Source organism: Pleurodeles waltl, chromosome 4_1 (genome assembly GCF_031143425.1).
Source record: "Pleurodeles waltl isolate 20211129_DDA chromosome 4_1, aPleWal1.hap1.20221129, whole genome shotgun sequence".
In the NCBI taxonomy this organism is placed as follows: Eukaryota; Metazoa; Chordata; class Amphibia; order Caudata; family Salamandridae; genus Pleurodeles; species Pleurodeles waltl.
In genome coordinates, this window is record NC_090442.1 from 782413765 (window position 1) to 782485853 (window position 72089).

A 72089-nucleotide genomic window follows, 5' to 3' on the forward strand; every position below is an offset into this window, starting at 1 on the left:
AGGGTTATACAAGGGAAGAAACTGCCCTAACAAATTTGTTAAAATCTATGGTCAGTGGACAGCATAGAACGGACTAGTCTGGGAAGCTCCAGATAGGTGAGAAGAGGCAACACCACAAGAGCTGAACTCTTGCAACTCGAGGAGCAGGAACATTGTAAAGAATTGCTGAGAGACAGGAGAGCGCTCGGATGACAAGAAGCATACCAGCCCCTGTGGAAAAAAAAAGATGAGACAGGAGAGGGCTGGGGTGACAAGAAGCACATCATCCCCTATAGGGAGCCAAAATGGAACTAATGTCGTCTATGTGGGGTTTAGACGCCTGTGATATTTAACCACAATGAACCAAAATGTAATGTATTGCTGTGTTGAGTTTTCGGAATTCAAAAAATTTATAAAAAGAGTTAAATGCCACACTGTTGGACAAAATGCCTTTTTATGGTCTAATTGTGCAACATTCCTGACTAGATAATATGGAATTATCATCTTAACACCAAACATCTTCAGAAATAAATGTTTTATTGTGACCGCTTGTTTTTGCCTTATTCTACTACAGTATATTGATTGCAACACAGTATTTTGTGTTATTAGCATAACAGTGACTTAAAGCAAAATGTTTTATTATTTTAACAATCCCAATTATCATAAAATGTCTGAAATACCTTTTTTGCATAAACAAAACGTCTTAAGGGAAAAAACGCAGTAATAATCTTTACAGAGCTGGATCTTGGAGAAGCCTACAAGATAATATGGATTAGTAAAAGTGATGAAGGCAAGACAGCATTCAACACCAGCTATGGCCATTTAAAGTCTTTTCAATGCACCTTTATGATGTGGAGAAATACCTTGACTAAATCCTGAACTTTTTTAGCACACTGAAAGATCATCACACACATGTGAGGGAAGTGCTATCAAGACTAAATAAAGCATTTGTTATATGCAAAATCGGAGAAATATGAATTTGAAAAATCTTTCATGGAATTTCTGGGATCTATATTATCAGAAAGAGAGGTACAAATACATCCAGCTAAAGTGGAGCTTGAGTTGCCCCTTCATAGAATTGCTAAAGACATTTATGAATTGTAGGTTTTGCAAATTTTTACAAACAGTTCACTTGCAATTTTTTTGAAGAGTGCAACCTAGAACTCATCTAATTAAGCAAAGCATTCCCCTGAAGTTGCAAAAGAACATGAGGAGAAGGTCTTCTGATATCTACAGAAAATGTTAACTACAGACTGCACTCTACCGTTCAATGTGAAAGTTTTTTTTTGAAGATGTAGCACAAGACATGCTTACCCTTACACACTGGTCTTATACAACTCGCTACTCTAAGGCTCACAAACATATGTGTCTTCAGGAGCAGAAAAGGATGGATGGGTGCGCAGAATGCAGGCATTGCCTAGGAAAAGTCTCAGAATGTCACGTTTTATGAATCACCCAAGTAAAGACAAGGACTACATGTTCCACAAGCCCAAAGGATTCTTAAAAAACTTGCCAATGATGGTGGCTGCCTTGAAAGCATACAGTATACGCTCCTTAGAGTTCTTGCCAAGCAATTGTGATTCATAGTTGTTGCAGCAGGGACTTCTTGTTAGAATCCTATCAGTTGTTCCACCATAAACCTGATGAAAGCCATCGTGAAACCAGAGAAGTATCTTGCAAGGACATAGACTTACACTTGTCTGTTTTCACAAAAAGTTATCCATTAGGATTTGGAACTCTGTAGCACTTGTTTGTTTTCACCAAAAGCCAACCTTTCGGACTCTAAACACTATTGCACTGTAAATTCTACAAGAAGTTACCCATGTGGGCTACGAACTATTTTGGTAAACGCCAATTAAAGTATATTGGCCTAGAAATATTGCCATGTGGTATGCATCAGTGCTGGTAAATGAGTAAGCACCTATTCACAAAGGTAACTTACACTTGTGAGTACATTACACACACAAGTTTACTGTTACATTTCTGAGTAACTTTACTACTTTGGGCCAGTTACAAAATCCAAGTGTAATGATACTCAAAAGAGTAAACTTACATGTCTCCATCCCCTCAAAAAGGGGTGTAAATTTATAAGTGGAAGTTACTAGTGCCAAAAAGAAATATTAATAAGTCCAGCACCATACATGGCCATCCACTGACACTGCAACACCTTCCTATAGAAAATAAAGGAGTTAGGGACTTAAATAGAACATTATAGGAAATAAAGTTAAATTAAAGAACAAGTTACTTTCCTTCATTAATGCTCTTTCTGGTAAAGACTGTATCTAGCTGGAGATTCCTCACCTTTTGAATATTTCCCAGGGATCAGACTGGATTCAGAAACGTTTCAGCAGTACCTCTATGCGCCGGAAGGTGATGCGATGCAGCTCCGCACTGATGCTGTTCTGCTATGTAAAGGATGTATGGGGCCTATATTGGTGCCACTCCCATGCACTGATGTCAGATGTTTTTGAGACTGTTTGTACCTCCAGATGCAGAGCCCCAAAAGCAAACTGTTGGGACTAGTGTTCAGATTCCGACACTTGGCATCTTATCAATAGATGGAGATGTAACTGCAATGAACCAAAATGGAATGTATTGCTGCATGGGTATATGACCCCAGTCCAACTCCAGAACGTGTAGTAGGGAAAGAATGCAGGGAATAATGCAGGGAATCTGCGGATTTTAGAGTCTCTAACGCAAAGAGAGTTACCGAAGGTAAGTAACTTGTTCTTCTGATAGAGGCCTCGAGTTTCAGCAAACCTGGCTATCCACACAATAATGCTTTGTCAACATATGGAGGGGCACCCACATAGCTGCCTGGCATATGGCAAGTACATGGTAACGTAGTGGCACAGATTTGGCCCTGGTAGAATGAGCGCGCAGTCCTTCATGAAACTGCATTTTAGCCAATGAGTAAAAGATCCTAACCGATAGCACAATGCATTGGGAGATGGTTCTCTTCTGCACAGGTTTACCATTTTTGGCATGAGCACATCTCACAACGAGCTGATAGTCCAACCTGTGTTCTCTGGTACAATCTATGTAGAAGCTCAGTGTTCTCTTGGGTTCAAAGTGATGGCGTCCCTCCTCCTCGGTAGAGGGTGAGGCAGAGTACAGAATGCTGGCAGGGTGATAGTCTGACTAACTGCTGAGGTGATGGCAATGAAAAACAGCGTCTTGATAGTAAGAAGCGGGAGGAAGCAGCTGTGGCATGTCTTGAACAGAGTACATATTAATTAAGTAAGGGCAACATTAAGGTCTCATTGGGGCATCACAAAAGGAGGATTTGGTACATGTGTTGAAGTTCTTACAAAAATCCCATCACAACTGATGACTTAAACAAGGAGGCTGATCTGGCAACCATAAGAATGATGAAAGGGTAGAAAGGCAACCATTAACTGTGCAAACAACAAGGCCTTGCCAGGCAAAGGTCAACACAAATAACAACACGTCAGATAACTTGGCTGGGGGGGGGGGTCAATCTGGTGTATGCCACACCAAACTGCAAACTTGTCCCAATGCCAGGCATACACATTTTTCGCCAGGGGACACTTGACTGTTAAGATGATATCAACCACCTCTGGAGGAAGGTCGAAGGTGTTTAACTGCCATTGCTAAATCTCTAAGCATGAAGGTAGAGGTTGCAAAGGCCCGGATGCAAAACGCTGCCCCTTTGCTGCACCAGCATGTCCTCCTGAAGAGGCAGCCTGATTGGAAGAAATATGTTCAAGCCCAGGAGTTCTGGATACTACAATATCCATGCCCAGTCAAGTGCCACTAGGGTGTCTTGGGCCTGGTTGGTCCTGATCTTCTTGAGAACTTGTGGCAGGAGCAGTATCAGTGGAAAGGCATCAAGGAGTCTAAGTTCCACTCAAGGAGCAACACATCTCCGATCAAAAGACACTTTGGAAACTCCAACAGTAAGAAATACTGAAATTGTGAGTTCTCAGCAGTGGCAAACAGACTGAGCAAAGGTTCTTCCTATTGGTGGAAGAGATGATGCGGCACCTCCGGATGTAATTGCCACTGGTGATCAGCTAGGCGCTGATGGCTGAGTTCATACACCTTGGCATACAATAATCCTGCCAGGTCATTCGCTACCAGAAAGAGGCCTTGGTGGTCCAGCCATTTCTGGAGGTGCAAGGCTTCCAGGCACAGGGTATGTGACCCTACTCCTTCATGTTTGCTGAAGTACCACATGGTGGCGGTGTACGTATAACAACCTCCCTTGATATATCAAAGGAAGGCTTTTAATGCAAAGTGGATAACACTCAGCACCAGATGGTTGATAAGGATAAAGGAGTGAGGGGTGCTGCTGACCCAATCGCGGTCCAGTAACCAGCACTGCAGATCCTGTCCAGTCTTCTCTGAAATCTGAACGCGGTAGGGGACGTCTCCTTGATATTGCATGCCCCTCTGTGCACCCCTTCCTAGTGCTCACCTAAACCCTAATTCTTTATTCATAACCATTCCTCCTTTTACAGTGACTCCTTACGTCTCTCCCACATTTACTACTAAAACATATGCCTACAGATGTAGAGACTTCGCAGACTCTGTCAAGGAGAAGAGCTGAAAAGCTGGAGGAGGAGCACTGCCCCATTTGATGTGTGTGCTTTGCTAGGCTGGCCTGGAGTTGCTGCTTCTGCCTTAAAGAGGACAAAGAGTGGACTTTGCTGTGTATCCTGCTTGTGAAGTTTCTCCAAGGGCTTGGAATGAGCTTATCTCCTGTTAAGAAGTCTCAGGGGCATCAAGGACTTCACCTACCAGCCTCTGGGTTCGCTTGCTGTGGACCCTAACTCACCAGGTGGTGCTTATTCTAGTTTCTGGGCCCTTGGGAGTGAAAGCTGACCTAAAAACAAGACCCAGGCACACCGACTCTGGAAGACTTCAGGACCAGTGATGCTTCCCAATTCCGCAACGCTGCTTGTACCTAAAACTGTGGTCCTCACTGGACTACAACGACTGCGACTCATACTGCAGGCCCAACGCCACTGCAGTCCCACTGACGTCCTGCATCTTCGCGAGTCCCGAGTGCTGTGCCACGAATGTTCGTGCCACGCGACTGGGCCGTGGCGCGTGCAGCCCTGTGGCGTGACTGCAACCCGTGAGGTTACTCAATGCGCCTTGACCCGCCAGATTCATCAACCCCGCCGATCGTCAGGAACCGACATCTCGCACCAACGCTGCCTCACCTCCCCTGCTCTGCAGTAAGGAACCAACGCCACACTGAATCCAGCGACGCCACACCTAACCAACTCTGTGCACCAGCCTGTTTCCTAGTTTACCAAAGGTACTATGCCCAGGGGTCCGTGTGGCTCCCTGGTGGCGCCTCCATCACGTGGCATCAGATTGCTGGGAACTACTCCGTCAACGACATTGTGATAGCCCATGTTGGAGCTATTGTGTAACTAAGCGCTACATTGAAGTTTAATCCTTGAAACTTTGTATCTATGCTTGTTTGTGCTGGATTTTTGCAATATTGGTTTTACTCAGATATATAGTGGCTATATTTCTAAACCGGTGTTGAGTGCTTTTGTGGTATTTTCACTGTGTTACTGTATGTATTTCTGTAAATACTTCACACGTTGCCTCTGAGATAAGCCTGGCTGCTTGTGCCAATCCACCAAGTGGGTAAGCAGTGGTTATCTGAGCTATGTATCTCCCTTACCCTAACTAGAGTTAGAGTCCCTGCTTGGACAGAGTGCAAACTGACTGCCAACCAGAGACCCCATTTCTAACACTTATATTTGCCGTGCCACAGCCTTCTTTACATTGGCAAACAGCAAGAGTAAGCAGCGGGCCTAACTTACATGTACTCCTGCAAGGAGGGTGCAGCTATATTTGTAGGGTTTTTTGACACTAGTGTTGGGTTGTGGTTCTCCACCATCTATGTGAGACAACTATTGTGCTAAATTTGGCAAAGGCAACCACTTCTAAGTTGTGGATTAGCAGAGATGATGCATGATGTGCAGGTCAATGCAAAAAGAACAAGGTGATGTATGGAATGGTTGAATGAATAGCTCAAGGCCACTTCCCAATCCATTGTTTCTTTGCCCACCATACCACCCTAGTTTGGACACAGACATATGCATATCAGTCTTGACCCTGCTTTCCATGGAAACAATCCAGCCCGAACTGCCAGGCCAGGCTTTCCCTGGACTAAACACAGGCAACCTGGGACTAGTTTCAGGGTATCACCCCTCATCAGACAGGCTACCTTTAATCCATGGCACAGTGAGCCCGGGACCCACATTTGTACATACCCGGTGCACTTATGGGACACATGCAAAAACAACAAGGTGATGGGTGGAATCCTTGAATTAATCTCACTGGCAACCGCTCAGGCCGCATCCCACTACATCGTTTTTTATGCCTACTATGCAACAAAGTCACAAAGACCGCAAAGTACCTTTAACATGCAGTTTGCAAGTTAAAGAAATGTTGAATCATTTGTGCTTCAAGCAGGGGAACTTGGTTGTGTCTGGACCCTAAGTGTCAATAATAAACTATGGATCAACAAGCATCCATCACCTAATGTGCATGAGCTGGTGTACACCTTGGTGAGAGCCACAGTATTTTCCACTCTAGATCACAATAGTGCGTATCACCAAATTGAATTGGAGGACAATTGTATATTTTTGAAGGCCTCTGTCACTCTGGAGGGCATGTTCAAATTCCGTAGAATGCCTTTCAGTTTGGCAAGCGCTGTTTTGGTTTTCCAATTTTTGATGAAGGTAACCTTAGAAGAAAAAAAGGGTGCAGCCGTTTTCCCGAATGATATTATAGACATCGCCGACGCCATCAGCTCCCATGCCCTCGCCTCAACAGACTACATCCTCTTTGGTGACCTAAACTCCCACCTAGAAAATAACAACAATATCAACTCCACCAACCTAATCGACAACCTCGCCAACTTCGGCCTCAAGCAACTCGTCACTACACCCACCCACTCCGCAGGCCACACACTCGACCACATCTTCTCAGCCAGCAACCACGTCTCTTTCAGCCACACCACCGAAGTCAGTTGGACAGACCACCGCTGCATCCACTTCTCCTACCAAAAACCAGTCACTCTACCACCACTGCACACAACCCCGACGCAACTATAGCAAAATATAAACGGATCAACTGATCTCCACTCTCGCCCGGGCCCCACCCCCTGGGATCCCGGACCCCAACATAGCCACCACCAACCTGCATGGCTGAATAGAAGATTGCTCCAACAACCTTGCACCGCTCAAAAAACACCCAAACATCTCCCACAGAATAAAGGCCAGCTGGTTCACCCCAGAACTACAGGAATCCAAACGGCTTTGTCGCAGAATGGAAAAAACCTGGCACCTTGACCCTACCAACTCCAACCACATCGCTTTCAAGGATGCCCTAAGCAAACATCACCAACTGATCCGCACCACCAAAAGGACCCACTTCAAAAACCGCATTGACGCCAACGCTCACAACAGTAAAGAGCTCTTCGGCATCGTCAATGAGCTCTCCACCCCCAGGACCTGCTCCAACGAACCCCAGCCATCACAGGAGTTCTGCAACTCACTGGCAACCCACTTCCGTCGAAAGATAGAAGAAATCCACAATAGCTTCAAACCCCAGACCCACCAGCTGACTACTAACACCCAAGAACCCAACACTCCAAGCAACACCCACCTCCTTAACACCTGGACCCCCATCAACATAGAGGACACCGCCACCACCATGGCCTCCATCCACTCTGGATCACCATCAGACCCCTGCCCACACCATATCTTCAATAAGGCAAACATCATCATCGCCCCCACCTCTGCAAAACCATCAACAGCTCCTTCGAGTCAGCCACCTTCCCAGAAAGATGGAAGAACGCAGAAATCAACGCCCTGCTAAAGAAACCAAAGGCAGACCCAGACGCCCCCAAGAACTACCGGCCGATCTCCCTCCTCACCTTCCCAGCCAAGGTCATCAAAAAAATTGTAAACAGCCAACTATCCCGGTTCCTGGAAGACAGCAAGGTACTCGACACCTCCCAATCCGGATTCCGCAGAAACCACAGCACTGAGACTGCACTCATTGCTGCCACAGACGACATTAGGACCATGCTCGACGAAGGAGAAACAGCAGCACTCATCCTCCTGGACCTCTCCGCAGCTTTCGACACGGTATGTCATCACACTCTCCGCACACGCCTCCACAACGCTGGAATCCGCGACAAGGCACTCGACTGGATCTCGTCATTTCTCTCAGGCAGAACCCAGAGAGTCCGCCTTCCAACGTTCCTGTCAGAAGCCTCCAGAATCATCTGTGGCATTCCCCAAGGATCTTCGCTCAGCCCCCCGCTCTTCAACGTTTACATGGCCCCCCTCGCCAACATCGCAAGAACCTACCACATCAACATAGTTTCCTACGCAGATGACACTCAGCTCATCCTCTCCCTCACAAAAGACCCTACAACTGCAAAGAACAACCTCCACAACGGACTTCACGCCATCGCCAGCAGGATGGAATCAAGCCACCTCAAGTTAAACACAGACAAGACAGAAATCCTCATCTTTGGCACCAACCCCTCAACTTGGAATGAATCCTGGTGGCCCACCTCCCTAGGAACCGCGCCCTCACCCACCACCCACGCACGCAACCTAGGCTTCATCTTGGACTCCACACTCAGCATGACTCAGCAGGTCAATGCCAACTCCTCTTCCTGCTACAACACTCTCCGCATGCTCCGCAAAATCTTCAAGTGGATTCCCTTCGAAACCAGGAAAACTGTCACCCACGCCCTGGTCAGCAGCCGATTGGACTACGGAAACACCCTATATGCAGGAATAACAACCAAACTCCTAACAAAAATGTAAAGAATCCAGAACGCATCCGCCCGCCTCATTCTGGACATCCCACGCCGTGACCACATTTCCCCCCACCTCAGAGACCTTCACTGGCTACAGTATCAAAGAGGATCACCTTCAAACTCCTCATCCATGCACACAAGGCCCTCCAAAACACAGGCCCAGCCTACCTCAACGACAGACTCACCTTCCACAACCCCACCCGCAATCTTCGCTCCGCCAGCCTCGCCCTCGCCTCCATACCCCGTATCCGCCGCACCACCGCCGGAGGAAGATCCTTCTCTCACCTAGCCGCCAAGACCTGGAACTCCCTACCACTCCACCTTTGCCAGACCCAAGACCTCTTGACATTCAGGAAACGCCTCAAGACATGGCTCTACGACCAGTAGCTCCCCCCAGCGCCTTGAGACCCTAACGGGTGATTAGTGCACTCTATAAATCCTTGATTGATTGATCGATTGATTGTTTTTGGTTAGAGTGAGGCTCTCAAACCACTACAGCAGTGCTGTTCCCCCCGTCATCTCTTCCCCATTGTATCTCGGGAGGGCAGGATGCACTTCTCCCTCTACATTACAAGTGCAGAGAAAGAGTCCTAACAGTGTCAGCGAGTCACCACACTCTTCGAACAAGAATGTACCTCAGGCGGCCGGTCAGCAGATGGAATTCCTCTACCGTCGTTCCTCTCCAAGTGGGGCTTTCAATGCGAGACAACTTCAGCGCCTCCATCGGCCTGGCTTCTCTCCTTCCCACAGTCTCTTATGTGAGGACTTCTAAGAAGGTGATTTTTAACCTGTTCCAAGGTGGCCGTCCCATTACAGACCGCTAAGCAAGCCTTCTCAATTCAATATGGAGGCCCAACTTGTCCTGATGTAATATCCTGTTTTTTTCCTATAAAAGTAGTACATCTTTTCTAATCTTTGATTCAATGTGCTTCGAGTAGTTCTTTGTTGTGTTTCCTTGCTCTTACATTTCTTGGGTTTACCCTGGATCTAGGCCAGTCCAGTTTTTCTGTTTCTTCAACCCCTCTTCCTTTAGGTGCCACCCTTGTTCCACTGCTTCCAACAGTGACCCCTAATGGTGAATCTGAACTTCAGCTTATGCCACTTACTTCATCTTCAGACTGCCTCATCGAGTCACGAACATAGTCACCAGCCTTGGAGCCTCACACAAATCTATGGAGGCTTTTCCTTTTGGGCCTTTACCCCGCCCGGGGGCTCCGTCCAGAAGACACCTCCTGCTAGGCACTACCTAGTGTCTGCAACAAGTGGCCCTAGAAGGGGTCACCCATACCTCTGTCAGACTAAGTTTACGAAGACTTCAGCATCCAGACCAAGAAAAAGCCTGAGAGACTCAGCTAGGCCCTGTGACAGTTTTCAACACCGGACATCCAGTCTGACAGCTGAAGAGATGGACCAAGCCTAGTACTTAGCCCAAAATATTTACCAGCAGATGCAGTAATTACAACTGCATGACAAAAAACAGGCACTGTGTCAAGCCCTCACTTCCAGCGCATCAGATGTTACAATGGCCTCTCCTGCACTCAAAGCTTCTCTGGTGATCCGAATAAAATGGTTGAGTTAAAGTTGGATATCTAATCAGTGCCTTGTCCAGACTGGCATTAGCCTGGGAAACCCCTGTAGTGACAGCTGAAAATCTCTTCCTCTGGAATAATACCACCTTTGTAGCTGCATTTAAGCCAATGCCTGAGAGAGCACACCTTGAATTCTCAGCCACAGAGGTGCTTTATGACATTCATCAAGGTGGAAAAGATATCTTATAAAACACTTTTATGCCAAAATGCAGCTGATACCACATAGTTTGAGGAAACCTTGATAACGTTCTTTCACAGAGGGCTGAAAGAAGAAATTAAGGACAAACTAGTCTACTCTACCCAACTGGATGCAAGCTTGCGAGAACGCAGGTTCGAGAGACAAAAAGTTCAAACAACTGCAGTAGCCTACTACTCCAGACCAGCACCTTTAAGAACTGAGACATACCCCGAAAGACCTTTGACATCGTCAAGCGAAAGGTCTATGCAAACTGGCCCTGCCCATGGTCCTCTTTCTTAAAATGAAAGGTTCAAATAACTCAACCAACACCTACTGGAACTGAGATTTACCCTGAAAGACCTTTGTCATTTTCAAGCGATGAGCCTATGCAAACTTGCCCTGTTCTCTTACAAAGTCCATCAACCATACTGTCAAAATAACAGTCTCTGTATGCATCGAGGTTCTTATGAACATGTGATCCGAACCTGTCTACTGTGACCTCAACGGTCCTTGGAAAATGACAGGCCCCACCCCTTATGAAACAGTAAAGGACAGGTTAATTAAGTTCCTTTCATTGAAGTTTCTGAAGATTCCTATTCTAAGTTTTCCTCCTGCTGGTCCAGACTGGGTTACCAGAAGGAATCCTTATTAACAGCTTTGACCCTCTCCATAATGGGGTTAGAGGATTATGTCTAGATGAATTGTGGGCAAAGGAAAGAACTTAACCATGCACAGCTAAGGAGTCTCTAGAACAGATTCAAACAGTGGATGGTATACCACTGGCCTTGAGACCTGTTAAATAAATGACACTTCCCTTAAGATTGACTTTCAGCGCTCACCAGGAAATTGTCAATTACAATCTCACAGCATCAGACAATCAAACCATCACACTGGTTAATACCCCATAACCCTTCCTTTAATATGTCATAACAGTTATATTAAGTAGAAAAATCAAACTATTTCTTTATCTTACCAGCTCTGCCATATTAATTGCTACCCGTCTGAGGGCTACTGGACTCCAAAGAGTTTGAATCCAAGAACCATTCAGACCCAAGAATGAAACATTCCCTTCAAAGTATCCCTGATCATTCTCACCACTACTCAGATCTCTTTGAAAAATCTAAATAACTGTTTGCCACCAAGCAGAGTTTGACTATGCTATCCCAAATGCACCTGGAGTCACAGTTCCTTTCAGACAAATGTATTCCCTCTCTGAGTCTGAAAAGGAATTTCTCAGGCAGTGCCTTGAGGAAAACCTACACAATGGCATTTTAGTATAATCTTCTCTTGCTGGTGCCTCGATGTTCTTTGCTCCTGAGAAATCTAATGAGCTGAGGCCTTGTATAGACTATATAGGGTTGAATAAAATAACAACCAAGGATCACTAACTCTCCTTGAATGAAACAGTCTTGTATATCACAACATGTGCTCACTAAGGTGCATCCCAGTGCTATGAGCTGGGGGTAGAAACATGGGGGTGGGTTGGAGTGGACTGAGGTAGTGGAGTGGACTGAAATGGGCTGAGGTGGAATAGAGTGGGATGATTAGGCTAGATTGAGGTGGATTGATTGGATGGAAACAATAGGACTAGGGTGGGGTGGATTGGATTGGGGTGGTTTAGACAGTGGTGAATTGCAGTGGGGTGGATTAGACTGGAGTGGAGTGTGTTGGACTGGACTGGAGTGGATGGGTTGGAGAGGGGTGGGACTGGGGCAGAGTGGATGGGTTGGAGAGGGGTGGCATTGGGCTGCATTGGAAGGGGTAGGCTGGCTGGAATGGGTGGGGTGGACTGAACTGGGGTGGGATAGACTGGACTGAACTGAGGTGGGGTTGACAGGACTGAATTGAGGTGGGGTGGACTGGAGTGAGGTGGATTGTATTCCGTTGGGGTGGATTGTATTGGGGTAGGGTAGCTTGGATAGGGGTGGGGTAGATTGCACTGAGGTGGGGTGGAATGGAGTGAAGTGCACAGAGGTGGGTTGGATTGGAGTGGATTGGAGTGGGGTGGATTGCACTGAGGTTTGACTGAAGTGAGGTGGATTGGACTGGAGTGAACTGTACTGTGATGGAACTGAGTGGGGTGGATCGGATTGGGTTGGGATGGATTGAATTTAAGTGGATTAGATTAAGATGGATCGGAATGGATTGGATTGGATTGGATTAGGGTGGAATAGAGTGTGGCGGGTTGGAGCAAAGTGTGGCGGGTTGGAGCAAAGTGTGACGGGTTGGAGCAGAGTGGGGCGGACTGGAGTAGAGTGAGGTGGATTGGAGTAGAGTGTGGTGGATTGAGTATAGTGGGCAGGAGCGGATTGGAGTGGGGCTGACTGGATTGGAGAAGGGTGATATGGAATGGATATGGTAGATTGTATTGGGGTGGGTGGGTTAGATTGTATTGGGGTGTGGTAGGCTGGGGATTGGAGTGGGGTGGCATGCATTGAGTTGGGGTGGACTGGACTGAGTGGGGGTCAACTGGCCCGGAGTAGAGTGGACAGCAATAGAATGAGGTGGATTGGATTGAGTATGGTATACTGGATTGGTTTGGGTGGGGTGGATTGGATTGGAGAGTGGTGGGTTAGATTGGTGTGGACTGCGGTGGTTTGGATTGGTGTGGAGTGGGGTGAATTGAGTTGGAGTGGGGTGAATTAAGGTGGTGTGGGATTTATTTGTTTGAAATGGGGTGGATTAAGGTGAACTGGATTGGACTATGGAGGATTAAGGTGGATTGGAGTGGGATGGACTGGAGTGAGGAGGGTGGATTAGACTAGATTGAATTAGGGTGGGTTGGAGTGGGGTGGGTTGGATTGGAGTGGGGTGGGTTGGAGTGTAGTGGGGTGGGCTGGACTGGAGTGGGTTGGATTGTGTGGATTGGAGTGGGGTCGAATGGATTGCAGTGTGGTAGATTGAATTGGGCTGGAATGGGGTGGATTGGAGTGGTCTGGATTGGGGAGGACTGATGTGAAGTAGATTGTGGTGGATTGCAGTGGGATGAATTGGGAAGGAGTGGGGTGGATTGCATTGGGGTGAGGTGAGGTGGAATGGATTGGAGTGGGGCAGATTGTTTTTTATTGGAGGGGGGCAGATTGTTTTGGAGTTATGTGGGGCAGAGTCCGCTACAGGAGTGGGTAAGAATTTCCATATGTAGTACGGGTTAGACGGGGTTGTGTATTGGCCCCTTTTCTTTTCTTAATCTATATTAATGGTCTTGGGGAGTACTTGATAAGAATGGGGAATGCCATCCCAAGGGTTCATTTGAAACAAGTTCCTGTGTTAGTGTATGCAGATGATGCTGTCCTTATAGCAAGGGCAGCGTACGGTGCACTCCAGACAAATCGTATGAAGTCCTTTCTAATGAAATGGGGTCCAAACGTATCTATGACTAGGACATTTATACTTGCTGGTGAAGACCCCTCAATTTACACACTTGGGAGTACCAACAGATGTACATTTTAATTGGAGATTTTTGCTAAACGCAAGACTCCAATTTCAAAGGGCGACTGATGCAGTTTTTAGATTTTCTAAAAGGTTGGGGCACAAACCAGTCAATGATCTACTCTGTATTTTTAAAAGTAAATGTTTGTCTGTTGCTTTATTCGGTGCCGGTATCTGGGGTGATGCCAATTGTAAATCTCTTCAAGCTGTGGAAAATAAGTTTATTAGAAGGCTACTCGCAGTTCCACAATTTACAGCTATGGCTTTTTGCCATGGTGAGGTTATGCTCAGCCGCAATGAAGACCAGATTAAGCTGCAGCCTTTGTTCCTCTGGATCAGAATTTGGAAGAATCCAAACTAATTCTCATGGATTGCGTGAATCTGGATAATGATTTGGATATTTCATGGCTTACGTATATTAAAATGACCATTGTTAGATTAGGCACCCCAGAATACTCTTCTAACCAGGACAGTTTATCCAATATCTCCCCGGGGCAGAATAAAGGCACGAATGGAAGACAGTTGCAATAGGCTGAGTATAAACCCACAGCAATTACCTGCACGCCCTGCAATTTATCTTCAGACAATTGCAAACAAGAGGCAGAAGTTCTTGCTTTTAAAAAAATTTATTTGTATTGTTATATCACACAGCAGATGACCACAAATGAAAGATATATGGGGGTATAACACGATACAGGGGGTATACACTTTGCGCCGCACTAGACGGCTACATTTACCATTCCATAGCTGATGTGCCCCCTGCCCCCGTCCGCACCGCCGCTGGGGGACCCGAGATGCCGCCAGCCGGGGTGAGGGAGCAGGGCCCGGGCCTAGCATCTGTCTAACGTACCCTGTTGCACAAGAGATCTATGAATGAGGGAGAAATAGAGAAAAAGTACAGTGGGTGAGGGGGTGGAGGGGGTCCAAGGGACCGCAGGGGGCACCCGGGTGGTGGGAGACAGAGGGGGGAGCGGATGACCGGAGGCCTTTAGGAGGCTGGTGTTACTGTTGGGGGGAAGCCCCCTATTAGGAAGTGCAACCTTAGTGCAGTCACTATGAGTCCCCGTCCCCTTTTATTTTTCCCTCCATCTCTCTACATTTTCCGCCTATTTAGTTTTTTGTTGCATGTTCATAGGCTTGTGTTGTGGTTAGGCTCCCCTGTGTGTTAATTTGCCTAAAGTATGTTGGAGAGCGACTGCGTATTGTTTATGGGGGAGTACTGTTATTTGGGAGTATTCGGCTCAATTGTCACCTGGGTTATGTTGTTTTGGGAGAATGTTTAGGGCGGACGTTCGTCATCTTTGCTTTCTATGGTTGCTACGAAGGAGTTCCAGGTGTCGAGACCTTTGGTCGGGATTCCTTTTTCTAATAGAAGCTGCTGCGTCCTAGCCTCGGCCTTGGCCCAGCGCAGCAGTTCAGCTTGCCATTGATCGATGCACGGCGCGACCGGGGCTTTCCAGTGCATGGCTATGAGGCGTCTGTCCATCACCAGCGCTAATGCTATGCTTCTGAGTGTTTGTTTCCGATTTTTAAGGCTCGGGCCTATACCCAATAAACATAACTCCGGGGTGGGGGACAGTGTAACGGCTGTCCAATCAGAAAACAATGTTATTATGTCGCACCATACCTTTTGGATTGGGGGGCACTCCCAGGTCATATGGTAAAAGGTGGCCTCGGGGGTAGCGCATGTGGGGCATGTCTGCATCGATTGAGGGAACATGCGAGTTATACGGTGGGGTGATAGGTATGTTTGGTGCAAATAATTAAACTGAGTGTAACGGAAACGCGGGTTGCGTGATACCTCTTTTATCATTTTCAAAGCCTGACTCGATGCAGGCTGCAATAAGGGCTCTGCTAGCACCGCATCCCATCTATTCTTTGCTTGTTCTTGTTTGTGTTCCAGGTGGGAAGTTAAAATTGTGTATGCTCTTGGTACATTTATTGGTTCCTCTATGCTTCCTAGCAAATCATGCAATCTGGGGGAGACGTTTGGTTCAGAGCTTCCACTATTCCAGCGGGACCATAGTGCCTGTCACACTGCTCCGAATGCTATAAAGCTTCCTTGCCCCAGATTATGTTTGTCAGATAAGGCTTTAAAGGTTAGGAGGCGTCCTTCATTATAAATGTCTCCGATGGTGCGTATTCCCTTGTCGAACCATCCGTTCAGGCCTACCTTAGCTGCTATGTCGCAAAGTTTCTGAATGACTAATAATGGTATTCTGGGGGAATACTGTGGTGTTTTATTGCCAGTTAGCACGTGGCGGCCCCATATCCAATGCGCAGTTTTCAATAGAATATTTCGTGGGTGTTTGGGGGACTCACGATTCATCAGGTAATGTATTAATCCCACATTCCCTAGAGACGATAGAATCGATTGTGATTCAGCGCTATCAGGGCGGCCGAGCCAGGTGGATATCCATTGTAAGTGGGAAGATACATAGTACAGTTCAAATCTAGGTGCTCCCATTCCGTCCAATGTTAGTGGTTGGTATATTTTTGACAATGCTACTCGTCGCCTTCCATTGCCCCATATGAGATCTATTAGTAAGCTATTCAGTGGTTTAAAGAAGGAGGCTGGTAGAGCCAGTGGGAGGGCCATGAAGAAATACAACAGGCGAGGTAGAATTATCATCTTTGCTATGGCTACTCTGCCCATTGGTGATAGTGGGAGTGTGTACCAAAAGGGCAAGGAGCCTCTGATGGATCTGATCGCTCGCCCTAGATTGCCGTCCCTGAGGTCCTGTGTGTCATGGTATATGTTTACACCTAAGTATTTGAAGGTAGTGTAACACCACTTCAGATCCCCCGGGTTAGAGGGCAGTCTGTGCATTTCAGGGACAGGGCACATAGGAAATATGCACGATTTTGACCAGTTCACCTTCAACCCAGCCAGTGTGCTAAACTTACGTAGTAATTTCAGTAAGTCGGGCAGGGATTTCGTGTGGTCACGGAGAAAGATCAGTGCATCGTCAGCGTATAAAGACACTATGCGGTATATGTAGTCATCACGGACGCCCCACAGAGGGGCTACCGCCTGTAAGTGGGCTTCTAGTGGTTCAATTGCAAGGGCAAATAAAAGTGGGGATAATGGGCATCCCTGTCTGGTGCCTCTCTCAATAATAAACGATTGAGAGATCATGTCGCCTGTTTTAACTCTCGCTGATGGATTAGTATAGAGTACCCTTACCCAGCTAATAAATATCCGTCCGAAGCCCATGCGGTGTAGTGTTTCCATCAGGAAGGGCCATCCTAGCGTGTCGAATGCTTTTTCTATGTCCAGTGAGACTGCTACTTGGGCATAGTCGTCCACTGGTGAGTTTGCCATTAGGCGCAATAAGTTTTGAATGTTGCTGAATGTGCTCCGACCAGGTATAAAACCGGACTGATCGCGGTGTCTCAAGTCTGACATGCATGGGAGTAAGCGGTTGGCTAGGAGTTTACCGAGTAGTTTACAATCTGTGTTCAATAACGATAGTGGCCTGTATGAGCGTACGTCAAGTGGGTCTCGCCCCGGTTTAGGAAGCACTGCTATCAGTGCTTCTCGGCATGAGTCAGGTAGCTGTCCACGTTTTAGGGCCTCGTATAGCATCTCTAGGTATGGAGTTAGTGTTTGAGTCGGGAACGTGCAGTAGTATTCAATGGGTAGTCCATCGCTACCGGGTGCTTTGCCTTGTGGTAGTTGTTTTAGAGCTTGTTGTATCTCGGTGATATCTATCTGTCTATCCAGGTCAGCCACCTGTGCGGTGGTTAGGCAATTCAGCCTGATACTACCGAAAAACTCACACAGTAGTGTTTCGGGTGGGGGGGAGCTTTATAAAGTGTACTGTAGTACTCCTTGAAGGCTGTGTTGACATCAGCTTGGGCGTTTACGATTAATCCTGTATCTAGACGGATGGCTCCTATGGGGGAGTTCCGGCGGTCGTTATGTGTGAGCCATGACTGTAGGTTACCCGATCTGTCACCTTCAGCGTGTATTCGGGCCAAGTAGTGGCGATAATCAAACAGTCCTAATCATTTGTCAGCGTTGTTCCATTGCGAGCGCTTCCTAGTTAGCTCTATTTGTGTAATCTCGCCCCTAGCAAAGTTACTCTCAGAAGAGTGTACTTCCTTTTCCAGGTTGCTAAGCTCACGTACTAGTGTTTAACGTACACCGACTGTTGCTGAAATACATGCTCCTCTAATGACTGCCTTGTGTGCATCCCATTCGATTGATCTGGAGCTCGTTGTCCCCTCGTTTTGGGTAAAGTAAGAGGAAATGAGTGTGGCTAACTCCGCCTTAAATGGGGGATCTTGTAATAATTGGGACTGGAGGCGCCAGGTTGGGATGCAAGCGCGCGGTCTACCCCATCTAATATGGGCGTTAAGTGGGGAGTGATCCGAGATTACCCTAGCGGCATACTCGGCGCCTGTAATCCTTTGAGTGATGTCTTGTGAGGTAAGAATAAGGTCTATGCGGGTGTGGAGGAGATGTACCGGGGAGTAGTAGGAGTATTCGCAATCACGAGGATGTAGGTTTCTCCAAATGTCTGTCAGACGGCAGTCTGATATCCATTGGCACAATATCTGCGAGTTTTTAGTTATTGGGGAGGCTGCTATGGGAGGGTATGATCTATCCATGTCTATTTGTTGAACACAGTTCATGTCCCCGCCCCAAATGCATGTTGAGGGAAGGTCGTTTGATAAGTATGAGATCGTTTTTCGTAGGAATTCACTCTGTTCAACGTTCGGGACGTACAGACCATTTAGTACTACTAGTTCCCCGTCCAAGTGGCCTGTTAAGTGTATGTACCTGCCTTCTTTGTCGGGGACGCTGCGCTGTACCACATAAGGGACCCCTGGGGCTATCCATATCAGGATCCCTGTAGCGAATGATGAGTTTCCAGATCCATAGATCTGTCCGGCCCACCTCCTTTCTAACCATGGGACATCTCCAGAGGTGATGTGCGTTTCTTGGAGAATTCCTATGTGGATATGATGTTGTTTTAAGTGTGCATATATCCTATTGCGCTTTCTTATTCCCGCCATTCCCTTAATGTTCCAAGTCATTATATTGTATATTGGTTCCTTATTCATCATGTTGGGTTGGGTTATAGCGCGCCTACCTTTGTGATCCCGGGGTCCCAGCCCCAGGTGCGTCTGCTAACTTCCGCTAGTCTAATGTGCGCGTCCCTCTCACGAATCCCCCCCGCAACCCACCCCCCCAGTCAGTCCCACCAGGTCTGAAAGAAAACATTATCAAAAAAAAGTAGGGATAGTGAAAAGGGGAGAGATAACGAGCAAAAGGATATTTCGGGTAAAGCCAGAGAGTAAACATAGTGGCACAACCAGTGCCTAAACTGCAGTCTGGGAGGTTAAGTTCCATACGGAGGTAGTTGGGGTGTCGGGGAGCGTGGGTTTATATAGAAGCTGGGCATCAAAAGGCCCATCTCCAGGATAGTTCTGTCCCTGCGTGGGCAAGGTTGTGGTCGCGTCTGCTTTAGTGATCCATTGAAACTCGGCCGAGGAAGCTGCAAGACTCCCCGCGCGGCCGCAGGGAAAGGGGGGCCATGTGCTCCCCTGCATGGGTCGCCATGAGGGCGCAACCGGAGTTCGCACTTGGGTCCCAGAGTTTGTCCGCAGAGCGCGGGGTGAAGTCAGGGCCGGCCAGTAGGGCGGAGAAGGATGCACTAGATTACCCTCCAGGGGATCCGCTGTCGGTGATGTCCGTCTCGCTCCTGGTATCGGTTTGTGATCGGGTGAATGTGCTGGTTTCCCTTAGTATATCTGCTTGGTCGGCTTCCATTTGTGATTTCGTTGGGTGCGATGTTGCCTTGTTTTGTTTTTTCCTCCTGCCGCTGGGGGTTATCCATTCTTCAGTTGTTGCCTTTTCCGTTGGAGGGCTGATCAGTCCTTTAGCGTGGATCCATGTCCTTGCGTCCTCTGGGGTAGGAAACATGAATGTTTTCTTGTCAATGGTAATACGCAGGCGGGCTGGAAACATAAGAGAGTAGCTAATGCTATGTTGCCGCAAGAGTTGTTTGATTTTGACAAAAGTTGCTCTTCTGCATTGTACTTCCAACGTGTAGTCCGGGTAGGCAGACACATTATTGTTTTGCAAGCTGATTTGGTTAGAGGTTCTAAAGTGTTGAAGGACAGAATCTCTATCTCTGAGGTTAAGGAACCGGGCTATCAAGGGTCGAGGTTGAGCTCCAGGCCGCGGGGGCCTGCCCGGTATTCTGTGGGCTCTCTCTATCATTGGTGTTTTAGTGGCATCTTGTATTTTCATTATGTCTTTCAGCCAGGTTTCCATGAAATCCTCGGCATTGGGTAGTTCCAGTCGTTCCGTGATGCCAATAAATCTAATATTATTGCGTATTGAGCGTCCCTCTGCCTCTTCAGCCCTGCGCTGCAGCTGCGCCAGTTCAGTTTCCATTTGTTTGAATTAGTTTTTCATGTCTGCCATCTCCGGTTGAACAGTTTTTAGCGACAGTTCTGTGTTGTGCACTCTGTCGTCAGCTTGCGTGGTCAGCACGGAGCAGGGAGACCTCCAGCGCCGCAGCATCGATTTTCCCTTCCAGCGAGGTTTTAGTTTCAATTATTGCCTGCATGATTTTATTGAACTGCAGAGAGTGGGTGCGTAGTGTTTCGCTCAGTTGGAGCAGTGTTGCAGATTGCATATCCGAGTGGCCTGCGGAAGGGTGGGGTTCTCCTTCCGTGGAAGTCCCCGTTTTGGGGTGCTTTGGTTTGACCATGGTGCTCACTGCGTAGCCGGGGGGGCTAGGTTGCGAGAGGTCACCTGCGAACCCTGGCAGGGCGAGACGGAGGGCTTTGCGCGCAAAGAGTGGGTGAATCGAGAGTGTCCGGGGGTGCAATCGTGGTTGAGCTCTCCTAAGAGCTGCCCGAAGTTTAGTGTGGTTGCTTGCTGCTTGAGGCACAATTGTTGCTAGGTGCTCTGCTTATTCGTCAGTGCCTGATTGAACGCTGGCCACCTTTAGTTTGGTCCAGTTGCGGTAGACCCTTCCTTTATTGGTTTGTGACTTGCTATTGTGTGGCCTGGTGTAATCGTTTTATGTCTTTAATTTATTATTGTCTTGATTCCACTTTTCCTGCGCAGCGTTCTGCCCACTTGCTTTGTCTTATTTTTTCCTCTTTTTTTAAAATTTGTTATCTTGTTTTTTTCACCTAGTTCTGAGTCCCCCACTTAGGTCTCCCTGTTTCCCTTTTCTTATTTCCTTATGGTTGTTTTGTTGTTGCTTGTTGCAGGATAATTCAGACTGTTGTTAGACAAGGCCTAGCTCCTGGCCACCTCCGCGGCTCCAGTCCGAGGCACCAGGCTGGGTGCATCCACGAGGGCCTTGTGTGTTCCTGCTCCGATTATCAGTGCAGGGTTGAGGGGTGGCCACTCGCAGCCTCGGCGGACCCGGCGCCCGCTTCCAGCGGGGGACCAAGGAGAAGTCTCGGGGGCCGGGTCCCCTTCAGGTGCACGTTCGCGCTCTGCGGCCCCAGGCTAGGGGCAAACGATGTGTGCTAGCCTGCGCCTGGTCCTGGTGCCGGTGCGATCGGGGTTCAGTCCCGCGAGGGGGGGTTCAGCCCGCGCGTACTGGCCGCTCTGGGCGAAAGAAATGCCGCGGCAGGACGCCCTGGGCGCCACACCTTGGTCGGGGGGTTGCGCTCGTCCTCTGTGCGTCCCCCTGCTTACGGGCCGTCTCGCCGGGTCGCGGTCATATCGACCGCCGTCCGGCCGTGCCGCAGCCCGGGCTCCGCAACCCCGGCTTCCCAGCGACTTCACGGGGAAGTCAAGCGAGGCCGCCCCGCTGCCGCGTGTGCGCCGCACCCACCTCGGCTGGGCCAATCCGTTTTTCGGCCCGGTGCGCAGGTTGCGCCTTGCTTCTCCTGTCCCGTCAGACCGTCACGGGGCCAGCTGCCGCGAGTCCTAGTTTCTAGGGGCCACCCCCGGTTCAGGGGTGGGAAGCCTCTTCGGTGTTACGCCCGCAAGGGACCAGGATAATCGAGAAGAAGGTGGGCCACGAGCGGAGCTCTTTGCTCAAGTTTCCACTGTCCTGAGGAGGCCGGATTTCTTAAGGCCGAAACGCGTCGACTGTAATTTCCAAGGAGTGACTGTTGGAATTCCTGAATTCTTGGATTTAATAATCTGTGGACTGTATCGGACATCTTTCCAGTGATTGTTTTCTCTCACTGAGACTAGATACTTTCCTTGGACTACTGTCACTACCTTTTTCTGTGACTGCTTGCCACTGGATGGCTAAGCAGCCTATGTTTTATGTATTACGGTGCCCGCACGGAATCGTTGGTTGTTTTCTTTATGTGTAGGATCTGTATATATTTAGAATTTATTGTGTTATATTTTTGTGTATTAGATTTTTAGGTTCACAGGTAATTTGTTGACACTATGACTAAATTGCTTTAACTGTAATAAAGAAATTATTTTTCAGTGAAAAATTTAGGTTTTTGCTTTGATAGTTGGGTATATATTTATCCCTTCTGGATATTTTGTTTGTTGTATTTACAAAGTGGCGCAATGCATGCATACAAGGTGCCAGGCATAATATACTCAAGGGGGGCGTTCTCATGCAGCGAGGCCCGTAAAAATGGCACAGTGAAGTTTACAACATTTCACTGCGTCATTTTTAACGCCTGCCACACTGATTACTTTCAATGGGCCTCCTTTTACTTTGCAGAATTAGAGTCACAATTTATGGTGTTAACCCTGCAAAGTACCACAGAAACGCCATAAATTATGTTGCTATTCTCCTAACATGCACCATGGTGCGCCGTATTGTAAATTCTGCACACACATGGTGTCATTAGGGAGGCGCAAGAAAAGTGCTGCATCAAAGCTGATGCGCAACTTTCTTGCACAAATGGCCTACTGTCCCTTAGCCTTATGTGTACCCCTGCAGTACACACTGCACAACACACCAGAAACACAAAACAACCCATCGCCATTCCAACACAACACAACCCGTACATGCCAAAAACACACTATGACATACATCCATGGCACAAAATACACACATGGCACAACCACAACAACCAACAGAAGTACACCCTCAGCTACACACACTCACGCACAAGTACAACTACACACAGCACAACAACAACCACCACATAATAACAATACTCACCTGAATGTCACACAGCAACACAACATACACAACATCAGTCTCACATGCAAGTGACACACAGAATCTACAGCAGTAGAAAACCATACTAGAGAAGAGTTAAATCCAGTTTATTGAGTATAGAACATTACCCTCAGCATGAGTATGCCCTTCTGGCAAGCAAATCCAACCGTGGCTGACCACCAGAGTCCATTCCATGAGCCAGCACAATTAATTACAAACAATAACATGCCACATGTACAATGCAACTAATAACATCTCTAAAAACTGTTTTACACACCACAGCACCATCCCCCATAGCAAAAACAAAAAAAATCTATTAACACAAAATAAAAATACACTAATATTGCTCTGAACAGACCTTGACGACAAATCTTGTGTACCTGACACCACACCATTCCAAGTCTTGTTTTTTTGTTTCTCATTATGTTATAATCAATTTGCCCTATCAAAGTCATCCCCAAACTTTTCCTTCATTGCACAATATCAGCTTGCTCGGGTGTGACCTTCACCAGTTGTCTCTTGTTCCACCAACCCTTGCCTGCAATTAATCATTCCTGCCCCCTTGCTGACCTCGCTAACTTGTACTGGCAACAAATATTTGGACTCTACATTTTTAATTCTAAGAGGGCTCTTGATTAAAACCCAATCACCAACTGACAGGTTGGTATCAGGAGGGCAATACTTGTTGTCAAAGGTATGCTTCATCATCGCTTGTTCAATGGCTACCCTAGACTTGATCTTTGTATGACCTTTCCCTTGATGCTATCTTTTTCTTCTCACTAAGGTGGAATTAGAGATGTGTGTACCTCTCTACTTCTAAGCAAAAGGAATGGTGTGTCTGCTGTAGCACAATGTGGAGACATATTATAACTCCACACTTTCTGCTTGACAAATTCACTTACATTCAATCCTGATGCAATGGCAGTCTGCACACCCACATATATCACCTTATTACCATGTTCACCTAGACCATTTGATGTGGGTGAGTAAAGATACACCTGCTCAGACACAAAATGTGTTCCATTATTGGTAACAATGAGTTAAGGAGCTCCCGCTATCAAAACTACCTTCTTAAGAAATCCAATGGTTGTCTCAGTGGCTGGTGCTTCTACAAATTTATATTACATCCATTTTGAAATATATTCCACAGCTAGAATCACGAATCTGATATTTTTAGCCAGCTCTGAATAAGGTCCTGAAAAGTCTAAACCTATTTTTTCCCAAGCTGCTTTGGGAAACTGAGTGGGATGTAGTGGTACCTGAACTGTTCCCCCATGTTTATCCGAGAGTAGTCACTTGTAGACATTTGTCTATCACAATTCTGATCTGATTGTCTATAGATGGCCACCAATAGTGTTGTTTTTATCTTCATACAGGATTTTGTGTTGCCCAGATGCCCCTGGTGTACTTTAGCTATGACTGCATGTCATAATGCAGCCGGTGGAACAAACAATACCAAAGCCCGAAGTACAATACCACTCTCTACAGACAATTCATCAGCTATTTGTGAAAAGGTTTTCAACTCACCCTTCAAACATCTAGCATCTAGCTATTTATGAGTAATATACTCAATAGTTTCTACTAATGTTTGATCTTTTGTGCATGTTTTCACCCACTCGTTTTCATATATTGCTGACTCATACTCAGCCAATGCATCCAACAAGCACCACACATTCAACATCATCCGAATACAACTCATCTTCTTCACAATCCAAAGGTATTCTAGACAAGCAATTGGCACAGACGTTCTTTCCTCCGGGTATATGCCTAATCATGAAATTGTACTCCTGCAGCTTAGACACTAATCTAGTGAATCTGGCAGACATTTTATTACTATTTAAGTTGTTGAAGATGTCAACCAAAGGTTTATGGTCAGTGCACAATTCAAATTTGCCTCCCCAGATGTAAATTTTAAACTTTTGCACTGCCCATGCACACACAAGTTGTTCATGCTCAATCGCACTGTATTGACCCTCAAATTTCTTCCGTGCCCTGGAAGAAAAAGCCACTGTTTGTTCACACCCATTAACCCTTTTCCTCAGAACAGCATCCAAGCTGCTAGCATTTACCATTATAGTTGGCATACAATTGTCACAAAAGGCATGTAGTGTAGGTGCTGATATGATTAAATCTTTTACTTTGGTAAAAGCCTTTTGCACTTCACTTGTCCGCACACATTTCTGTCCCTTCCGAAGTAAAACTCATAATTGTTCAACGGCTTGAACATAGTTTGGTACTAAGCGTGCGTAGTATTCTGCTAGTCCAAAGAAAGAGCGACAGAATCTTTGTCTGTGGGTGCTTTGGCTTCTTTAATTGCTGTAATGACTGAAAACTTGTGTTTATACCCATAAATGACACCATGTGGCCTAAATAATCTAACACATTTGTTGCAAATTTACATTTGTCAAGCCTGACCATCATACCCCTATTATCTAAAATGGATAACATTTCCCTTAAAATGTAATTGTGTTCCTCCAAAGTCTCTGCAAATTTCAGGATGTCATCTTGATAGGCCTGTATCCTCTTTATACCTTGAAACAAGCTGTCCATTAACTTTTCGAATACGCTGGCCGATGACACCTGTCCAAAAGGTAAACCAAGGAATTTTTTAGCCCCAAAAGGAGTCACAAAGGTCGTCAGCTCTTGGAACTCGGCTGTTAACAAGATTTGATGACAGGCTGATCTTATGTCTATCAGTGAGAACCACTTAACGTCTCCTAACTTGGCTAGCAGATCATGTATCTTAGATAGTTGGTGGTAGTCTATAAAGATATTTTTATTCAACAAGAATAAACCAACACATAATTTGATCCCTCCAGATCTTTTCTTCGCTACCACGATGCGAGCCACTCTCTGCGAGGAGCCTGTAGGTTGAATGATGAAGTGTGAACAAAGATTTTTTTAAAGTGCTCCTTAAGTCTTCCCTGATGTTTATGGGCGCGGGCCGCAATTTATGTGCTACTGTTTGTGCATGAGGTATTAACCTAATGTGATGTTCAACTCATTTAACTACCTCTACTTGGTTGCTAAACACCATTTGAAATTCAGACAAATCTCCTTGATGGAGTCTAGGCCACAATCTACCTGACAAATAGGTGACTCACCGACCACCACTGGGTTCTCTGAACTGTGTACGAGGAGCAGACCCGAGCTCGCCAGATCTCTCCACCCAATTATATTTTTTCCATGTACACTTTTGTATTCATTTCTGTGCCTAAACACTGTACTTTAGATACAAAATGCCCTACAATGTCCATTTTGTTGTCTCCAAATGCTTCTGGGTTAGCGTCATGTTGTAACAAAGGAAACCTTCTATCCCAATTTTCACACAATATTGTATCTCCTTAAATAGTTATGGGGGATCCGTAATCCGCCATGACTTATAAGTGAAAATTGTTACTAATGGCAGTCCACAACTGGACCCTTAACTGGTTTCTTTTTGTCAATGCATTCAACTGTTAAAATTATATTATTAAGCGAGTCAGCCCATGTGTCAGCCTCTACATCCACACTACGAACTCTCACAGCCTTTTTTGGTTCTTTTGCACACACCCTCTGAAAGTGGCCGCTTTTTTTTTTTTTTTAACACAACTTAAATGTTTTCCAATAGCTGGGTATTAAGGAAAATTGCACAAATTACTTTTTGATCCACATCTTTAACAGGACGTAGATGATTGTTTGTTTGAAGGTCTTGACGCTTTTCCTGAAGATTTAACAAAGGACAATGAGCCATCTTGAACTGCATTAGTAGCAGACTCAACGTTGCATAATTTTGGTAGATATTAAAGATCTCTCAAAACTTAAAGTAAGGTCAATGACTTCTGAAAGTGAGGTATTCCTACAGCTCATTAGTCTCTCTTGTTTTTTTCTTGATGCGCAATTGAATAAAAACTGGTCTTGAATGTAATAATCCAAGTTGGGACTAAATTCACATGTGGCTGCCAAAACTGTGATGAGATATACATATCTAAATTTTCATTCTTATCTTCTGTTTATAAAATTATGGCACCCCAATATAATACAAGACTCGTCTGAAATGTTTTCTTTAGCCTGGCTATACCCTCTTGATATACATTCAACTGGCCATCACCAGATTGCTTATTTGGAGAAGGTATGGCTGGTAAACTGTCAAAAATCTGTTGCTCTGTTTGACCAATACTGCCAAATAATAATTTGCTAATTTGTGTGACAGATTACACCCATTCACGTCAATGGCCACCAAATGGTTTTCAAACAACCTAAACCATTGTGACCACTTCATGGTTGGTTTGCCTGCTTGCTGAAAAATGGTGGTGACTGGGTAATTTGGCGCAGAGTTGCCATAATGGATACTGTACAAATGAGTAAATACACTTTACAAGTTTGGAGGCTACCAGTAACCAATGTATAATGCAGTGTATCAAGTTGATAACAATCGAACAAATTGAAATGCAGCTGTAAGGCAAGAAAATCATTTACCTCCCATTCCAGTCTCAGGGGTCGAGAATGCACTAAAAGGTGCTCAGGAGATGTATGGTACTTTCACGATAAAATTATGGCGTATAAAGTGGTTGCACGAAGAAGTAACGGGGTGCGGGGAAGCCTGATGTTGCATACAAATGACAAGGTCGGGTCACGGCGTCCAAGAGTACGTGCAACTACAACTGATGAAGGAGTCGCATTCTGACCACCATATCGCCAACCAAAATGGTCCCAGAAATACAGCGCCACTTGAACCCCTGCAGTTAGACTTTGCCATGAAACCTTTATGCCTACGGGGAGAAAGATTAACAGTGCACACTTTCACAGCCTCACAAGCCTTGTCCCGCTGTGGAAGACGAACGTGAAAGGCAGCTGAAATCCTGAAAATGCAGCTGTGGGTGCGGTGGTGGGTTCCCTAGTTGCCAAATGCAGCAGTAGAAAAGAGATAAATCCAGTTTATTGAGCATACATCACCCACAGCATGAGTACACCCTTCTGGCAAGCAAGTCCAACCGTGATTGACTCCCTGTTGAAATCACCACCAGAGTTCAGTCCATGCCTGAGCACAATGAATTACAAACAATAACATTTTGCGAGTACAATGCGACTAACATGTTACCACAGCGGCAGATGGGTTTTTAGTTGAAAAGTCAATGACTGGATTGTTACCACCAACATCTATCAGGCCCTTACTCTCTTTAACGGAAGTCAAAAACCTGCTGCAGGACAACCTACAGGCTACAGCCAACAGGGATTGAAGAACATAGCAGGAGCTTCCGAGAAATCAGGCCAACCGGTGATGCACCTTGGGTTGATCAGCAAGCAGGTAGGTCTCGGTCTTCTCTGAGTTTTCAGAGCACTTTTTGCTTTAAGTCCCAAGTTTTAGATTTGGGCTATCTCGACACTTGAGCACCACTTCCAAGGGTCCAGGACTGGAGAGGCACCACATGGAGGGCCAGATTCACTGTGGCCTAGTCCAGATGTGGGTTCAAGATGGTTGGAGCCTTTTTTGTCCCTGAGGCTCTGATCAGGAGACCAGCCAACTAGCGTTTTGAGTCACTATGGAAGTAGCCTTGGGTTTAAGCAGGAAAACAGATCTCAAGCAACAGGGAGGTCCTCTGAGGGGCACAAGGCAGGCTTCAGGCATCACAACAGTCCTCTTGGTGCAAGAGGAAAGTCCTCCGAAGTACACAGCAGGCCACATATAGCAGGGCAGTCCACTGAAAGTCCAACTGCAGGTACAGAAGTGAACTATAGAGTGGGTCTGTGGGTCCTTATTATACATGGTGCCAGCTTCGTAGTGGAAGAATCTTGTGGAGTTTGCCCCCTGATGGAAATGGCTGGAACTTACTCCCTTCCCTGCCCTGGTATCAGGTTGTTGGCAATCACAATGAACTTGTGTGAGGTTCCTTGTATGTGAGCTGAGGCTGTGTCTTTGAAATGCAAGTAGGGCTGTGCACATCCTGCCAACTTCCAGTCCCCCTATGCGTGGCTGCCTGGGAGGAATACACAAGGCAATCTGCCAACTGGACCTACTCAAGTGACCCAGTGTAGGAAGGTAGCCTCTTTCTATCCTTGTTACCCCCACTTTTGGCCTGTTTGTGAGTATATGTCAGGGTGTTTTTATTGTCTCACTGGGATCCTTCTAGCCAGGACCCCAGTGCTCATAGTGGAAACCCTATTTGTCAGTGTGTTTTATATGTTTCACTGGGACCCTGCTAGCCAGGACCCCAGTGCTCATAGTTTGTGGCCTGTATGTATCCCTGTGTAGTGCCTAACTGTGTTACTGAGGCTCTGCTAACCAGAACCTCAGTGCTTATGCTCTCTCTGCTTTAAAATTGTCACTGCAGGCTAGTGACCATTTTCACCAATTCTGATTGGCACACTGGAACACCCTTATAATTCCCTAGTATATGGTACCTAGGTACCCAGGGTTTTGGGGTTCCAGGAGATCCCTATGGGCTGCAGCATTTGTTTGCCACCCATAGGGAGCTCGTACAATTCTTACACAAGACTGCCACTGCAGCCTGAGTGAAATAACATCCACGTTATTTCACAGCCATTTTACACTGCACTTAAGTAACCTATAAGTCACCTATATGTCTAACCCTCACTTGGTGAAGGTTAGGTGCAAAGTTACTAAGTGTGAGGGCACACTGGCACAAGCCAAGCTGCCCCCATATTGTTTCAGGGCAATTTCCACAGACTTTGTGAGTGCGGGCACACCATTACACTTGTGCAATACATATAGGTCAATACCTATATGTAGCTTCACAATGGTAACTCCGAATATGGCCATGTAACATGTCTAAGATCATGGAATTGTCCCCCCATGACAAATCTGGTAGTGGGGTGCCAATCCCATGCATCCCGGGGCTCCAGCATGGACCCCGGGTACTACCAAACCAGCTCTCTGGGGTTTTCACTGCAAATACCGCTGCCTCCAACTCACAGGCAGGCTTCTGCCCTCCTGGGGTCTGGGCAGCCCAGTCCCAGGAAGGCAGAACAAAGAATTTCCTCAGAGAGGGTGTTACACCCTCTCCCTTTGGAAATAGGTGTTAAGGGCTGGGGAGGAGGAGCCTACCCCAGCCTCTGGAAAGGCTTTAAACTGCACAGATGGTGCCCTCCTTGCATAAGCCAGTCTACACCGGTTCAGGGATCCCCCAGCCCCTGCTCTGGCACGAAACTGGACAAAGGAAAGGGGAGTAACCACTCCCCTGTCCATCACCACCCCAGGGGTGGTGCCCAGAGCTCCTCTATTGTGTCCCAGACCTCTGCCATCTTGAATGCAGAGGTGTGAGGGCACAATGGAGGCCTCTGTGTGGCCAGTGCCAGCAGGTGACGTCAGAGACCCCTCCTGATAGGTGCTTACCTGACTAGGTAGCCAATCCGACTCTTAGGCTATTTAGGGTCTCTCCTGTGGGCTTCTCTTCAGATAATGAATGCAAAAGCTCACCAGAGTGCCTCTGCATCTCCCTCTTCGACTTCTGCCAAGGATCGACCGCTGACTGCTCCAGGACGCCTGCCAAACTGCAACAAAGTAGCAAGAAGACTACCAGCCACATTGTAGCACCTAATCCTGCCGGCTTTCCAAACTGTTTCCTGGTGGTGCATGCTCTGGGGGCTGTCTGCCTTCAACCTGCACTGGAAGCCAAGAAGAAATCTCCTGTGGGTCGACAGAATCTTCCCCCTGCTAACGCAGGCACCAAACTTCTGCTTCACCGGTCATCTGGGTCCTGTCTCATCGTGACGAGCGTGGTCCCTGGAACACAGGAGCTGGATCCAAGTGACCCTGACAGTCCAGTGGTCCATCTGTTCAAATCTGGTGGTGGTAAGTCTTTGCCTCCCCACGCCAGACAGTAATCCTGTGTACTGCGTGAACTGCAGCTGCTAGGACTTCTGTGCATTTTTGCAAGGGATCCTTCGTGCACAGCACAGCCTAGGTCCCCAGCACTCCGTCCTGCATACCTCAACTCGCTGAGTTGACCACCGGCTTCGTGGAACCCTCCTTTGTAGTGTTGAGACGACTGCTGTGCTCAGTTTTCTTGAACCCGGGTTCAAGTACTTCTGCGGGTGCTGCCTTCTTCTGCGTGGGCTCTTTGTGTTGCTGAGCGCCCCCTCTGTCTCCTATTCCAAGGGGCGACCTCCTGGTCCTTCCTGGGCCCGGGCAGCACCCATTTTCTTCAACTGCAACCTTTGCAGCTAGCAAGGCTTGTTTGCGGTCTTTCTGCGTGGAAGCAACTCTGCATCCTCCAGCACGCCGTGAGACATCTTCTGTGCAAAGGAGAAATTCCTGGCATCTTCCGTTGCTGCAGAATCTTCAGCTTCTTCCACCCAGAGGCAGCCATTATGCACCTTCATCTGGGGATTAGTGGGCTCCTGCCCCCCGAACACTTTTGTGACTCTTGGACTTGGTCCCCTTCCTTTACAGGTCCTCTGGTCCAGGAATCCGTCTTCAGTGCTTTGCAGTCAGTTGTGGTCTTTACAGAATCTCCTAACACAACTTTAGTGTGTTTCTGGGAAAGTAGGGTAGCTTTACTCCTACTTTTCAGGGTCTTGGGGTGGGGTATCTTGGACACCCTTAGTGTTTTCTTACACTCCCAGCGACCCTCTACACACTACACTAGGCCTGGGGTCCCTAAGTGTTTCGCATTACACCTTCTTAGTATATGGATTGTGTTGCCCCTAGGCCTATTGCATCCTATTGCATTCTACAGTGTTTGCACTACTTTTCTGTTACTTTTTTTTACTGTTTACTTACCTGATTTTGGTTTGTGTGTATATTTTGTGTATTTTACTTACCTCCTAAGGGAGTATATCCTCTGAGATATTTTTGGCACATTGTCACTACAATAAAGCACCTTTATTTTTAGTAACTCTGAGTATTGTGATTCTTATGATATAGTGCTATATGATATAAGTGGTATAGTAGGAGCTTTGCATGTATCCAAGTTCAGCCTAAGCTGCTCTGCGATAGCTACCTTGATCAGACTAAGCTGCTAGAACACTACTAATCTACTAATAAGGGTTAACTGGACCTGGCACAAGGTGTAAGTAACATCAGGTACCCACTATAAGCCAGGCCAGCCTCCTACACCCAGGAAACCGGCTGCAGGCACCAAATGGTTAGGGCAAGAAAATGCCAACTTTCTAAAACCTCAATTTTCAGAACTGTGACTTAAAAGCCGACTTTACCATTAAAAAAGATTTTAAATTACAATTCCTTAGGCGCCAAACTTGACCATTTGACCTGCTTCCAAATAAAAGTTATCACTCATTAAATGTAATAAGGTAACTTAATGTTATCCTACGGGAGAGGCAGGCCTCATGGTAGTGAAAAACGAATTTGTGAGCTTTTCACTACCAGTACATGTAAAACTTAAAAGTACAAGTCCAACTTTTTAAATACAATGCACTCTGTCCTATGGGTTGTTTAGGGCCCTTTAAAGTTAACCTATATGTAATAAAAAAGGGGAGTTTAGACCTGGTATTATTTTGCCAAGCCAAAATGTCAGTTTAACACTGCAAGCAAGTTGCAACGGCAGGCATGAGACATGTTGTGAGTAAATACTTAAGTGGGTGGCATAATAACAGCTGCAGGTCCACTGGCAACATTTAATTAACCAGACCTGGGTATGTGGTATATCACTTTACTGGGGACTTGTAAGTAAATTAAATATGCCAATCAGATGTAAGCAAATTTTACAATGATTTAGGGAGTGAGCATAAGTACCATAGCACTGGTTAAAGTGATAAACTGCACAAAGCCTGAAGACTATCAAAAACGAATTCAGCAAAATAGGAGGGGAGAAGACAAAATGTTTAGAGGAAGACCACCCTAAAGCTGTCAGGACAAATTTTTTTACAATTATCTCACAACCCTAACTCGTTCATTCACCTGACAAATATGCAACAAATTGTGGTTGAGACCCCCTTTTCTAAGGCCAAGACCTCAATAATAAGATGCTTCTACCACAACTACAGATCAGGGATGGCATATCACAATAAGCCAGATGACATCTGTGAGAGACTGGCTCCTTGTTACAGTACCTTCCCCCCCCCCCACTTTTTGCCTGGTTTTCCTGATGCAACTTGGACTGAAGTGAACTGGGGTCCTGCTAACCAGGTTCCCAGTACAAGTGTTCTTTCCCTAAAACATGGTAAAAGTAATTGGCTACACCTTTAGCTACCACTATAAGTCCCTAGTAAAAGGTACTTAGGTACCCAGAGCATGGGGTACTATGGGTAAGTCCATAAGGGCAGCAGCACTGATTGTGCCACCCTCAAGGGCTATGTATCCAGATGCACCCAGTACTGCTAAAGCAGGCCGAGTGTCCTGGTGCAAACCTAAAATACAAACTCAACATGGCACCCTCTGTGTGTGCCCCATCCATCCTACACTGAATATGTTATGGGTGAGCCACCCCTCTAGCAGGCCTTCTAGCCCTAAAGCAGGGTGCACCATACCATATGTGAGGGAATAATTGCATGAGCAATATGCCCCCACTTTGTCCTTGCCAAACCTGGGACATAGTGAGTGAACAGAGCAGCCATTTTAATATATGTGCTGGACACTGGTCAATACAAGTTTCCCAGCTACCTAATGGCTACTCTGAACCCTGGGTTGTTTGGTATCAAACAACTCAGAATAATAAATCCAAACTGGTACCAGTACTGGATTTATTATAAAAAGTACCCAGGGGGTGCCATAGAGGAGCCCCCATAAAAAGATAACTATCCTGTCATGGTTGCTGACTGGTTCCATTCAGCCTGCTGCCTCCAGACAGCCAATCCACAAACCTTGGGAGAGAGCCCTGCCTCTCTGGTTTGTGAAACAAAGCCCTTCCTGGGTGCAGGAGCTAACTCCCCCTCCCTCAGTAAGGTGCACTGCCCTGGCAATGAGCTTCAAAGGGCTACCGCCCTTGAAACTCGACCCCCAGAACTGCTGCTAGCAGCAGATGGCCTCCCCCGTTGAAAAAGACCCTCTCTTGGAGGGAGCAAAGGTGGGAAACCAGACAAAGGGTAGGAGGAGTGGCCTCACCGAGCCAGCACCACCCCTAAGGATTTGCATGCGAAGTGGACCCTTTGATTCAGTTTTCTCCATCTTGGAATGGAGGAAAACAGCCATAGAGGTTTAGGGAAGTGACCATTCCCATAGGAAGTGGTCACTATAGTGGGTGTAGCCACCCAAGGGTAAATGTCCCATTGGACACTACCAGGTTCCCCCTAAAACGCCCACTAAATTCAGTATTTAGTGGGCTTCCGAGACCAAGATTTTAGATTTGAAAAGGACTCGAAGATTCGAAAAGGATTCCAAGAGGACAAGAAGACCAGCACCAGAGAAACCACCAGGACGAGAACAGAGGACCTGCTGCACCAGAAGAGGCGCCAAGACCCCTGCTTGCTGCACCAGAGCCCTGACAATCGCGACAGTAGAGCAGCTGAACATTGGACCGACCCTAAGATACACAGGGGACCTCCAGGCTTCAAGGATCACCCTAGATCTCCCTTCTGAGTGGAGGCAACACTCAAGAAAAGCAAGTAAACTGCAAAAGACCAAGAAACCAGTGAAGGAAACTTCACTGAATCGCCGATATACCCGCAACTGGAAGTCACAGCCGGACCCAACGACACACAGACAACAGTCCGGAAGTGCCTCCCAACTGTACAGAGTTTGGTGGCGCTGGTGGCTGAGATAGAGTAATACCCTGGGTCCTGGTCAGCTGATGTTGGACCAGGAGAAAACCATCTCCCCCAGAGCTACCAAAGGATGAGGAGGAAGCCCCAGTCGAGGGACTTCAGGAACAACCCGGACCTCCGACCAGGGTGCCCCCATTGTCCTGCAAGCGACCGCCAAAGAGACTTGCCTCCAGCTCCAGAGGACTCTGTTGAGCACAGCATCCAAGACCTCCAAAACCTGCACCTGGCCGTCCTGGGCCTTCCAACGCGGGCTCTACTGTGTGCCCTGGGTCCCCAAACCCTTGTGACCTCGACAGCCAAAGGGGACCCCAAGGCACCACTTTGAATTTGCAAACCAGCTCCTTTTCCAACCAGCCCATCCAGGTGGCCCTGTGCCTGTGCCAAGAACTTTGCCAACGCTGCTCCCGCTGAAAGCAGGAGCTGCCCGAAGCTCTCCAGCTGGCACAAGGTGCCCACCGACCTCTGCGACCATCCTGTAAAAGAGGAGACTGGTAACTCGACCATACAATTTTTAATGCATTTTTTAAAGTGATTGCCTATTGATTCCTTTGGTGCGTAATTGCGCACACAAGAAAGACTAACTTTGCTAAAACTTTAAAAAGTAATAACAAGAAAAGTACTTAACCTATTCTAAAGATTTTGGTCTTAAAAATTATATAAAAGAGAGAAGTATTTTTATAAATCGTGGCCTCAATTTATTCATTGAGTGTGTGGTGCATGATTGGATTTGTGAGTACAGCAAATACTTAGCACATCTCCTGGATTAGCCTAACTACTCGACCAGCTACCTTAAAATTTAGAGCATTAGGTGGTCTGATTTTTACCCCTGAAAACTAACATGTGGTTGTTCGGACCCTCTGCATGGTGTACGTGGTTTTCATACACTACATAGAGGGCCACCCTCCAACAACATCATAGAAGAAGGCAACATAGTGATGCAAGTCTGAAAAATAGGACTTACAGGAGATTGTGTATTCAGGTCACTCTCAACAATCACCCCCAACAAAATGTCAGACTAATTTTCTGACAATAGGAAAAAGGTAAGGTGGCATGAGGTGGCAAGTGTATGGTTTAAGTATTTACGGTACTTTCTGGGGGATGAGGGTGCCTGGTACAAGCAGAACCAGCCAGAAGGTATGTTGAGTGGTGTGAATCAAATGAATGTCTCATCTCAGAATCAAGTGCACTTAAAGTCTTCTAAAGCACCCATGCTACTTCAAATACCACTCTAAATGATACTACAAACAGATATCCTTCAAGTTCTCAGATGAGAATAGATCACAAGGCATCTCTGGAAAACAAAAAAATGCCATAAGTAAGATTACTAGCGACAGATGTGTCGATTAAAGGGACACTTATAGTTTTATCAAATGAGTAGAGATTAACAGCCTCATTAGCAGGCCAGGTGACAGGGACCAAACCTAATGTACTTAATAAGTTTAATGAACCTAAGAAGGTTGCAGGTTCATTGCCAACTCCAGCTACGAGTAACTAGGAGGACAACATGAAGAGAGCAAAGGTAACCTTCAAGAAAGAACTACAACTGGCAAAGGAAGCTACAACCTCAATGTTATAGTGAATGTATAAAGGAGAGAAGTCCCATTCTTGCTAATGCATGCATCAGAAGAACAAAATGAAGAATTGTATGTGGTCAAGGACAAACACAGCCCAAACTGTTTATGATGTCAGAATAGAGAGCAACAATAGAGTGGGAGCCTGGTCGAAAGGTAGGCACAAGCTGTAGTAGATAAATATTATTAGTAACACAGCAGAAATGGAAGGTCATAGCATGCATCACAGGCTGCATTGTAATACACGGCTCTGAGAAAGAATGTAGATCACAGAAACACGAGGGAACAAGATAAGCCTTTTGGTTACACACTGCAGAGCAGCAGATGCGTAGGAAGAAAAGTGCTGATATGCTCCAGTACTTGAGAGCAAAGGACTCCCTGGTTACTAATAAAAAAATGCACTTCAGTTACATTTTTGTAATATGTGGTTAGATGTTTTTGCAGAAACTATTGCTGAAATTATCAGATAATGTGCTAGAGCAAGCGCTTCATTTAATATGCACGCCGATGATTAACACATAACTGTGGTTTTGAGACTTTATAAGACATTGTCTGTTATGTTGCAGTCTGAATTCAGTTTCAGTTACAGAACTGATCTGACCTCCTGGCATTATTTGATAAAAACCTATATTATATTGCCAACCAGAATTGTGTTGCTTCTTTATTTCTTCTCTGACAACATTTGATGAGCCAGCCAGGAGCCCCTGCTTCCATTTCTGGACTGCTGCCGTAGGAGACGCCGCCTGCTCAGATTGACTAGAGTACTACATAGAAATCAGGTGAGAAGACTCTGTGCATTAAAACTAAAGTCTGCATATTCAAACAGGCAGGCAGGTCTTCCAGAGGTTGCTATCCTAAAGGGTGAGGAGAGGTTGGGCTTCATACCTTAAAATTCTAATTGCATGATTATATGGCAATCACAGTATGGAAGAATGTATGCATGATTTATAGTGTGAATCCCCTTCAAAATACAAGGGAGGAATAACAGGTAATAGTGTATTAGCCAGGGGACAGCTCCTGGAAGGGACATTATTTTGGGAGTGGCCAACAGGTATCTGGTTAGATCCGAAGGGCCAGAGTAGAAGTAGTGCGGCGCACCGGGTCACAGATGTGAAGTCTGACGTGACAAAGAGACAGTCACTTGACCGGCGCCGGCAGGCCTTACTCTGAACAAGTCAGACTCCCGGTTTCCAAATTCCCATATTTAACCCCTTCGCTGCCAGGCCTTTTCCCCCTCCTGTGCCAGGCCTTTTTTTGCCTATTTGGGGCAGTTCGCGCTTAGGCCCTCATAACTTTTTGTCCACATAAGCTAACCAAGCCAAATTTGCGTCCTTTTTTTCCAACATCCTAGGGATTCTAGAGGCACCCAGACTTTGTGGGTTCCCCTGAAGGAGGCCAAGAAATTGGCCAAAATACAGTGAAAATTTCGTTTTTTTCAAACAAATTGGAAAAAGTGGCTGCAGAAGAAGGCTTGTGGTTTTTCCCCTGAAAATGGCATCAACAAAGGGTTTGCGGTGCTAAACTCAGCAGCTTCCCAGCTTTCAGGAACAGGCAGACTTGAATCAGAAAACCCAATTTTTCAACACAATTTTGGCATTTTACTGGGGCATACCCCATTTGTGCAATTTTTTGTGCTTTCAGCCTCCTTCCAGTCAGTGACAGGAATGGTCATGAAACCCATGCTGGATCCCAGAAACCTAAACATTTCTGAAAAGTAGACAAAATTCTGAATTCAGCAAGGGGTCATTTGTGTAGATCCTACAAGGGTTTCCTACAGAAAATAACAGCTGAAAAAGAAAAATATTGAAATTGAGGTGAAAAAAACATCAATTTTTCTCTACGTTTTACTCTGTAACTTTTCCCTGCAATGTCAGATTATCGAAAGCAATATACCGTTACGTCTGCTGGACTCCTCTGGTTGCGGGGATATATAGGGTTTGTAGGTTCATCAAGAACCCGAGGAACACAGAGCCAATAAATGAGCTGCACCCTGCAGTGCGTTTTCATTCTATACCGGGTATACAGCAATTCATTTGCTGAAATATAAGGAGTAAAAAATTGCTATCAAGAAAACCTTTGCATTTCCAAAAAGGGCACAAGATAAGGTGTTGAGGAGCAGTGGTTATTTGCACATCTCTGAATTCCGGGGTGACCATAGTAGCACGTGAATTACAGGGAATTTCTCAAATAGATGTCTTTTTTACACACACTCCTATATTTGGAAGGGAAAAATGTAGAGAAAGACAAGGGGCAATAGTACTTGTTTTGCTAATCTATGTTCCCCCAAGTCTCCCGATAAAAATGGTACCTCACTTGTGTGGGTAGGCCTAGCGCCCGCGACAGGATATGCCCCAAAACACAACGTGGACACATCACAGAAAACAGAGTTGTTTTTAGCAAAGTGACTACCTGTAGATTTTGGCCTCTAGCTCAGCCGCCACCTAGGGAAACCTACCAAACCTGTGCATTTCTGAAAACTAGAGACCTAGGGGAATCCAAGGAGGGGTGACTTGCGGGGCTCGGACCAGGTTCTGTTACCCAGAATCCTTTGCAAACCTCAAAATTTGGCTAAAAAAACACATGTTCCTCACATTTCTGTGGCAGAGAGTTCTGGAATCTGAGAGGAGCCACAAATTTCCTTCCACCCAGCGTTCCCCCACGTCTCCCGATAAAAATGATACCTCACTTGTGTGGGTAGGACTAGCACCCGCGACAGGATATGCCCCAAAACACAACGTGGACACATCACAGAAAACAGAGCTGTTTTTAGCAAAGTGACTACCTGTAGATTTTGGCCTCTAGCTCAGCCGCCACCTAGGGAAACCTACCAAACCTGTGCATTTCTGAAAACTAGAGACCTAGGGGAATCCAAGGAGGGGTGACTTGTGTGGCTCGGACCAGGTTCTGTTACCCAGAATCCTTTGCAAACCTCAAAATTTGGCTAAAAAAACACATGTTCCTCACATTTCTGTGGCAGAAAGTTCTGGAATCTGAGAGGAGCCACAAATTTCCTTCCACCCAGCGTTCCCCCATGTCTCCCGATAAAAATGATACCTCACTTGTGTGGGTAGGCCTAGCGCCCGCGACAGGATATGCCCCAAAACACAACGTGGACATATCACAGAAAAAAGAGCTGTTTTTAGCAAAGTGACTACCTGTAGATTTTGGCCTCTAGCTCAGCCGCCACCTGGGGAAACCTAGCAAACCAGCGCATTTTTAAAAACTAGAAACCCAGGGGAATCCAAGATGGGGTGACTTGCGGGGCTCTGACCAGGTTATGTTACCCAGAATCCTTTGCAAACATCAAAATGTGGCCCAAAAAACACTTTTTCCTCTCATTTCGGTGACAGAAAGTTCTGGAATCTGAGAGGAGCCACAAATTTCCTTCCACCCAGCGTTCCCCTAAGTCTCTCGATAAAAATGGTGCCTCACTTCTGTGGGTAGGCCTAGCGCCCACGAAAGGAAATGGCCCAAAACACAACATGGACACAACATATTTTTTCACAGAAAACAGAGGTGTTTTTTGCAAGGTGCCTACCTGTGGAGTTTGGCCTGTAATGGCCTAAAATAAATTTCTTCCCCCCAACCCCCACCCCCCCCGGGAGCGACCCTTGCCTACGGGGTCGCTCCCCCTGCGTGACATTGGCGCCAAAAAACAAATCCCAGGTGCCTAGTGGTTTCTGCCCCCTTGGGGGCAGATTGACCTAAAATCGGCCAATCTGCCCCCAAGGGGGGCAGAAATGGCCTAAATACAATTTGCCCCCCAGGGGAGCGACCCTTGCCTGATGGGTCGCTCCCCATCTCGAAAAAAAAAAAAAAAACACAACAAAAAAATTTGCCCTGGTGCCCTGAGGGTTCTGCCCCCCCCCTGGGGGCAGTTCAGCCTAATAATAGGCCGATCTGCCCCCAGGGGTGGCAGAAATGGCCTAAAATAAATTTCCCCCCCCCAGCCCCCACCCCTTCCCTGGAGCGACCCTTGCCTACGGGGTCGCTCCCCCTGTGTGACATTGGCGACAAAAAACAAATCCCAGGTGCCTAGTGGTTTCTGCCCCCTTGGGGGCAGATTGACCTAAAATCGGCCAATCTGCCCCCAATGGGGGCAGAAATGGCCTAAATACAAGTTGCCCCCCAGGGGAGCGACCCTTGCCTGATGGGTCGCTCCCCATCTCGAAAAAAACAAACAAACAAAAAAAAAACACAAAAAAAAAAATTGCCCTGGTGCCCTGAGGGTTCTGCCCCCCTCTGGGGGCAGTTCGGCCTGATAATAGGCCGATCTGCCCCTAGGGAGGGCAGAAATGGCCTAAAATAAATTTGACCCCCCAACCCCCACCCCCCCCCGGGAGCGACCCTTGCCTACGGGGTCGCTCCCCCTGCGTGACATTGGCGCCAAAAAACAAATCCCCGGTGCCTAGTGGTTTCTGCCCCCTTGGGGGCAGATTGACCTAAAATCGGCCAATCTGCCCCCAGGGGGCAGAAATGGTGTAAATACAATTTGCCCCCCCCCCAGGGGAGCGACCCTTGCCTGATGGGTCGCTCCCCATCTCTAAAAAAACAAACAAACAAAAAAAAAACACAAAAAAAAAAACTTGCCCTGGCGCCTATAGGTTTCTGCCCCCAGGGGGGGCAGAAATGGCCTAAAATAAATTGCCCTCCCCCCAGGGAGCGACCCTTGCCTAAGGGGTCGCTCCCTTTGCGTGAAATTCACGCAAAGAAAAAACTCCCTGGTGTCTAGTGGTTTCTACCCCCCTTGGGGGCAGATTGGCCTCATTAAAATAGGCCAATCTGCCCCCAAGGGGGGCAGAAATGGCCAAAATATAATTTTACCCCAAGGGGAGCGACCCTTGCCTAAGGGGTCGCTCCCCACCCAAAAAAATAAAATAACACATAAAAAAAAAAAAAAAAAAAAATGGTCCCTGGTGCCCTAGAGGTTTCTGCCCCCCCTGGGGGCAGATCGGCCTAATAGTAGGCCGATCTGCCCCCAGGGGGGGCAGAAAAGGCCTTCCAGAAAAAATGCCCCCCTGGGAGCGACCCTTGCCCAAGGGGTCGCTCCCTTTTGTCAATATCATTAAAAAAAAAAAAAATCCCTGGTGTCTAGTGGGGTTTCAAAAGCCGGATTGCAAGCAATCCGGCTTTTGAAACCCTCGTAGAGACTTCAAAGGGAAGGAAATACTTTTCCTTCCCTTTGAAGCCCCTCCGGGCCTCCCCGGTGATTGAAAGAGAAATGCTTTTGCATTTCTTTTTCAATCGCGCTGGAAGCAGAGCTTCCAGCGCGACGAGGGAGGCCCCTGTGACACATCAGCGCGCGCGCGGGCGCTGACGTCACAGGTGGGGGGGCGGGGGTGGAATGGGAAGGTCTTCCCCTTTCATCCCCGCCTTGGGGGGGGAGGGGGGTGCACGGGGGGCGCGCTAGCGCGCCCCCAAGTTCCCCTGTGCCTTGGACGAGATCATCTCGTCCAAGGCACCCAAGAGGTTAAGATATCTGGAAGACGTCTTTGAGGGAAAGTGACCAAGGCTGAGGCATCAGTGGAGATTCTGACATTTAGGTAAGCAGACAACCGGATGGCTGGTGTCAATTGGCTTTGCCCTGAGCACGGTCAGACCCTTGGTTGCGAACACGAAAAGTGCAGTAGTAGCAGGTAGATATCCCCCGTGACTAAGGAGGATGACATAAAGAGTATTGTATTTCATAAGGGACACAATATGAAGAAGTGGCAGGGGTCCCCGCTGGCTGTCCTAGATTCTGATATAAGCGAGGAATAAAGGGTGAAAGATCTTTGCCATAATATTTATTCCACTAGATCCCCTAAGGTGTCCTGGAAGTGGGGAAACATTATTTCAGATAAAAACACAGGGAGCAAAAATAAAATAACCCAAGACAAGGGTAACGATTAATAATAAATCTCTATGAGTGAGACTGACGATTCACTGTAGCAGGAAGATGACATTGAATAAAAATAAATATTTTGATGGGCCCATGTAGAACTCCCGTGCCCATGTAACACCCCTCGGTTTGGAATAATGAGACAGTCATCTATTACTGTATATTAGAGGCTCTCCTTGATGAATTTCTCACAGACATTCACAATTCAAGAGTTTAAAACATGAGTGCGACATCACATCCCAGGCACCACAAATGGTTATTTACATTCATAATAAGGTTGTACCATGTATTGCAGCAGGCACAATACACTTAGACCTCCCATAAATGCACCCGTCCCAGATATAACCATGGGAGAAGTGTTACACAGACTAACGATAAGTATGGCTGATGTTCACCGATTAGGTTTGACACACAATATATGCAAAATCAGGTAACACTGCAAAAGATTAAGATGTGGTTACCACTGCCATAGGTTAGCGATATTGATAAAGAAATATACATACCAGTAAAGGAGTCAAGGTCCAAAAGGGGCATTAGATAGTGGACAAATAAACAGAAGATACACATAGGAAAAACACATCTTCAGGGGACTAGGGAAACCCCTCTGGAACACATGACAAAAACTTTCCCTTAAAACAAGAAGAGGATACAAATGTACTGTAAATAATGAAACAAAGGTACCAAGGGCCACTATCAGCCAGGGCCAAAGGAAGCGGCGTTCGACGAAGACATAACTGAATATACATTGACTTACATTCTCTCTAAGTAGAAGAGAAAGAAAAGACAGAAAAGGGAAGACATCATGTCACTATGGCAGGTATTCCGTGATACAAAAACAAATGGGAAAACAACAGCACCCAAAGAGGCATTAACAGCCCCAGAGACGCACCCAGAGAAACCTTGAAGGGAGCTTTTGCCTTATGGTCTTTATCCAATACTGACAGCTGTAGGGGACCAGGATCCCATTAGAGTTGAGCCTAAAGAGGACAGACAAGAATCACAGAGCTGAGGCAACTTCAGTCCCCACTCCTACAACTCCTTGGGCTGGTCCAGAACCAGAACAAAGAGACAGACTAATAAATGAATTGCAGCATACCGTGAGACTGGCAGAACAATCTAGAAGTCCTGTCCCTCTTCGAGGGCAATGGACCACGAAACATGTTCTTGGGCTGGGAGACACTTCTGTAGAGACTCTCAGAGAGACAGATTAGTAATGGATAAGAGAAGAAGGATAGGAAAGGGATGTAGAGTTGCCACAATATAATGAACCCCGACTGAGTTACAAGATTTAGCAGGGCAGAGGATAAAGGGGAGTGGGAAGAAAGGCCTAACAGGGGTGCAACAGGAAACTAACCGGAGATCATATAACTTCCACCCATGTCCTAATCGGGGGTTAATAATAGAAGCAAGAGACACCTCAGACATGTAGAAGTCAGTCCTAAAAACGAGGTCAGATTTTACACCTATAGAAGTAATAGAACAAAAGGGGGGTAGTTACTTTTGCCAACCCTTCTTGGGTGAATTGTCAAGGTGGACTAAAAATGAGGGGAGATAGCCATGGCCCTGACAGGGGTCTTTTCAACCCTTCGACTTAGCAAATTCAGAAGATAATAAACACATGGACAGGGTGACCCAGATTGGAACTACACCTATATGCAAGAGTGTCTCGCGATCTGGGAGCAGTATGCTGTAGACAAACCAACTGAAGTAATACGAAGTAATAGACCAGATCCAAGGTTAGGCCCGAGGCCAGTAAACCCTCAACTAATAACTCAGTTACCCCTCATTTTCAAGAGCGGGCAAGTACCCACATATGTACCCTGGATACAGATGGATTAAGAGAACTTGAAGAGAGCACTACCCCTGCTGTCTGAGGGAGCAGGAAAATGGATAGCATGCTTTGAAAGGCACACTGCTGGAGTGAACCTCGCCTTGGGCAATGTTAAAAGCTTGCTGAGTTCTCTAGTGGGAGATGATACCATTTTTGCTACAGCAGGGTTCCCTCAAATAACATTGATAAACACACAGTTTGACAGGTCATTCTTCAACAATGTCCATCAACATGTCTGGGATGCGCTCCGACGGACAAACCCAGGCAGACCAGACATTGGAGCCCTTACAGTAGAGAGCAAAAAAACGACTGAGGACACTGCAGAATACATCACCAGAATGAAAGAACGATTGGTGCAGGAAGTAGGATGTAACTGGGAAAACATGGGAGGAATTGCAATTTTATTTTATAATAATGTATTGAAACAGGCCCTGCCCACAGATATACAAGCAAACCTAGACGGAGTAGTGTGAATAAAGACTAAACCATGGCCAGAAATGCAAGCCCATATAATACATTATTTTAGGCAAAAACAAGAGAAAGATAAGGAGAGAACAGAACAGGCAGAGAGGGCTACAGCAAAGGTGGTGCAACATAAACTTAAGAAACCAAGTACAAAAGGGGTACTTGTGAAAGCACCACCAACGGTGGTTGAAACGCCAGTGCAGGTGCAGGCACCAGGAGTGCAACAAGCAAGTAACAAAGGAAAGGAACTAGGAGGTTTTTCGAGAGGCCTAGGGCCAGCGCAGGGAAGAAGACAAGGAGGGTACAGGGTAGGAGAGCAGTGGTATTATTGGGGTAATATTGGTCATTTTCCAAGGGAATGTAGAACAAAAAAAGAACGATGAGTAAGCACAAAGATAAATCACCCTGCAGAGGCCGATGAGGCCACAACAGATGCAATGGGCACTTCAACAACAAGTAACACAGGCACCCCACATGTCCCTCAGTTTCAGTGGACTGCACAACAGGGGCCAATACCACAGAGTGGATCTCAGGTTGGCAGGAACATTACAGGAGGACCAACACAAGTCCACATGGGAGGAGTAATGGTACAGGGAGGCAATCCCTTTTACGCACAACCCCAAATGTCCAGAGGGACACCGAGCAGCAATTATACTCAATGAAAAAGCCCACAGATAACCACTATGTGTCCAATAGTATCGGTAACCCACAGGTCAGATGAAGAGCCCACTGTGACAGTAGCCATACAAATCCGCCCCTATAGTTTTCTAATCTACACTGGGGCCACCAAATTTTGTATCAAGGAAGGAACACTACTACTTTCTCACAAGTCAATGGACACACAGGGGTTTTCTGGGGCTGTAAGTAGGGTTCCTTTTACTGAATCAGTGATCATGCTTGTAGGAGACACCAAAATTGAAGGACCATTGTTATGTTACCCAGATGTACCGGTCAACCTTCTCAGAAGAGATCTAATGAGTAAGTTGAATATGACCATCTCTTTTCTGGAAGATAGGTCAATGGTATGTTACACACACAGTGTAACACAGGTAGGATGCTGTCACTCATAGCTCATTAGGATTTGGGACAAGAGGTCAGATAAATTCCTATTGACACAGAGGCCTTTTTGCGCGGCATATAAGTTTTGATAGCGCACACACAGCGCTGCTGGGGAAGACAGCACAGATACAAAAAGAAAGACTGAGCAGACCGGACCGGCCAGTGGATCCTATAGTGGAATCTGATATGATATTTGAAGTATCAACCCTTGAAATAAGGCAAACATATGCATAGTTGATAGCATATGACAGGTGACAGAAAATGTGGGCATCAATAGTATTTACGGTTCCAGGGGTCAAGTTGAGAGATATATCAGATGAAGAAATATTTGATGACAGCCCACCAATTGAGACAGTGGTATTTGAAATGGATATCACCATTAGCATACAGTTATAATAAAGGACAGTGCCAAAACACGCATAAGACAGTAAAACAACAGAAAAGGATTTGGAAATGGTACCAGAAGGTCTGTGGACAAAGGGGACACATAACGTGGGACTGATTAAAGGAGCTGAGCCTGTGAAAACAACACTGAAACCTGTGGCGATACTTCCCAGGGTACGTCAGTATCCCTTGTCCAAAGAAGCAGAAGAAGCCATCTTTCCCATAATTCAGGTATTACTAGAGCAGGGAGTAATATATGAGAGATCCTCACCATGCAACACCCCGATATTTCCGATAAAGAAGGCTAAGATGGGGTCTTGGAGGAGGATTCTAGATTTCCACCCCATGAAGTAATACCTGAGTTTCCAGTGGTACCATACTGACAAACATTCCTACAGATACTACTTACTTTTCGGTGATTGATGTGAAAAATGCATTTTTCAGCATTCCATTGCACCCAGACAGTCAATACTTTAACAGGTTTCATGTACCAGCAAACTTAATACTGCTATAGAAGGCTTCCACAGGGCTATTGTGAGTCCCCGAGTATCTTTAACAGGACAGTGAAAAAGGATTTAGCAAATGTAAAATACAAAAGCACACTTCTACAGTATATGGATGACATTATGGTATGTAGCCCCACTGAAAACCTATGTAGAGATGACACTATTGGTCTCCTTTGCATGCTTGCAGAAAAGGGATACAAAGTGGACAAAGACAAATTACAATATGTGCAGACAGAAGTCCACTATTTGGGGCAGATAATATCCAAAGACGGGAGAAGGGTGACACCTGACATAGCAGACAGCATCAGAAACCCACCACCTGAAAACAAATGTAGCAGTTCCTAGTACTCTGCAATTATCTGAGCAAGTGGGAATTTGATTATGCCACCCTGACTGCACCACTTCTGTCCGCTTCAAAAGTGTCCTATACCTATGAGATCAAAATAAATTTGACTGATGAAAGAGAGACAGCATTTCAGGAGCTAAAGAAAGCAATCACAAACGCTCCAGTGTTAGGAACACCTAACTACAGTAAAATAATTAAACTCTTCTGTCATTGACAATGGCAGCAGTACTGACTGAAAAGACATATATTGGATACAAACCAATTGCTTAATACAGTGGGCTGCTAGATCCCATCATAAAAGGTCACTACCTGCGTGAGCAAGCGCTGACTACGGCAGCATTTGCAGTCTAGAAAAGCACCACCAGAGTGAGGGGATCACTTTGACACTGTATGTAAAGCATGCAGTATTTGCTATATTACAAAGAGGCAAGAGCATCCTTACAACTCAGAGGGCATCTGGATACAAAGTAATACTTCCAGTACCATCATTGCAAGTACTTCGCTGTCACGCAGTTCATCCAGCGACATTCTTTGCACAACCAGTTACAAGCAACAACTACATGACCGTGCTAATAACATATCAGATGAAGGAAGTAAGGTGGGAGAAGACCCCATCCGTGGGACCATGTTGCACTTTGTTTATGAGTCCTCTTTAATAGATCAAGAAACTGGGATTAGACATTCTGGAGCAGCAGTTGTAAGCGCCAAACAGCAGGGATCGTCTGATACATCACAAATAATTAGTCAGATGCCACTACCTTCTCATTTTTCAGCATAGGCTGCAGAAGTAGTGGCCATTATTGAAGCATTATAGAGAGCTGAGGGACTAGAGGTCACCATTTACTCAGATTCAACATATATCACCACCACTGTATATTTTAGCATTCACAGATGGGAAAGGAGGGGATTTCTTAAATCTGATGGGTCCCCTGTGATGCACAAAGATTTACTGGCACAATTGATAAAAGCTCTAAGTTTTCCATCCAACGTAGCAGTGATAAAGTGTACAGCGCACACACATCAGCAAGACCTAATCCCCAAGGGTAAGGCTTCGGCAGATTGGGCAGCAAAAGAAACAGTTAAAGCATTTCAAAACTATAATTAATATGATGACGACACATTAGAAATGATGACAAGCAGCTCAACAGGATGCTACTGAATTACCACCCCCATATACAGAGACAGCATAATTACATTTAAGCGAATTGCAAGAACAAGCACTACCTCATGAAAGGAGCTGTGGGAACAGCGAGCCTGCACGAAGTCATCAACAGACTTCATTTACAGGCAAGAGAGCACAGGCAAGCCAATAATGCCACATGCCCTATTGTACAAAGCTCTAGAGCAACTACATCTCCCAGCGCTGACTGCAAAGGGATATCTTCTTGCTACACTACAAGCAGATTGGTTTATTTTGCAACTATCTGAAATGATTACTATGTATAGTGCACTATGTAAAGTATGCCAGCAATAGTCCTAAGCCTTCATTAAAAAAATGATTTTCTAAACAGGTGTTGTGTAAGGAGAAGCGCACCACCACAGGCCTGCAGACCAGTCCAATACCCGTTGGCCAACAAGTGTACATCCACAATTTTGTGAAAAAATGGAGGGACAAGGAGTTCAAAGGTCCCTTTTCAGTGACAATGGGTACTCCCACTGCAGTAAAAGTAAATGTCAGAAAACCATAGATACGCTTGTCGGACATTCGACTGGACACTGCTTTGTGCCAAGCATCGCCATCATCAGATGGAGAATAAGAGGAGGAATGAGAGAAACAAGAGTTACAACGTCTCCCTTCAAAGCACGAGTGGAGTATTTTATCGACTCTGCTAGCGCAGTTATGTATTTCTGTTTTTCTTTTTATGTCTTCTTATGTTTACGGCTGCATTACAATGGTATTTTAGCCCATGAATGGCACTATGGCAATATATCACATGCTTGCAGAGAGCAGTATACAAGCACAAAATTGTATCTCATTGTGTCCATGCTAGCATATTAAATAAAATGTGTTACCAGCACATGATGGAGATATGCATGCAGACTTCTAATGAATCATGTTTTGTTTGTTCCTTAATTCTACATGCTAGTGACTCAGACAGGTTAAACTCGTCCAAAGAAGTACCCCCAAATATTATCCAGTGTCTATTATACCTTTTCCTTTGTAGAATGCGAGTGCAGATGCAACCCCTGCAGGTAAAACAGAGAACATTTCTAGTAAACAACACACTATATGGGAAAGAGTTAGCAGGCATAAGGAATGTCCTGACAGACCACAAGGAACTAGTAGTGAAGCTAGACACAATGGCCACGACAGGATTTATGAGGTACAAGGGTGAAATTTGGAGAGAGAAAATCTTTAGGGGTATCCCAACCTACACTCTTCTGTAAAAACTACTCTGCCATACCTCAGCCCCATGATTGTCAAGAGAGATCATATTTCAGAGTAAATGGATCAGTATACGTTCATGGTAACTAGTATCATGGCGCTACATTTGGATGCAGGGCCATTTCCTTATGGAAGGGAAACCAGAATGATATTACCACACTGCAAAAGTGTAATGTATTTTGAGATGAGAACATATCTAAACAAACTCCTATAAAAAACACCTACAACTCTTGAGTAGGTAGAAAACACATTATTTTTTCTTTATGTTTCAGAGGAACGGAACGGTCCTGGTGGGGAACAACATCAGTTGCGTCACCACAAGGTAAAATGATGTCATGCAACGGGGCACCTCCAGTTTAATGGAATACTACTGGCACTGCGGAGAGCGGCTGTAAACACAACTTCCTTCAGGTTGGAGAGGTCTCTGTTCTTTGGTCACTGTGCACACCCCCTCCTTGGTGATTCCAGGAGTTGATATTTCAAAGTTACATGACCATCCCATGAGCTGTCCAACTACCTTGATGTACCATCATCTGAGGAAGACAGCTGCAGATTATTTTGTCACTACAGCCTGAAGAAATGTCCTGCAGGAGCACAGGTTGTTCAATGATGCCCAGTTGTTCTTTGGAAGCATCTTTCTATTCGTCCAAGCAAAAGCAACTGCACGTTGGTTGCAAATAACTCGCTGGGAACTCATGAAGGTGATGAATACACTGAATATGGCTTTAATGTAGTCAAAGAAGAGTTGTGAGCTATGCGAGTAATGCTCATGCAGCATAGGTGTGTGCTGGACTTGATGATGGCTATGGAGGGGACAGTTTGTGTCAGAATTGGGACTGCCTGCTGTACGTACATCCCAGCCTACAATGTGGACAATGGAATATTAACAAAGGTCATACAAACTCTGCGTTCCTTGCAAAAGAAGACTGTGGACAAGGGAGTACCCCAGATGAGTGGTTCTCAGGGTGGTTCACTTGGATACCATCCTGGATGTTAAGACTGTTTAAGGGCTTGTTGCTCATCCTTGTGGTGATACTCTTGATGTATTGTATCTTCCAGTTAGTGATAGGATGCTGCAAGAGGGTTAGCCATAAGTTTGGAGGGATGTTTACCACTAGATTGGTCCATACAATGCAGGTTGTTGAGGATCACATATACACACAGATGGATGCATGCAAAAGGGAAGGAGGAGAATTAGTTGAACAATCTACTAAAGGGGGGAATGTTATAGTAAAGGTAGAAAAGAGAGAAGGCACACTCTTGCAAATGCATGGATCAGCAGACAAGGACAAACACAAGCCCAAACTGTTTATGATGTCAGAACAGAGAGGAAGAATAGAGTGGGAGCCTGTATGAAAGGCAGACACGAGTTGTAGTAGATAAATATAATTAGTAACACAGCAGACATGGAAGGTCACAGCATGCATCACAGGCCGCATTGTAATACACGTCTCTGAGAAAGAATGCAGATCACATCAACATGAGGGAACAAAGTAAGCCTTTTATTTACATGTTGCACAGCAGCAGAAGCATAGGAAAAAAAGTGCTGATATGCTTCAGAGCACGAGAGTGACGAATACTGTGGTTACTACTAAGACTGTCTCAATAACAGGTGCACTTCAGTCACATTTGTGTGTGTGGTAAATGTTTTTGCAGAAACTATTGCTTCTTGCTGAAATTATTAGAGATAACAATGTGGTAGAGCAAGCGCTTTATTTACTATGCATGCCAATGATTAATACGCCAGTGTGGTTTTGAGACTATATAAGACATTGTCTGTTATTTAGCAGTTTGAGTTTAGTTTCAGTTACAGAGCTGATCCGACCTCCCAGCCGTATTTGATAAAAACCTATACTATACTGCTAACCGGAATTGTGTTGCTTCTTTATTTCTTGTCTGACAACATTAGCAAAAACAAAAACAGACCGAAGCAGTAGTACTGTTATGCAATCTAAGAGAACTGCTTAGGACAAGTAGGAACACAAACTGCACTGCCTCTCATTAATCCATTTTCTGTGCTGTCAAACACTATCTCACTCCCAAAGGTTTCTGAAATATCCGAACCTAAAAGCCATATATGCCAGAGTATGCAAAATGTGCCTATTTTTGCTTTTGAATAATTATGCACATTTTTGAAAAATTACATAAATTATACATAACGCGAAATGTAAAACAAGCACAAGAACCTATATTGTAGCACACAATGTATCCTTCTGTCCATTTTGGATGCAAGAACAAATTTCTTGCCAGTAAAATAGCTAAAAAAACACACAACTATCACAAGCAGCAGCCATTCATGTCCTGCTCGTTCATACTGTTCCCTTGCGCTTGTGAGACATTGTTGCCGCAGATGGCATGTAATTATGTGACATGGTAAAATAATGTAATTTTGGTAATTTCGTTTATACAAAATTACCAAAATTACACAGAATTACTTTTCACAATTTTCAGAAGGACCTATTACAACCTTAAATACTATCATAAGTACTTGTGCTAACTAGGCTATCACATTGACACAACAGTAAGGTGGTGGCGTAATATACTGTAATGAGATACCCAATCAAGGAAAAAAGCTAGTGCAGGATCTCAACGCAGAAATGATACATAATGGGGTCAGAGGGGCTGCAGTTGGGGACTCCAAATGTGAACAAACAGCTACCCCACCCACCTGAAGAATAACTCCTGAAGAAATTTACAAGTTGCTGCCTGTCCACAGGGAGGAAACTTGTATCAATTTTCAGGCAAAGACCACCTCTAACCCACAATTCAAGGATTCCCTAGTGACATTGAACAGGCCTTTAGGGAGACTGAATGAACAGCCTAAAGAGTTGCAGGAGAGGATGGCCAGTGCAGTTGAGACCTATTCTGTAACACTACTGACACAAGTATCCTGAAAGACAAACAAATTACATTTTATAGCCGAAGACATGGAAAGTTTGCACTGAGGGGAAATCGGCGCCTGCTCAGCACACAAGAGTGGGAGGAAGGCATTGTAGTGTTGGGATTCCGGGTATTGGTTTAGCCCAGAAGTGATTCATATCATTCTAAGGTCCCCTGCAGTAAGAATAGTCTGTCCGTTTGAAGAAGTAACTGGGGATGAATAAAAAGGGAGGGAGCCAGCCGGTGAGGAGGGGTTGTACAAGTAGATCTTTGATTGCGTTTGTGTTCTTATTTTTTGCACTGCGTCACCCAACACAACAAATGGCAACAAGGATGATGACACCAGCTCGATAGAATGGACAGCTGCCATCTGCCCATTCCTGCCTGAAACAGGTGTCCAACACCATTGCATGGGTACTAGGAGATCATTAGAGGGAGAGTACACCTCATGAGCCTGCATGGTGGTGTGCCGCATATGAAGGCCTGCCTGCAGGAGAATTGGTTTGCCCACCTGCTGCATGAAGGCATCAGGCTGGTCTAAGGGGCATGTAGGGACACTAATGGGAGTACAGCAGCCCCAGTGGGGCTCCCGCCTGCTCCCTCCCACTGCCAATCGCCTCTAGGAAGTGCAGTAGGCATCACCGGCCACCATGGGGAGCCACGCTATCTGCTGGGCCTCATGCTCTAGAAGCAATCAGTAATCTGTTCCAGAAAGTTTCCAGAGCACCTAGATGACTGTTTTGAGAACACAAACTTCAAAATAAAGTAAAAACAAGATCCACCAAAAAAGACAAGGAAACACGAATGATAAATACTGACTGGAAAAAGACAGCAACTTATGCAGGTGCAATCATCATCATTGCTGGGCATACTTGGTGGGGGAATGAGTTGGTCAACAGAGAAGGAATGGTTTCTTACCTGTAACTCCAGTTCTCTCGTAGGGGTATTTCCATGATAGTCATAAGCACTGAATAGTTCCGCACGCCTGCGGGGACCCCGGAGCACTGTTCTGTAGTGTATTCTTAAGTGTAGATGTTTGCCTTTCTTGAAAAAGGCCTGTTAAGTCACTTAAGAATATCAATGTGCAGCCTATGTGAAAGGCTACAAAGGCCAAATTGTTCATTCTTTGGTTGGTAAGAAAGGAAGCTGTAGTACAGATATACCTTTAAAAACGTATTGATTCTAGAAATGTAGTAAAAAAACATGTTCTCTAACTTTATTTACAACTTCAAATGAGGATGAAAAACAATGCAGGGCAGTCTAGCCCATAGGCTGCCATTATACAGAATGTAAATAGAGCTGTGCCTTTAAGAAAAGAAAGTCTTCCTGTATCCCATCATGCACAGAAAAAGGCAGTTGCCTCAGTTCTTTTTGTAGGCTTGTAATATGACATGAAGAAACCTGAATATCCCTTTAATTAATAATATTGTTATTATTATTATTATTATTGTGGATATCCTTATGTCAACTCCACCGGGGAGGAGGGAGGGTTGCTTATGACTATCATGGAAATACCCCTACGAGAGAACTGGAGTTACAGGTAAGAAACCATTCCTTCTCTCGTAGGGGTTTTCCATGTATAGTCATAAGCACTGAAGAGATTAGCAAGCCCATCCCAATAACCGCGGTGGAGTAGACAGAACAATACCGAAACAATAAATTACGCAAATAGATTCTTAAGAGAGGCCTGTCCAACCTGAGCATCTGTCCTAGCATCTGAATCAAGGCAGTAATGCTAAGTAAAGGTGTGGACAGATTTCCAGGTAGCCGCTTTGCATATTTCTGCCAAAGGAATGTTTCTCATCAAAGCAACAGTGTTCCATCCAAGTAGAATTTTAAAACCCTTTTAACATTGAGAGAATGTAGGGTTCTCTCAGCAGGAGTAGACGGATTTTGGAAGAAAGTCGGTAATGAGATGGTCTGGTTTACGTGGAAGTCTGAAATGACTTTAGGTAGAAATTTTGGATGTGTTCTCAATACTACTTTAGAGGAATGAAAAACCGTATAAGGTTATTGAGCGCAAAGGGCCTGGATCTCACTGACCCTGCGAGCTGAAGTGATTGCAACCAGAAAAGCAGTTTTCCATGTAAGATGCTGGAGTGATGCTTTGTGTATTGGTTCAAAAGGATGTAGCATCAGACGCGAGAGGACAATATTCAGCTCCCATGGAGGAGATGGACGTCTAATGGGAGGAAAGACCTTTTTCAAACCTTCTAGGAAATCCTTTATGATTGGAATTTTAAAGAAAGAGGATTGGGAAGGGCTCTTCCTATATGCCGTTAGAGCTGCCTGGTGTACTTTTATTGATGACAACTGTAAACCAGACTTCGCCAGGTATAACAAATATGGAAGAATAGCTTCTTCTCCGCATGTTATTGGGTCGACGTTCTTGTCCAAGCACCACATGAAGAACCTTTTCCATTTGAAGGCATAAGCTGTTCTTGTGGAAGGACGCTTTGCCTCTCTTAGAATCTCCATGCAGTCCTGAGGCAGATTCAGGTGACCATATTGTACTAACTCAGGAGCCATGCTGCCAAATTCAACGATGAGAGGTTGGGATGTGTTATCTGGCCTCGAAATTTCGTGAGAAGGTCGGGACGGTAAGGTAATCTGATGTGTGGTTTGAGTGACCGGTGAAGGAGGTCTGGAAACCACCACTGGCGTGGCCATTCTGGAGCGATGAGAATCATCTTGGTGTGAGAGTGGGACAGTTTGAGGAGGACTGTTGGTATCAGGGGAAGCGGTGGAAAGGCGTAAAGAAATGCACCTGACCAGTTTATCCACAGGGCATTCCCCAATGTTCCTGGATGGTAGTATCTGGAGGCGAAGCTTTGGCATTTTTTGTTTTCTGGGGTTGCGAATAGGTCTTTAGAAGGGGTACCCCACATGGAAAAAATGGAGCGGACGTCGTCGTCGTGCAAAACCCACTCGTGGTTTTCGTCCATTGCTCGGCTGAGGGCATCCGCTTGGACATTCTGTATGCCTGGAAGGTGAGTTGCCACTAGCGATAGGTTCCTGGCTAGAAGCCAGTGCCAAATTGGTTGGGCCTCTGTCGACAGAGTACTGGATCTGGTACCCCCTTGTTTGTTTAAGTAATATATGGTGGCCATGTTGTCTGTCTGGAGAAGCAGAGTTTTCGCCTTCAGTGCGGGGAGGAAGGCCTTAAGTGACAGATGGACTGCGCGAAGTTCTAAAAGATTGATGTGATACAGTTGCTCTCTCTGCGACCACGTGCCTTGTATTTGGAGGTGATCCATATGAGCTCCCCATCCGAGCAGCGATGCATCCGTGACTATGGTTTGAGTTGGAGGCTGTTGGTGGAATGGCATCCCCTTCAGAAGACTGTTCGGAGAACACCACCACTTGAGAGATTGAATGGCATGGGGAGAAAGAAGGATGCTGTTCTCCCAATCGTCCACTAGTTGACACCATTGATCCTCTAGACATTCCTGTAAGGGTCTCATATGGAGGCGAGCATTGGGAATGAGGTAGATGCAAGACGCCATCGAGCCCAGAAGAGAGGATATCGCTCTTGCAGTGGTCTGAGGCATTTTCTCGAGCTTCTGGCACTTTTGGAGGATTGATAACCGTCGTTCCTCCGAATGAAACACCTTTCCTTGAGTGGTGTCTATGAGGGTGCCTAAGTAATGCAACCTCTGAACAGGTGTTGCTGTGGATTTGGAGAGGCTGACCTGAAGGCCCAGTCTCTGGAGTAGCTGGTGAGTCCAGTTGAAATGCTGTTGAGCCTCTAGGTATGTGGATGCTTTTATGAGCCAATCGTCTAGATAGGGGTAGACGAATATCAAATGTTTCCTTAAATGGGCTGCCACCATCGCCATGCATTTGGAAAAAGTTCTCGGTGCTGATTTGAGGCCGAAAGGTAGCACTGCAAATTGGTAATGACTTTTTCCGACGAGGAATCTCAAAAACTTGCGATGCTTTTTGATCACAAGAATGTGAAAGTAAGCGTAGCGGAGATCTATTGCACAGAGCCAATCGCCTTGACGAAGTTGGGGATAGATTTGGTGGAAGGATAGCATCCTGAATTTCTCTCTGCGAATCCATTTGTTTGCTACCCTTAGATCTAGAATGGGACGGAACTCGTGTTTGTCTTTCTTTGGTACCAGAAAGTATCTTGAATAGATTCCCTTTCCCTGCTGGTTAACAGGGACAGGTTCTATCGCCTTCTTTTGTAATAGGGTTGTTACTTCCACTTTGAGAGCGTCGATATGGTGATTGGAAGGCGGGGGGCTTATGAACCTGAGACAGTAGCCATTCCGCACAATATTCAACACCCAGGCGTCTGACGTTATGTGTTGCCACTCTTCCAGATGACTTGAGATACTTCCCCCTACCGGAGTGGGTAACGGAGGAGGGGGAAGCGAGGATTCAGGGCTTAGACGCTGATGCCTGATGAGCTGTCTGGGCAGTTTGTGGCGTAGAGCGACCCCTTGTTTGCTTTCGTTGGGTCGAAAAGGTTCTCTGATGTTGTTGTTGTTGCTGGGATCTTGAAGGCATCCACTGTGGTGTTTGAAATCTTTGAGTAAGGAGTCTACGATGGTAGGGACGGAATGTTTTCCGTTGCTCTCTTGGTCTGTCGATGCCCACCGCTTTTAGTGTGTCCAGTTCCGTTTTCATCCTCGACATTTCGTCGTCAGCATGAGAACCAAACAAAGTGGAAGCTGAAAAGGGCAAATTTTGTATCCTCTGTTGCGCCTCTGGCTTAAGTGAAGTAAGGCGTAGCCAGGCATGTCTTCTCAAAGAAATTCCATGAGAATAATTATGTGCGGATAACACAGAGGAGTCTGCAGCCACGCTTATCACTTGATTGGAGACCATGGTACCTTCACTTACGATCTCCAAAAAATCCTCCTTTTTCTCCCTAGGAGGTGTTCCGCAAATTGCAGCACAGAGTCCCAAAGGGCACGATCATACCTGCCTAACAGGGCAGTAGCACTAGCCGCTTTCATAGTGATGGCTGAGGTGGAACAAACTTTGCGGCATAAATTTTTCTACTCTCCTTGTCCGGTGGCGAAGAAGAAGACGGAGACGTAGAATGTAATTTCTTAGCAGCCACGATCACCACCGAATCGGGCACTGGATCCGCCCTCAGAAACAAAGGGTCCTGCTCCAGAGGACAATATTTCTTTATAAGCCTGGAAGGAGCAGTTTTAGCTGTGGACGGTGTTAAAAATATGTCCATTGCTGGTTCAAGTAGACCTGGGACCAGCGGTAGTAATGGTCTAGAAGCAGAATGCTGATGCAGTGTCTCAAAAATTACAGAGGTTGTTGGAGCGGGTACTGCCAGAGGGATGTTCAACTTAGTAGCACCTCGAATTAGGACCTCTTGAAAGGTGTTTATATCGTCTATGGGAGAAACTCTCGGAGACGGGGAGTCAGATAAAGTTGGAGAGTAATCCCTTGTGGATGAGGAAGAATGTCTATGGTGGGAACGAGGAGACCTGCAAACTGATTCCTGCCGATGATGATTGTAGGAAGTTGGCTCTGTATGTGCTATTTCAAAGTAAGGAATAGCATGCACAGAGTCCAAGGGTTCCCCTTAGAGGTAAAATAGTGGTAAAAAGAGATAATACTAATGCTCTATTTTGTGGTAGTGTGGTCGAGCAGTAGGCTTATCCAAGGAGTAGTGTTAAGCATTTGTTGTACATACACATAGACAATAAATGAGGTACACACACTCAGAGACAAATCCAGCCAATAGGTTTTGTATAGAAAAATATCTTTTCTTAGTTTATTTTAAGAACCACAGGTTCAAATTTAACATGTAATATCTTGTTTGAAAGGTATTGCAGGTAAGTACATTAGGAACTTTGAATCTTTTCAATTGCATGTATACGTTTCAAGTTATTCACAAATAGCTACTTTAAAAGTGGACACAGTGCAATTTTCACAGTTCCAGGGGGAGGTAAGTTTTTGTTAGTTTTACCAGGTAAGTACGACACTTACAGGGTTCAGTTCTTGGTCCAAGGTAGCCCACCGTTGGGGGTTCAGAGCAACCCCAAAGTTACCACACCAGCAGCTCAGGGCCGGTCAGGTGCAGAGTTCAAAGTGGTGCCCAAAACGCATAGGCTTCAATGGAGAGAAGGGGGTGCCCCGGTTCCAGTCTGCCAGCAGGTAAGTACCCGCGTCTTCGGAGGGCAGAACAGGGGGGTTTTGTAGGGCACCGGGGGGGACACAAGCCAACACAGAAATTTCACCCTCATTGCGCGGGGGCGGCCGGGTGCAGTGTTAGAACAAGCGTCGGGTTCGCAATGTAAGTCAATGAGAGATCAAGGGATCTCTTCAGCGCTGCAGGCAGGCAAGGGGGGGCTTCCTCGGGGAAACCTCCACTTGGGCAAGGGAGAGGGACTCCTGGGGGTCACTTCTGCAGTGAAAGTCCGGTCCTTCAGGTCCTGGGGGCTGCGGGTGCAGGGTCTTTCCCAGGCGTCGGGACTTAGGTTTCAGAGAGTCGCGGTCAGGGGAAGCCTCGGGATTCCCTCTGCAGGCGGCGCTGTGGGGGCTCAGGGGGGACAGGTTCTGGTACTCACAGTCGTAGAGTAGTCCGGGGGTCCTCCCTGAGGTGTTGGTTCTCCACCAGCCGAGTCGGGGTCGCCGGGTGCAGTGTTGCAAGTCTCACGCTTCTTGCGGGGAGTTTGCAGGGTTCTTTAAGCTGCTCCTTTGGATAAAGTTGCAGTCTTTTTGGAGCAGGTCCGCTGTCCTCGGGAGTTTCTTGTCGTCGTCGAAGCAGGGCAGTCCTCAGAGGATGCAGAGGTCGCTGGTCCCTTTGGAATGCGTCGCTGGAGCAGAGTTCTTTGGAAGGCAGGAGACAGGCCGGTGAGTTTCTGGAGCCAAGGCAGTTGTTGTCTTCTGGTCTTCCTCTGCAGGGGTTTTCAGCTAGGCAGTCCTTCTTCTTGTTGTTGCAGGAATCTAATTTTCTAGGGTTCAGGGTAGCCCTTAAATACTAAATTTAAGGGCGTGTTTAGGTCTGGGGGGTTAGTAGCCAATGGCTACTAGCCCTGAGGGTGGGTACACCCTCTTTGTGCCTCCTCCCAAGGGGAGGGGGTCACAATCCTAACCCTATTGGGGGAATCCTCCATCTGCAAGATGGAGGATTTCTAAAAGTTAGAGTCACCTCAGCTCAGGACACCTTAGGGGCTGTCCTGACTGGCCAGTGACTCCTCCTTGTTATTCTCATTATTTTCTCCGGCCTTGCCGCCAAAAGTGGGGGCCGGAGGGGGCGGGCAACTCCACTAGCTGGAGTGTCCTGCGGTGCTGTGACAAAGGGGTGAGCCTTTGAGGCTCACCGCCAGGTGTTACAGCTCCTGCCTGGGGGAGGTGTTAGCATCTCCACCCAGTGCAGGCTTTGTTACTGGCCTCAGAGTGACAAAGGCACTCTCCCCATGGGGCCAGCAACATGTCTCTAGTGTGGCAGGCTTCTGGAACTAGTCAGCCTACACAGACAGTCGGTTAAGTTTCAGGGGGCACCTCTAAGGTGCCCTCTGGGGTGTATTTTGCAATAAAATGTACACTGGCATCAGTGTGCATTTATTGTGCTGAGAAGTTTGATACCAAACTTCTCAGTTTTCAGTGTAGCCATTATGGTGCTGTGGAGTTCGTGCAAAACAGACTCCCAGACCATATACTCTTATGGCTACCCTGCACTTACAATGTCTAAGGTTTTGTTTAGACACTGTAGGGGTACCATGCTCATGCACTGGTACCCTCACCTATGGTATAGTGCACCCTGCCTTAGGGCTGTAAGGCCTGCTAGAGGGGTGACTGACCTATACTTGCATAGGCAGTGAGAGGCTGGCATGGCACCCTGAGGGGAGTGCCATGTCGACTTACTCGTTTTGTTCTCACTAGCACACACAAGCTGGCAAGCAGTGTGTCTGTGCTGAGTGAGAGGTCTCCAGGGTGGCATAAGACATGCTGCAGCCCTTAGAGACCTTCCTTGGCATCAGGGCCCTTGGTACTAGAAGTACCAGTTACAAGGGACTTATCTGGATGCCAGGGTCTGCCAATTGTGGATACAAAAGTACAGGTTAGGGAAAGAACACTGGTGCTGGGGCCTGGTTAGCAGGCCTCAGCACACTTTCAATTGTAAACATAGCATCAGCAAAGGCAAAAAGTCAGGGGGTAACCATGCCAAGGAGGCATTTCCTTACACAACCCCCCCCCAAACGAAAGAGGATGAGACTAACCTTTCCCAAGAGAGTCTTCATTTTCTAAGTGGAAGAACCTGGAAAGGCCATCTGCGTTGGCATGGGCAGTCCCAGGTCTGTGTTCCACTATAAAGTCCATTCCCTGTAGGGAGATGGACCACCTCAACAGTTTTGGATTTTCACCTTTCATTTGCATCAGCCATTTGAGAGGTCTGTGGTCAGTTTGAACTAGGAAGTGAGTCCCAAAGAGGTATGGTCTCAGCTTCTTCAGGGACCAAACCACAGCAAAGGCCTCCCTCTCAATGGCACTCCAACGCTGCTCCCTGGGGAGTAACCTCCTGCTAATGAAAGCAACAGGCTGGTCAAGGCCATCATCATTTGTTTGGGACAAAACTGCCCCTATCCCATGTTCAGAGGCATCTGTCTGCACAATCAACTGCTTAGAATAATCTGGAGCTTTTAGAACTGGTGCTGAGCACATTGCTTGTTTCAGGGTGTCAAAGGCCTGTTGGCATTCTACAGTCCAGTTCACTTTCTTGGGCATTTTCTTGGAGGTGAGTTCAGTGAGGGCTGTCACAATGGATCCATATCCCTTCACAAACCTCCTGTAATACCCAGTCAAGCCAAGGAATGCCCTGACTTGAGTCTGGGTTTTTGGAGCTACCCAGTCCAGAATAGTCTGGATCTTGGGTTGAAGTGGCTGAACTTGGCCTCCACCTACAAGGTGGCCCAAGTAAACCACAGTTCCCTGCCCTATCTGGCATTTGGATGCCTTGATAGAGAGGCCTGCAGATTGCAGAGCCTTCAAAACCTTCTTCAGGTGGACCAGGTGATCCTGCCAGGTGGAGCTAAAGACAGCAATATCATCAAGATAAGCTGTGCTAAAGGACTCCAAGCCAGCAAGGACTTGATTCACCAACCTTTGGAAGGTGGCAGGGGCATTCTTTAAACCAAAGGGCATAACAGTAAACTGATAATGCCCATCAGGTGTGGAGAATGCTGTTTTCTCTTTTGCTCCAGGTGCCATTTTTATTTGCCAGTACCCTGCTGTCAAGTCAAAGGTACTTAAGAATTTGGCAGCACCTAATTTGTCTATGAGCTCATCAGCTCTAGGAATTGGATGGGCGTCTGTCTTGGTGACAGAGTTGAGCCCTCTGTAGTCCACACAAAACCTCATCTCTTTCTTTCCATCTTTGGTGTGAGGTTTGGGGACTAAGACCACTGGGCTAGCCCAGGGGCTGTCAGAGCGCTCAATTACTCCCAATTCCAGCATCTTGTGGACTTCCACCTTGATGCTTTCCTTAACATGGTCAGACTGTCTAAAAATGTTGTTTTTGACAGGCATGCTGTCTCCTGTGTCCACATCATGGGTACACAGGTGTGTCTGACCAGGGGTTAGGGAGAAGAGTTCAGGAAACTGTTGTAGGACTCTCCTACAATCAGCTTGCTGTTGGCCAGAGAGGGTGTCTGAGTAGATCACTCCATCTACTGAGCCATCTTTTGGGTCTGATGACAGAAGATCAGGGAGAGGTTCAGTCTCTGCCTCCTGATCCTCATCTGTTACCATCAACAGATTTACATCAGCCCTGTCATGGAAGAGCTTAAGGCGGTTCACATGGATCACCCTCTTGGGGCTCCTGCTTGTGCCCAGGTCCACCAGGTAGGTGACCTGACTCTTCCTTTCTAGCACTGGGTAAGGGCCACTCCATTTGTTCTGGAGTGCCCTGGGAGCCACAGGCTCCAGAACCCAGACTTTCTGCCCTGGTTGGAACTCAACCATTGCAGCCTTTTGGTCATACCAAAACTTCTGGAGCTGTTGGCTGGCCTCAAGGTTTTTGGTTGCCTTTTCCATGTACTCTGCCATTCTAGAGCGAAGGCCAAGTACATAGTCCACTATGTCTTGTTTAGGCTCATGAAGAGGTCTCTCCCAGCCTTCTTTAACAAGAGCAAGTGGTCCCCTTACAGGGTGACCAAACAGAAGTTCAAAGGGTGAGAATCCTACTCCCTTCTGTGGCACCTCTCTGTAAGCGAAAAGCAGACATGGCAAGAGGACATCCCATCTCCTTTTGAGCTTTTCTGGGAGCCCCATGATCATGCCTTTTAATGTCTTGTTGAATCTCTCAACTAAGCCATTAGTTTGTGGATGGTATGGTGTAGTGAATTTGTAAGTCACTCCACACTCATTCCACATGTGTTTTAGGTATGCTGACATGAAGTTGGTACCTCTGTCAGACACCACCTCCTTAGGGAAACCCACTCTGGTAAAGATACCAATGAGGGCCTTGGCTACTGCAGGGGCAGTAGTCGACCTAAGGGGAATAGCTTCAGGATACCTAGTAGCATGATCCACTACTACTAGGATGTACATATTTCCTGAGGCTGTGGGAGGTTCCAGTGGACCAACTATGTCCACACCCACTCTTTCAAGGGGGACCCCCACCACTGGAAGTGGAATGAGGGGGGCCTTTGGGTGCCCACCTGTCTTACCACTGGATTGACAGGTGGGGCAGGAGAGGCAAAACTCCTTAACCTTCTGGGACATATTGGGCCAGTAGAAGTGGTTGACTAACCTCTCCCACGTCTTGGTTTGTCCCAAATGCCCAGCAAGGGGAATATCATGGGCTAAGGTCAGAATAAACTCTCTGAACGACTGAGGCACTACCACTCTCCTAGTGGCACCAGGTTTGGGGTCTCTGGCCTCAGTGTACAGGAGTCCATCTTCCCAATAGACCCTATGTGTTCCATTTTTCTTGCCCTTGGACTCTTCAGCATCTTGCTGCCTAAGGCCTTCAAGAGAGGGACAGGTTTCTTGTCCCTTGCACAGCTCTTCCCTTGAGGGTCCCCCTGGGCCTAAGAGCTCAACCTGATAAGGTTCAAGCTCCAAAGGCTCAGTTCCCTCAGAGGGCAGAACTTCTTCCTGAGAAGAGAGGTTCTCTTTTTCTGACTGTGTTGCAGTTGGTTTCCCAACTGACTTTCCTTTTCTCTTGGTAGGCTGGGCCATTTTTCCAGACTCCAGCTCTACTTTTTCACCCTGTGCCTTGCATTGTGCTCTTGTTTTTACACACACCAGTTCAGGGATACCCAGCATGGCTGCATGGGTTTTTAGTTCTACCTCAGCCCATGCTGAGGACTCCAGGTCATTTCCAAGCAGACAGTCTACTAGGATGTTTGAGGAGACCACCACCTGTTTCAGGCCATTGACCCCTCCCCATTCTAAAGTTACCATTGCCATGGGATGTGCTTTAGTCTGATTGTCAGCGTTGGTGACTGTATAAGTTTTTCCAGTCAGGTATTGGCCAGGGGAAACCAGTTTCTCTGTCACCATGGTGACACTGGCACCTGTATCCCTCAGGCCCTCTACACTTGTCCCATTAATAAAGAGCTGCTGCCTGTATTTTTGCATGTTAGGCGGCCAGGCAGCTAGTGTGGCTAAATCCACCCCACCCTCAGAGACTAGAGTAGCTTCAGTGTGGACCCTGATTTGCTCTGGGCACACTGTTGATCCCACTTGGAGACTAGCCATTCCAGTGTTACCTGGATTGGAGTTTGGAGTGGAACTTTTCTTGGGACAGGCCTTGTCTCCAGTTTGGTGTCCAGACTGACTACAGTTTCGACACCAGGCCTTTTTGGGATCAAAGTTTTTACCCTTGTACCCAGGATTGTTTTGTGAAGAGGCTCTGGGCCCACCCTCCTGTGCAGGTTTTTGGGGGCCTGTAGAAGACTCTTTACTATTTTTATTTTTGGCTGTCTCACCACCTTTCCCCTGGGGAGGTTTTGTGACCCCTTTCTTTTGGTCACCCCCTGTGGAAGTTTTGGACACCCTAGTCTTGACCCAATGGTCCGCCTTCTTTCCCAATTCTAGGGGAGAAATTGGTCCTAGGTCTACCAGATGCTGATGCAGTTTATCATTGAAACAATTACTTAACAGGTGTTCTTTCACAAATAAATTGTACAGCCCATCATAATTACTTACACCACTGCCTTGAATCCAACCATCTAGTGTTTTTACTGAGTAGTCTACAAAGTCAACCCAGGTCTGGCTCGAGGATTTTTGAGCCCCCCTGAATCTAATCCTATACTCCTCAGTGGAGAATCCAAAGCCCTCAATCAGGGTACCCTTCATGAGGTCATAAGATTCTGCATCTTTTCCAGAGACTGTGAGGAGTCTATCCCTACACTTTCCTGTGAACATTTCCCAAAGGAGAGCACCCCAGTGAGATCTGTTCACTTTTCTGGTTACACAAGCCCTCTCAAAAGCTGTGAACCATTTGGTGATGTCATCACCATCTTCATATTTAGTTACAATCCCTTTAGGGATTTTCAACATGTCAGGAGAATCTCTGACCCTATTTATGTTGCTGCCACCATTGATGGGTCCTAGGCCCATCTCTTGTCTTTCCCTTTCTATGGCTAGGATCTGTCTTTCCAAAGCCAATCTTTTGGCCATCCTGGCTAACTGGATGTCCTCTTCACTGGAGTTATCCTCAGTGATTTCAGAGTTGTTGGTCCCTCCTGTGAGGGAACCAGCATCTCTGACTATTATTTGTGGAGTCAGGGCTTGAGAAGCCCTGCTCTCCCTAAGTAGGACTGGAGGGGGGGAATTTCCCTCCAAGTCACTATCTTCATCCTCTGAGTTGCCATCCTCAGAGGGGTTGGCCTTTTCAAACTCTGCCAAAAGCTCCTGGAGCTGTACTTTGGTAGGTTTGGGGCCCATTGCTATTTTCTTTAGTTTACAGAGTGACCTTAGCTCTCTCATCTGTAGATGGAGGTAAGGTGTGGTGTCGAGTTCCACCACAGTCACATCTGTGCTAGACATTTTGCTTCTAAAAGTTGGAATACTTTTTAAGAATCTACAACTAGTTCTAGGTTCTAATTCAAACTTTTACAAACTTTTAAACTCTAAAAGAAATGCTAAACAGGATCTAACACAAGGCCCTAGCAGGTCTTTTAAGAATTTAGAAAAATTTTCAAATTGCAAAAATCAATTTCTAATGACAATTTTGGAATTTGTCGTGTGATCAGGTATTGGCTGAGTAGTCCAGCAAATGCAAAGTCTTGTACCCCACCGCTGATCCACCAATGTAGGAAGATGGCTCTGTATGTGCTATTTCAAAGTAAGGAATAGCATGCACAGAGTCCAAGGGTTCCCCTTAGAGGTAAAATAGTGGTAAAAAGAGATAATACTAATGCTCTATTTTGTGGTAGTGTGGTCGAGCAGTAGGCTTATCCAAGGAGTAGTGTTAAGCATTTGTTGTACATACACATAGACAATAAATGAGGTACACACACTCAGAGACAAATCCAGCCAATAGGTTTTGTATAGAAAAATATCTTTTCTTAGTTTATTTTAAGAACCACAGGTTCAAATTTAACATGTAATATCTTGTTTGAAAGGTATTGCAGGTAAGTACATTAGGAACTTTGAATCATTTCAATTGCACGTATACTTTTCAAGTTATTCACAAATAGCTACTTTAAAAGTGGACACAGTGCAATTTTCACAGTTCCTGGGGGAGGTAAGTTTTTGTTAGTTTTACCAGGTAAGTACGACACTTACAGGGTTCAGTTCTTGGTCCAAGGTAGCCCACCGTTGGGGGTTCAGAGCAACCCCAAAGTTACCACACCAGCAGCTCAGGGCCGGTCAGGTGCAGAGTTCAAAGTGGTGCCCAAAACGCATAGGCTTCAATGGAGAGAAGGGGGTGCCCCGGTTCCAGTCTGCCAGCAGGTAAGTACCCGCGTCTTCGGAGGGCAGACCAGGGGGGTTTTGTAGGGCACCGGGGGGGACACAAGCCAACACAGAAATTTCACCCTCAGCGGCGCGGGGGCGGCCGGGTGCAGTGTTAGAACAAGCGTCGGGTTCGCAATGTAAGTCAATGAGAGATCAAGGGATCTCTTCAGCGCTGCAGGCAGGCAAGGGGGGGCTTCCTCAGGGAAACCTCCACTTGGGCAAGGGAGAGGGACTCCTGGGGGTCACTTCTGCAGTGAAAGTCCGGTCCTTCAGGTCCTGGGGGCTGCGGGTGCAGGGTCTTTCCCAGGCGTCGGGACTTAGGTTTCAGAGAGTCGCGGTCAGGGGAAGCCTCGGGATTCCCTCTGCAGGCGGCGCTGTGGGGGCTCAGGGGGGACAGGTTCTGGTACTCACAGTCGTAGAGTAGTCCGGGGGTCCTCCCTGAGGTGTTGGTTCTCCACCAGCCGAGTCGGGGTCGCCGGGTGCAGTGTTGCAAGTCTCACGCTTCTTGCGGGGAGTTTGCAGGGTTCTTTAAGCTGCTCCTTTGGATAAAGTTGCAGTCTTTTTGGAGCAGGTCCGCTGTCCTCGGGAGTTTCTTGTCGTCGTCGAAGCAGGGCAGTCCTCAGAGGATGCAGAGGTCGCTGGTCCCTTTGGAAGGCGTCGCTGGAGCAGAGTTCTTTGGAAGGCAGGAGACAGGCCGGTGAGTTTCTGGAGCCAAGGCAGTTGTTGTCTTCTGGTCTTCCTCTGCAGGGGTTTTCAGCTAGGCAGTCCTTCTTCTTGTTGTTGCAGGAATCTAATTTTCTAGGGTTCAGGGTAGCCCTTAAATACTAAATTTAAGGGCATGTTTAGGTCTGGGGGGTTAGTAGCCAATGGCTACTAGCCCTGAGGGTGGGTACACCCTCTTTGTGCCTCCTCCCAAGGGGAGGGGGTCACAATCCTAACCCTATTGGGGGAATCCTCCATCTGCAAGATGGAGGATTTCTAAAAGTTAGAGTCACCTCAGCTCAGGACACCTTAGGGGCTGTCCTGACTGGCCAGTGACTCCTCCTTGTTATTCTCATTATTTTCTCCGGCCTTGCAGCCAAAAGTGGGGGCCAGGGCCGGAGGGGGCGAGCAACTCCACTAGCTGGAGTGTCCTGCGGTGCTGTGACAAAGGGGTGAGCCTTTGAGGCTCACCGCCAGGTGTTACAGCTCCTGCCTGGGGGAGGTGTTAGCATCTCCACCCAGTGCAGGCTTTGTTACTGGCCTCAGAGTGACAAAGGCACTCTCCCCATGGGGCCAGCAACATGTCTCTAGTGTGGCAGGCTGCTGGAACTAGTCAGCCTACACAGACAGTCGGTTAAGTTTCAGGGGGCACCTCTAAGGTGCCCTCTGGGGTGTATTTTGCAATAAAATGTACACTGGCATCAGTGTGCATTTATTGTGCTGAGAAGTTTGATACCAAACTTCTCAGTTTTCAGTGTAGCCATTATGGTGCTGTGGAGTTCGTGCAAAACAGACTCCCAGACCATATACTCTTATGGCTACCCTGCACTTACAATGTCTAAGGTTTTGTTTAGACACTGTAGGGGTACCATGCTCATGCACTGGTACCCTCACCTATGGTATAGTGCACCCTGCCTTAGGGCTGTAAGGCCTGCTAGAGGGGTGACTGACCTATACTTGCATAGGCAGTGAGAGGCTGGCATGGCACCCTGAGGGGAGTGCCATGTCGACTTACTCGTTTTGTTCTCACTAGCACACACAAGCTGGCAAGCAGTGTGTCTGTGCTGAGTGAGAGGTCTCCAGGGTGGCATAAGACATGCTGCAGCCCTTAGAGACCTTCCTTGGCATCAGGGCCCTTGGTACTAGAAGTACCAGTTACAAGGGACTTATCTGGATGCCAGGGTCTGCCAATTGTGGATACAAAAGTACAGGTTAGGGAAAGAACACTGGTGCTGGGGCCTGGTTAGCAGGCCTCAGCACACTTTCAATTGTAAACATAGCATCAGCAAAGGCAAAACGTCAGGGGGTAACCATGCCAAGGAGGCATTTCCTTACAATGATGTTGAGATGAAGAAGAGCGTCTCGAAGAATGTCGAGAATACCTTGTGGATTCTGCAGGAGTCACTGGAGCGGACTCTGAAAGAGGTACCGGCGGAGGAGCTGTAGGTGCCAAAAGTGTCTGTGGTAGAGGCGATGGCTGAGGAGAAGGTTGAGGCGAAGGTGGTAAAAGAATGAGTGAGGCCGAGGACTCTGAGGTGGTATATACCCTCCTTGGTCTCTTTGAGTGCCTCCTCGACGTCGACACGCTTCTCGACGTCGAAGTACGATGCCGACAAATACCTCTCGGTGTTGACTCCTCTCGCCGTTGAGAGCTCCTCGACGGCGATCTCCCTCGACGTCAATGGGATGACGGCGATCATCTCCGACGACGAGTACTGTCCACCGACGTCGATCTTCCCCTTCGCGTCGACGGTGACCTGGACCGGGAACTTCTCGACGGCGAGTGTCTACGCCGTCTCGATGGCGATAAGGCTGTCAACGTCGATCGATGTCTCTTTCTCGACGGTGAGCCGGTCCTCGACAGCGAGCATGTTGGTACTGTTCCTGGTCTCGACGTCGATGCTCTCGACGTCGTCGGGGACCTATGACGCTTGTGAGCAGATCTGGCAGCTGCTCCAGGACACAGTGAGAGCCCTGGTAGAAGACTGACCTTCTCCTCGCTCTGTAGCAGATTGTCCTCTTTGTCTCCTGTCCTCTTTTGCCTGAAGACGGATTTTCTCCCTGTCACGAAGAGTTCTCCAGGAGAAGGTTTTACAAATGTCACAGCCATCAGGTTTATGACTTGACGGTAGGCAAATAATACAGACTTGATGTGGGTCTGTTTTGGCCTTTTTTCTGCCACAGCTAGGGCACTTATCAAAAAGAGAAGGCATTCTGGTGGCAAAAAAACTCAAGTTTCTGTCAGAATTTGACAGGAAAAGCTAGAAAATGTTCACTCTAGATGAAAAACGTCGAGTGAAATTGAAATCCAAAGGATTTAGTTGAGTTTTTGTCAAAAAAAGCTATGAAAGGTAGAGCTCAATGCTTCAGGGTCCTGTCAGAAGGAGCCTACAAAAAGAACTGAGGCAACTGCCTTTTGCTGTGCATGATGGGATACAGGAAGACTTTCTTTTCTTAAAGGCACAGCTCTATTTACATTCTGTATAATGGCAGCCTATGGGCTACACTGCCCTGCATTGTTTTTCATCCTCATTTGAAGTTGTAAATAAAGTTAGAGAACATGTTTATTACTACATTTCTAGAATAAATACGTTTTTAAAGGTATATCTGTACTACAGCTTCCTTTCTTACCAACCAAAGAATGAACAATTTGGCCTTTGTAGCCTTTCACATAGGCTGCACATTGATATTCTTAAGTGACTTAACAGGCCTTTTTTCAAGAAAGGCAAACATCTACACTTAAGAATACACTACAGAACAGTGCTCCGGGGTCCCCGCAGGCGTGCAGAACTATTCAGTGCTTATGACTATACATGGAAATCCCCTGCGAGAGAACTAGGCAACCTCACAGCATACTTTGCCAGTGACATCAAGCCGATCCACCCACAGGTCACGAACACTAGCTCAGTCTATCTATCCAGGGTGTGACATAGACTTCATTGTTGCATCTCCCCCAACTCCAAGGCCAGTAACAGGCCACCCAACTGGCCATTAGATGGCCAGCGACAGAAGGCTATCACTAGAGCTCTGAGTAGCTGCTGCTGCTATCAGAAACGCAGTGTGGAGATATTCATCATTTCAGGGCCACCATCCCCACAAGAGGCCAACTGGAACATCTGGATAGAGAGGTTTGAAACATAATTCACCATCATCGATGTCGAGGATGAAAGGTTGGGACTATTTCTGCTCCAACTGGCAGGAAAAATACATTTATAAGTCATGCTTGCTGCCTGAGGAGGATATACTGCACACTTATTCTAATACTGTCACAATCGTAAAGACCCACTTCAAATCCATGGCAAACTCTGATTATGAAAGTTTTGTATTTTGGCAGACAAGGCAGGACAGGACCCAGAAAAATCAACTGATACCAAAAAGAACTTGCAAGCACTTGCAAACTTGAAACATGATGAAACAGAACAGTATAAACAGTATTCCCTGTGGACCAAGTGAGGTCAGAAAAGAGATCTTTGCTGAAGTACTAAATTCCAACTAGGGCAAGTCTTGGTACAGCAATTATAGATCCAGGGGTCTCCTTCAATACCATGCCCCAGAATGTGTACCAAACGCTCAAGACCACAGATCCGTGCGAAAGTTCGAGTACTCACATTATGTTAAAAAGCAACCTTTACCGCAGGGTGGTATGTTCACAGACAACATTACCCATGATCAAGTCACTGAACAAGCTAAAGTGCACATTGCAGAAGGAAGCACAGACATGATGATGAGATGCCAGGCCACACAGAGGGAGGCTCTGTTTAATTCAGTGTGCATTCATTGTGCACACCACTGAGGTTGACAGACTGCTGAGTGAATTTCAAGACCTGTTCCCGGCACAGGATGCCTTAGAGGAAAGTTCAATGAACTATATACTAATCAAACTGTGCAACCAACCACATTGAGACACTGAAGATTAGTTTCCACCTGTGATCCAAGGTGGAGGCTAGACTGAGAAAACTAGAAGAGGCAGACATAATAGAGAAAGCAGAAGGGTCCCACACCATAGGTATCCATAATTGTTGTAACTCGCCAATCAAAGCAGTCTGGTGAAGTGTGAATATGTGCAGACATACTGCTTCCCAAAGTGGCAAAAAAAAAAAAGAGGGAAAGGTATATCACTCCTGCAGTTGATGGCATCGTCAGTGAACCAAGTGGGGATGGGTGAATGTTCCATCAACATACAATCAGCTGCTTCTTGACCCCTAGTCTCACCATATTACAACCATTCTGACACACCTAGGTCTTTGCCGATACAAGCGCCTGAAATTTGGGATAGTCAGTGTGGCGGAGACATTTCAGAACACCATGCAAGAAGTAATGCTGGGGCTAACTGTTGTCATCAAAATGAGCAATGGCATTCTGGTGTATGCCTGGTCTCTGGACGATAATTAAATAGGACTAAGGAAAGAAATAGAAACTGTGAGCTCACACTACATAAAAAATTGTGAATTTCCAAAACCCAACACCAGCTTCTTTGGCTATGGCTTTTCAGCCGAAGGAATAGCCTCTGACCGTACTAAGGTCTCAGACATTATCTCAGCTCCAGCCCTATTGACAGTCACATAGGTACACAGTTTTTTGGGAATGGTCAATTATTGTGGCTGCTATAACAAAAAGTTGGCAGTTCTGACATCATCCACTCCATAAACGTAGGCGAACATCCATGAGAAAGCACTGCAGGAGATGATGGAAGCACAGTTGGCTGACACCACATTGATGTACTTTGACCCGTCAGAAGTAATGGAGCTGTTAGCTGAGACCAGTCCAACTGGGCTGGGGGTGGACCTACCAAAGCAACAAGGGAGTGGCATTTGGGCTCTGATTGCTTCTGCCAGCAGAGTAGTTACCCTAACAGAACAATGATATTTCCATATTGAGCAGGAGGCTATAGCTATTCACTGAGTGTGGCTCCATTTTCATTTATTCTTGTGTGGCCAATTGTTTGTGGTACATACAGTCCACAAGCCACTAATCTTGTTTTTCCAAGGGTCATCCTCGTAGCCACCCTCAGGATCATAAAATGGGCACTCCAGCTGAAGGAACACTCCTTTCATCATGTAAAATGAAAACATGGTGTCCAGAACCTGGCAGACTATCTGTCAAGAAAACCTGGTGCGGGAAGCTGAAGGGTATATATGATATGTGGTCAAACAGTCACAGCCACTACCAATTTCTTTGGACAGGATTATACAGCTAACAGTTAGTGATGGTGGCCCTGCACCAACTGGCCTGTGTAGAAGGATCAGAGGATGCACTGCACTCACAAAGCACACAAAGTGTTGGAATCATTACATAATGTGAGGCACAAATTTGTTCGAAAACGAAGGGTGCCTGCTGAGGGCCCACGCGCTGATCATTTCCAAAGGCCTCACTGTACGATTGGTACAGTTG